At 45.8% G+C, this 72,089-nt stretch overlaps 1 protein-coding gene across 1 annotated transcript; it reads left to right on the forward strand.

The window, feature by feature from the left end:
* Positions 1-9,666: 9,666 nt before the first annotated feature.
* Positions 9,667-58,693, forward strand: ANXA4 (annexin A4). The gene is made up of 13 exons (XM_075601325.1): positions 9,667-9,770; positions 32,308-32,361; positions 32,762-32,849; positions 33,607-33,701; positions 40,516-40,629; positions 42,524-42,614; positions 43,235-43,314; positions 49,545-49,601; positions 50,514-50,607; positions 51,567-51,662; positions 56,423-56,481; positions 57,794-57,916; positions 58,500-58,693. Exons 2-13 carry the CDS (start codon positions 32,353-32,355, stop codon positions 58,557-58,559), a joined length of 966 nt encoding a protein of 321 aa, XP_075457440.1. The 5' UTR covers positions 9,667-9,770; positions 32,308-32,352; the 3' UTR covers positions 58,560-58,693.
* Positions 58,694-72,089: the final 13,396 nt, after the last annotated feature.

Raw genomic sequence — 72,089 nt, forward strand, 5'->3', positions numbered from 1 at the left:
GTGTTGTATGTATTTGGGAATGGGGGAATAGTGTTGTATGTATTTGGGAATGGGGGAGGAGTGTTGTATGTATTTGGGGATGGGGGAATAGTGTTGTATGTATTTGGGAATGGGGGAATAGTGTTGTATGTATTTGGGAATGGGGGAATAGTGTTGTATGTATTTGGGAATGGGGGAGGAGTGTTGTATGTATTTGGGAATGGGGGAATAGTGTTGTATGTATTTGGGGATGGGGAATAGTGTTGTATGTATTTGGGAATGGGGGAATAGTGTTGTATGTATTTGGGAATGGGGGAATAGTGTTGTATGTATTTGGGAATGGGGGAGGAGTGTTGTATGTATTTGGGAATGGGGGAGGAGTGTTGTATGTATTTGGGAATGGGGGAATAGTGTTGTATGTATTTGGGAATGGGGGAATAGTGTTGTATGTATTTGGGAATGGGGGAATAGTGTTGTATGTATTTGGGAATGGGGGAATAGTGTTGTATGTATTTGGGAATGGGGGAATAGTGTTGTATGTATTTGGGAATGGGGGAATAGTGTTGTATGTATTTGGGAATGGGGGAGTAGTGTTGTATGTATTTGGGGATGGGGGAATAGTGTTGTATGTATTTGGGAATGGGGGAATAGTGTTGTATGTATTTGGGAATGGGGGAGGAGTGTTGTATGTATTTGGGAATGGGGGAGGAGTGTTGTATGTATTTGGGAATGGGGGAATAGTGTTGTATGTATTTGGGAATGGGGGAATAGTGTTGTATGTATTTGGGAATGGGGGAATAGTGTTGTATGTATTTGGGAATGGGGGAATAGTGTTATATGTATTTGGGGATGGGGGAGTAGTGTTGTATGTATTTGGGGATGGGGGAATAGTGTTGTATGTATTTGGGAATGGGGGAATAGTGTTGTATGTATTTGGGAATGGGGGAGTAGTGTTGTATGTATTTGGGGATGGGGGAATAGTGTTGTATGTATTTGGGAATGGGGGAATAGTGTTGTATGTATTTGGGAATGGGGGAATAGTGTTGTATGTATTTGGGAATGGGGGAATAGTGTTGTATGTATTTGGGAATGGGGGAATAGTGTTGTATGTATTTGGGAATGGGGGAATAGTGTTGTATGTATTTGGGAATGGGGGAATAGTGTTGTATGTATTTGGGAATGGGGGAATAGTGTTGTATGTATTTGGGAATGGGGGAATAGTGTTGTATGTATTTGGGAATGGGGGAATAGTGTTGTATGTATTTGGGAATGGGGGAGTAGTGTTGTATGTATTTGGGGATGGGGGAATAGTGTTGTATGTATTTGGGAATGGGGGAATAGTGTTGTATGTATTTGGGAATGGGGGAATAGTGTTGTATGTATTTGGGAATGGGGGAGGAGTGTTGTATGTATTTGGGAATGGGGGAATAGTGTTGTATGTATTTGGGAATGGGGGAATAGTGTTGTATGTATTTGGGAATGGGGGAATAGTGTTGTATGTATTTGGGAATGGGGGAATAGTGTTGTATGTATTTGGGGATGGGGGAGTAGTGTTGTATGTATTTGGGGATGGGGGAATAGTGTTGTATGTATTTGGGAATGGGGGAATAGTGTTGTATGTATTTGGGAATGGGGGAGTAGTGTTGTATGTATTTGGGGATGGGGGAATAGTGTTGTATGTATTTGGGAATGGGGGAATAGTGTTGTATGTATTTGGGAATGGGGGAATAGTGTTGTATGTATTTGGGAATGGGGGAATAGTGTTGTATGTATTTGGGAATGGGGGAATAGTGTTGTATGTATTTGGGAATGGGGGAATAATGTTGTATGTATTTGGGAATGGGGGAATAGTGTTGTATGTATTTGGGAATGGGGGAGGAGTGTTGTATGTATTTGGGAATGGGGGAATAGTGTTGTATGTATTTGGGAATGGGGGAATAGTGTTGTATGTATTTGGGAATGGGGGAATAGTGTTGTATGTATTTGGGAATGGGGGAATAGTGTTGTATGTATTTGGGAATGGGGGAGGAGTGTTGTATGTATTTGGGAATGGGGGAATAGTGTTGTATGTATTTGGGAATGGGGGAATAGTGTTGTATGTATTTGGAGATGGGGAGGAGTGTTGTATGTATTTGGGATTGGGGAAAGCGTGTTGTATGTATTTGCGGATGGGCTGAGTAGTGTTGTATGTATTTGGGGATGGGGAGTAGTGGTGTATGTATTTGGGGATGGGGGAATAGTGTTGTATGTATTTGGGAATGGGGGAATAGTGTTGTATGTATTTGGGGATGGGGGAGTAGTGTTGTATGTATTTGGGAATGGGGGAGGAGTGTTGTATGTATTTGGGGATGGGGAATAGTGTATGTATGTATTTGGGAATGGGGGAGGAGTGTTGTATGTATTTGGGAATGGGGGAATAGTGTTGTATGTATTTGGGAATGGGGGAATAGTGTTGTATGTATTTGGGAATGGGGGAATAGTGTTGTATGTATTTGGGAATGGGGGAGTAGTGTTGTATGTATTTGGGGATGGGGGAATATTGTTGTATGTATTTGGGAATGGGGGAATAGTGTTCTATGTATTTGGGAATGGGGGAGGAGTGTTGTATGTATTTGGGAATGGGGGAATAGTGTTGTATGTATTTGGGGATGGGGGAATAGTGTTGTATGTATTTGGGATTGGGGGAGGAGTGTTGTATGTATTTGGGATTTGGGGAATAGTGTTGTATGTATTTGGGGATAGGGAATAGTTTTGTATGTATTTGGAGATGGGGAGGAGTGTTGTATGTATTTGGGATTGGGGAAAGCGTGTTGTATGTATTTGCGGATGGGCTGAGTAGTGTTGTATGTATTTGGGGATGGGGAGTAGTGGTGTATGTATTTGGGGATGGGGGAGTCATGTATATATTTTGTGGGGGGCATTATTGTGTGGGGGGTTATTGAATGGGGGCGATTGTGTGGGTATTGTGGGGGGATTGAGTGAGAGGGGTGTAATTGAGTGGTAGCAGAGGGGGGAGAGTGTGAGAGGAGAGAGGGGATGTAAGAGAGGGTGTGAGGAAGAGAGGGGTAAGGAGGGGAGAGTGAGTGAGAGACAGAGGGGGAGAGAGAGAAATACATTGGGAGGAGGGGGAGAGCGAGTAAGTGTGAAAGGGGGAGGGGAGCTCACAAGACCACCGATACGGGGGGAGCGCAGGGGGACAGTTGAAAGTCTAGTCCTGGGCCCTGGAAAATTCGGTTGGTGGCCCTGCCCCTCTGTCTTTCACTCCCCCTTTCACTCTACCTCCCCCTCTACCTCTCCCCGTCCCTCCATACCTCTTATTCACTCACTCCCCACCTCTCTTGCTCACTCACTCTAGTGTTCTCTGTAAATGCGTCCCATTGGACCAATTATACTGACTCAATTTGTGCTTGATTTGTGAACTCATACCACTTCAACTAAAGTTCACTTCATTATGAGGACATTTGATATTATATGTTTAGTATGAACTATGTAGTTATACTATAGATTTGTTTAAAATTAAAATTATTTCATATTACATTTATTACCCTGTTTCCTCCCTAGCCTCATTATATTATTAGTGCTCCTCCAAAGCTATGGATGATTTATAATTCCCTTTAATTCGAATAATGATCATTGTTCAAGTTGGTCTTTATTTTGATTATGATATCTTCATTAAGATTTAGTTGTTACCTGCTTCACACTTTTACAAGTGTTCCCCTTATGATATCGTTACAAAGATTAGTTATATGCTCTCAAGTACTTGGCCCAGATCATGTATGTTTTTAATTTGTATTAATGAATGATAAATTGCACACAGTATATAAACCATATGCAAGGGTGGGGGTGGTACACTCCTGATGAAGCCGTGACTCTGATTGGCGAAACGCGTAGATTGGGACCGCCCATCTCTGACTGAGTACTAGGGAGATGCGCCGCCTATTGTCTGCGAACCACGGAAGCTGACCCGGAAGTGACACAATACCCTCGAGGATGCGACGGAGCAGAGACTGCACACAACTACAGCAGGTAGGCTACCGAACGCGGAGGTCTTCACCACGAGTGACGGGCGTCTAACGGAGGCAGTGTAGTGGGCGACTGTATCTGGCGGCTTCTCCTACTACACATGATAGTGTTATGTGCCTGTTTTTATTCGCATCATTGTAAGTGCGTTTGTTATAGTTTCTACATAAAACTTTTTATACCATATTGATCTATGCTATAGATACATTTCTTCTTCATTGCTGAGGTTTATCTCTCCTGACCGCCCCGGTTGATGCACATCCTTCCCTGACACAAGAGAAAAACTTGCCACAGTTTTGGAGTTGCTTTTATACATCTTAGATCTTGTGAGTAGGCTGCACATAAGAGCCAAGAAAACAGCTGACATTGATTCATCTTTTCACTACCATCTACACTTAGATTGTCTTGTGTTGTTGTTTCTTTCCCTATATGCTCCCTCTGGATTGTGAGAATCTATTCCTACGCTTTGGGGGCAGTGAACACAAATCCTGTCAGAGGGTTTGAGCAAGAAGTCACAACGTTATATTTTATCACTATTTGCACATTGTATTTTACATGTCACATGGTTTATTTAATTATTTTGTTCACTTTAAGAATGTGATCACTCATTGTGTTTAGTGCCTTTTTTGTACACCTTCACTTTGTTGCAAAACATTTGCCCCATTTTTTAGAGCAGCAGACGCTCAATATTTAGCACATAGGGGATTAGGTCTATTGCCTGCAAGACGTTTGTAGACAGTAAGGGAGCACAGATCAAAATGTTGTATACGTGAAAGAATACAAATATAACAGTACAATAAAGTTTTTCAACAGTGGTGGTGTTTCTTTGTGATGGTGTGTTCTATAGAATAGGAACTTACATTTCCCCAAAAAATAAAGTGCATCTCCAAAACTGTGGCAATAAGTAAAATGGGGTGATCTTAGTCAGTCCTCTCCTTGCTGGATGATGTCACTCAACGCGATCAAGATGTGTGTCACGGTAGACCAAGCTTATTAACACTTTACCAACAGGATCCTTTGATTGAATAAAGCATGAAATAAAATAAATTGCTTTTATTCACATAAAGAACACACACAGCTTGAATTACAATAATACTACGAATAAACACTTACTCTAACGAAATAACAGGTTTCTGTAACGAAAGTTCAAGCACTCCGGTCTCCAGGTATCAATTCCCATAGCGGGGTTGATACGCAAGCAGGAAACAGGACAGTCTTTTGGCAACTTGCCACCCCTATATCTCAACCAAATAAAAGAATTTTGTTCTGCCAATGCAGGATTAATTAGCCAATCCTTAGTCCTTGTGAATACTGGATGCTGGATACAAATCTTTAGTGGCAATGAAATAGTCTCTGTACCGCCTGCTGTAGCTAAGATGAATCTTCTTACAAGATGGAACTTAATCTCAGATGTCTCTTCGATGGAACTGATGGAACTGATTTCTGACTGACTGCATGACTTTTTTTAAACTTCCCCATGTCCTATCTTTTCAGTCTGCAGCGAATCACTGCGTGAGAACCAGTTATCCCACCTATAGCAAGGGTTTGCCGGGCACTTCGTAGCCAGGCACTGAGCTTCAAGGTATGATGAGAGCGTGTGCGAACTTGGCACTTCCGCTACTTAGCATACCTAGCCAAGCCTACTCCCCTGAAGACTTAATGTCACCCTGCCTAGCCACCTGTCAGGCCAAAATGTTCACCTCTCCTCCTCCCCAAGTAACACCTTACAATGTCTCCCCAGACATGCCGGAGTCATCTCCACGTGATGCCTTAAATCCAGGACTTCTAAGTTATGACTGTACTTGTGAATCCCAAAGGTGTCTTCTGCCCCTTTGAAGCTCCCCCTGCTTCCTATGCAAATGGATTGATTATCTAACTGACTTCCTATGACATTACTTCAAAACCCTGACTTATAAATCTTGGGGGACAGTTAAAACCCCTTCTCTTTTCCCCCTTAGTCAAAAACATTGTTATCATAATTCATACATTTAACCCATGATATGATTTCCCCCCTGAACCCCTAAACTGGATTCAGGGTACCTGGCATTTATGTGGGTGCTATACTGGGGAATCTCTGCTACACCTGCAGTTATATTTTAACCCCTTCATACCCATTTACCTTTTATTTTAATAACACAAACTGGCTCACTCCAATCCTGATGGTATCTTTAAACCTCAGAAAAAGGGAGACAGAAAACAGAATATGACACAATAGTGCATTACCTATGTGATAGATTGATTTAAACTAATGATCAGGGATGACTTGGCAGATGGTAAATAAACAATGTAATATTCCATATGGGTACAATAAAACAGATTGTAATACCACTCTAGAGCATAAAAAAAAGTGTACACTTGTACACATTGGACATTGATCCTCTTTCCTCCACCGAGTAAAAATTGGAATCCTACTCACGGAAGGTTCCTAGAATATGCGCCTTATTATGTGGGGTTCTCTGGCAATATGGTCCCAGATCTGGAGCTGGATGCCGGTGTCTCTGATCGGCCTCGCGGTCACGACTCCTCCGACTCGTTGCTGCTCAGCATCTCCTGATGACGTCACTTCCTGGCTACAGGGTCCTCACTGTACCACAAATCACCCTATTCGTTTCAAGACTCTAAATGTGGGTCTCTTCCTCAGGACTCAGTACATTGAGCGCAATATACAGGGACCTAGTGTGAGAGCTGTACTTCACATATCAAGTTACTGATTGTTGAACGCCTACAGCAATGTGTTGCAAGTAGAGGGGAGCTAACATTTAGGTAAAGTTTGAATTCCGCTGCTAACAAATGGTCTTTCTTCGCAAGTTCAACTTTACACAAATTCATCTGAGTGCGAAAAAATCTACCACCCCTACATTTAAATAAGTAGATTGATAACGCAAAAATCTGACTAAATTAAAGCAAAAATGTGTTTAATTATGCTATAGAAATACTTAAAGTAAGAAGAAAAAAAAAACTTTCCGTGAAAAATCAGCGAAAAAGAGACAGGCGAAATTGCATGCTTTTGTGCAGTTTCTGAATAACAAAATATTCGAATGCCCTATTGCGGGCTTGCAAAGAAATAGGCACTCATCCGAAAGTTCGCGGGTCGAAACATTTGCCCATCACTTATTGCAAGTCCCTCTGGCGCTGATGAGGTTAATTGCTCGATCTGGGTTCTCAGACCATCTCCAGTCCATGTCACCGGCTAATGATGGGCATCATTTGTTGTAGTGTGAATAAAACAAAGTGAGTAGAACAAATGAGAAATCCTATGCCTACACACACAACCGGTGCTGGGTTTCCGGTCTTCGGCCACTATCGAATGTGCCAGTACTGGGGAAGAGATCAGTTCCATTCAGATAAAAGGGACTAAAATCTTCTGCAGCGCTGGATTGATGCACATTGAATAGAGGTCCTAAACTAATATTTACTTGAAAAATACTCATGTACATGTGTTCTCCAGTCTAGTTTCGGGAAGGCTCATCACACATCACAGCACATTCAATAAGTGAGACAGTGATGACCAGACTGTTAAAGACAGTAGGAGCCCAGCGTGGGACTGAGAATTTGTGATTATGCACATATTAGATTGCAAACTCTTTGGGCCGCGATCCCTTCCTCTTGATGTGTACTTTAATGTTTGGATGGCCATATTATTATAACTACTTGTATGCTAATGTCAGGAGACCCATGTTTCCCTGAGTTATACCTCTCTTGCACACTTTAGGAAATGGTGAAGCTGGATATCTGTCCAATCTATCTAAAATAAGCAATAACAGGCATTCTGGGCAGATCAGAAAAAGAAAATCGAATCAACTCAATACTTCACCCGATCGATGTACAGTATGATGAAAGAAAGACACCGCACTGTTAAATGATGATCAAAATAGTAATTAAAGTTCAGTACAAAAAAAATAATGTTTCGGTCTGGGTAACTGGGTAACTTTCCTCGGGTAGAACCAGGGGCGCCCCTGAGCAGACTCAAATGTTGTTTTTTTGTGCTAGACTTTAATATACTTTTTTTCGATCATCATCTAGCAGTGCTGTGTCTTTCTTTCATAATATTCCAGTGGGGTGAAGTATTGTGTGTGTGTGTGTATTTTCAGGGGGAACACGGAGGAACGTTCCTGTACCTTTTTTCATAGACCAGGTGGTGATTTTGAGAGCTTTATTGTGATAGTCTAAAAAAATGTTATGTTTTATAGAACAAGTACAATGTACTAATTATTATTTACAAAAATAATAACAGGTTTGAAACGATTCTGAAATGTGAGTAAATGTGTATATTTTTGAGCATGGTCAAGAATCCCCCCCCCCCCCCCAACCGCCCCTCCTCCTCCTCCAATCCTCGCGTCAGAGGTCCCTCACCTTTTTTTCTAGAAAAGGAGCACTGTGTATATACATTGGCAGGTGGCCCAAATGCATGACTGGTTTGTGGTGGGGGTGGGGGGTGAGGCGAAACCTGAATCTCATGCAGAATTCAGACTCACAGACCCACCTGTCACCGGTTTACACTGCAGGTTAATGTTTAATACAAAGGAACCTGCCACATGAAGTGTAACATGGTAACAATTAGCTGTACTGAACATACTGTAGCACACAGACCCAAGCAAAGTAGTGTATGGCCGAGTTCAGGGTGGCTGCTACGCGACGTACGCTCGCTTGTGTGCGCGCACACGGCCGTCGCAATTTCGGGTTGTTCGGTGGGAGTTTTCAAACTGAAAACTCCCCCAGCGGCAAAGTGAAGCGTTGACGCTGCTATATTTTGCCGCTACAACCCGATATTATATTTGGGGCTACAGTCGCGGCACCTTTGCTGGTTCAGCGAACCAGCTCCGTGACACGTTCGCCATGCCCCCAAACGCCGCGACCCAACTCTTGAAGCAAGGCACAGATCGCTGGGCTGCAGGAGCACGCGGGGGAGGCGCGCACGGACGCAAGCGTCCGTAGCATCTAACCTGAACTCTGCCTATTTATGCACAGCTGAGAGACTGCCTCTACCACCCTCAAACAAATGGCCTGTGTGAGAGATTGAATAGAACCCTCAAGCAGGTGCTTAAGACTTTTGTGGGGTGTCAGGGGAGGGACTGGGAGCGATTCCTGTCTCACCTCCTGTTCGAGGCATCTACTGGGTTCTTTCCCTCTGTGCTACTCTATGGGTGCAGGGTCCATTGTCCCCTAAACTTAATCTGAGGATATGAACCAGCCCTGAAACTTTTGTGTACGTACTTAGGTTTCGATAGGATGCAGGACGTTGACCCAGGTAACCTCACAGGAGCCAAAGAAAGATAGGTATTGTTAAAATTGAAGTTAACCCCTTGGTTGCTGTATTGTTAACACAACTGAATAGGCTAAAGGCATTAATGTGACATGTGCAATTTATGTGTGTATATGTGCAGAGCAGTTTGTATGTGTGTGTGCAGAGCATTGTATATGTTTGTATGCAGAGGTAGGTGTGTGTGTGTGTGTGTGTGTGTGTGTGTGTGTGTGTGTGTGTGTGTGTGTGTGTGTGTGTGTGTGTGTGTGTGTGTGTGTGTGTGTGTGTGTGTGTGTGTGTGTGTGTGTGTGTGTGTCATTGCACTTCTGGTCCCTGTGCCTTGCACGATAAGGCCTCTCGTCTTGCTGATGTCAGATACACCCATCAAACAGGAACTGTCTGTGCTAACAGGAGGAGGGGCACACACACCCCGCCCTAGGAACAGGCGAATCCTGCACCGGCTCTCACTTATAAACCGCCTGCTCCTGCCTTGTGCCACCTTCTGCACTGGGACCACAGTAGGCTGCAGGTGAGAGGATGTACCCACCATGGCAATAGCAGCACATTGGGGGTTAATTACTTAAGTCTCCTGCCTGCAAAGAAAAAAAAAACTATACCAGATTTATCAAAGAAAAGGAAGCCCCTGGGAAGCAGCAGGAGTTTTTCCTTTGGTAAATCTGGCGCTGTGGTTTCCACTGGGTTTGCCTCCATTGCAGGAGACTTCAGCACATATCCCCACACTGACACTGTCAATATAGGGGGTTATTATAACTACTTATCTCTTTGTCGGGTTAACCTATCTGCCTCGCCTACTTGGGGTTAACTTTAACCTATATCCAGGAAGAGCTCTATCTGCTTGTTTATGCTTCTAAGGTTAATTCTGACTTTACAGCTAACTATATACATTGTGTTTGAATGTAATTATTGCTTTTCATTAGCATGCATACACAGCCCTATATACTAACTAAACTCTACCTGCTCCTAAAAATCTCAATACTTTTGAAAGTTTGGCACTCAATTGGTGAGTTTTATATGCGGTGTGAGGGTAAAATACTTTTCTTTTACACTTCTGATGATGGTAACAGTTGGGTTATCCAGCTACTAACGTTTGCGCATGTAAAATGAGGCTGTCTGGGGCTAATCTCCCCCCCTGGTTTCTGTTTGACTGTACAGACTTGGTCCTGTGCCTCTGAAAGTGTTACCTTTTTGTAATACGATCAGTGTGGCAGTGAAAGGGTTAACACCCCCCCCCCCCCCCCGCAAGCTGCTGCACCTGTGAATTAGATGCTGCTGTGGTCACAAGGCTACGGAGCAACAGGTGTCTGACACCTGAAGTGACCTGTACCCGTCACTTGCCACCTCGCTGACCCTTGGTCAGGAAGGGTCAGCGCCCTTTATCCTGTAACTTCAGAGTCTGCCTATCCTTTTTAACCGTAAATCCCATGAGACTACCCAGAAAATATTCTTCTTTTATCTTTTTTTTTTTTTTTTTTTTCTCGGTTTTAGAAAAACCTTTTCACATGCTTGTCCCCCAAACACTCCTGTCAAATCCCCCTTTTGGTTTTCAATCCTAGAGAAATGTTCACATTTTGCCTGGCCTCTTAAATAAGGGGGCCTGTCATAAATGTATCTTTATAAGTCATACAAAACTATGGAGCTTTGGCATCTCTGCAGCGTGCATCCCTTATGTACTGTAGGTACATTATCTGAACTAGTTCCTAACTGTGTGGCTGCAGAGGAGCTAAACTGTGAACAAAACGTCACCATGGGTCAGACCAGGGTTTCCTTTTTCTAGCCCAGGGTTTTTTTTTTAACGTTATTGTTTTATTAAGGAACCCTATAATTATATTGTGTAATTCTGGGGAACCCCAACCCTCTCTGATAAAGTCTGAGATCAGATGTATTGTAATTCTTCTGTATTTGATACAAAGTCTCAAATGACCTGAGAACGATAGGAAACCCTTTAGAGATGCCTGGGGAACCCACGGTTCCTGGGAACCCCTGTTGGAAAACACTGTTCCAGTCACAATTCTATGTATGTTTAGTGGGAGCTTTCTTTGCTATGAGGCAGGGTTATTTCTGTCTGCTTCACTGTGGCTGTGGGGTGGGGCTCCGTTTTTGTGAAGCTGACTACATGGAGTAAATGCCCTGCGGGGCTGACTATGTGGGAGGGGTGTGTGCGTTGCTGGCGTTCCTATGATATGTGCAACACTGTGTGCCTATTAATCCCCCTGCTGCATACACAGGCAACTTGGATATTTATCTTGCCGACTTGTGCGTTTGTTGTAAATACTATGACAATATAGGGTATAGGCTCTGTGTAATGTGTCCGCAGCTTACAAGTCATATCTTCTGGTGTATGAGTGGTAAAGAGATGTGTGGTTTTTCTGCTCGAAATATCTCCCTTCCGAGCCCAGCACTTAAAGGGGCAATCCCTTCTAGGAAAAAAAGTGAGAAATACAATAACATGTCAAGCTTTGTCTCTTCCTCAATCCCCTCTTCGCCAGGGCAACTTTCTTATAGTGCAAGAGCTGTATATTACCATTGGGGAGGCCTAGCAAGTAGAGACATAGTATTTAAAACAAAAAAGTTGGCCAGGTGGGAATACCCCTTTAAATGAGAGGGGCCAAGCTCTGATGTCAAAGTAAATGAACTGGGTGTTGTCTCCACTTTTGTAATAAGGACACTATCTGTGAAAATGGTATCCGCTGCCCAGATTGAACTCCTTAAGCATGTTAGTGCTGTGCATATGTACAGCTTGGGGGTGGGGGGCGTGATTACAATTTATAAATATATCAAAGCTTGTAGGGGTCCATGTTAAAATGGACAAGAATCAAAAGATGACACACTGCGTGTGCATTTTCATTACCCAGAATCCCTGGCTGTAGTTGAAGCATTGTACGCTGAGACATCATGAGGAAGGCAGTGTTGCAGACCTGTCTGTCATGTAAATGTGCTCACAAGTGGTATTTTTTATTTGCTAAATACTGTATATCAAAGGTTTCAACAAGGTGCAGGTTTCAGAGAAAGAGAAGTGCTAGGACGAGGTCACGCGGTGAAGCTGGTGGGTGGGGAGCTCAGGGAAAATGTGTGGAAGTCCTTTTATGGTGGTGGATTCATAGAAATGAAAGTATATTATGGATTGTTTGCAAACACTACTGATGTTTCTGACTGCACATTTTTAAGTAGAAATCCAAGCGGCCTTTTATTGTTTCCACATGGCATTGCAGCAGGGGTTTCCGGAGCTGAAACCCATTATTTTCAGTTCCGGGACCTCCTGCTTCCCATAAGACTTGCCTCCAAAGGGGGTTCCGGTATCTCAGCAAAGTTTAAAGCTCCCGTGTCATTTGGGCCAATGGGAAGCTGCACGGGGTGACATCATGGCTTTCTGTTGGCCTGCAAGATGTGCGGGCTTTGAAAATCTGCCATTACATGATCCTTGCTGGCAAAGCTACCGGCACTCTCTCTATGAAGGAAAGTATATCGGGAAGCAGGGGATCTGCAGAGCTGAAATTAAGGGGATTCAGCTGTGTCCCCCCCTGCTTCAATCAAATAAAACAAATGGAAAAACATGGCCACTTGGCTTGCTACTTTAAGTATGCATGCATAGGTGGAAGTGCTTCAAATGCAAGGAAATTCCTTTATTTCCCAGGGCATCTTGTTGCAATGGAAGAAGCTCTGGGCAGCACTCCCTGGACGTCTTGACATATCTTTAATTGCATAATAGTAATCCAACGTTTGTCTCTGCAGGGGTCTTAATAAAAGCAAAAAAGGCAAATGTTAGATTACTATAATGTAATTAAAGATAGGTGAAGATGTATCCTAGGATGTCTGCCTGATGTTTCTTCCAATAGAGCCTCCCAGCAGAGGGGGTCGGGAGATTAATGCAGTAAGGGTATTAAGAAGTGTTTTGGGGTAGACCCAAGACTATCCTAAAATATGAGAAACCGAATAAATCTAATAGTGTGAGCTATATAAATCAGGACCCACACATACCGGAAGCATGTATAATATTTTTAGTGCCAGGAAAAAAAGGGACCACATTTCCTGGTACTCTATCTCGGGAGCCAGGGGGATCCTTGCACCAGAAATGAATGTGGTTCTGTATGGAGGACCCCCAGCTTCCCATAAATTAAGGTGGGGGGGACGGGACAGAGGTAACTTCTGCTATAATTTTTATTTTACTTGCTTAGATCTCCTCTTACTGTTTTTTTTTTTTTTAATTTTTTATTTTTAATTAAGTGCCCAGGAAACAAATGGAGCTCTATAGCCCAGATCAAGTTAAATTTAGGTTAACATGGTAACCTCAGCAGCTAAAGATGAGGGGGGGGGGGAGAAAAGCTCAATTTTGACACAAAGGTTTTTTTTTTAAATCTCATAGAGCAGGACATGCTCAGGGGACCAGATACTAACATTATATGACGTCTATGGGGCTGGGGGGTGGGTTGAAGATTATATTGGCTTTTTTGTTGGATTGCTGATTTAAAAACAACTTTTCACTGGTGTACCCTTTGCCAAAAGAAGTGAGTAACCCATATCCTGGCAGGATCTCCACACTAATTCTGTAACACGTGAGGTGGGACAAAATGTTCGCCTGTTTTTCTCCAGCCCTTTGAAAACTCAGCTGGGAGCAGACTGCGCGTGAGTTTTTGTATGCTTATTTCTTGGTTTAAATTCTGAAATAGGTCCAGTCTAGACCTGGTTTATGCAGTAGTGTCTCATACTGTATGTAAAAACCAAGCCTTTAATGCATCAATAAATAAATACATTTAACTAATACACAAGAGGCAGACAGTATCAGCTAGAGTGGGAGAAAGTGAAAGAAAGTGCTTTTCAGTGCACTGGATCGTTTTATTCAAGGTTATGTTTCACATATATTAAATAAGTTATTTATTGGTATGTACTTGCACAAGTTAATTTGCTTTGCTGCACAGGACATGTAGGGAGCAGATATATGGCGCGACGGGAGGAGTTATGGAGAGCTGTTTACCTGGAGCAATAAGGGGTTCTATGGAGCAATAGGAGAAGTTACAGGGAGCAGTTTTATGGAGCATGTTTATCTGGAGCAGGAGGGGTTATATAGGGAGCAGTTACACGGAGGAGTTCTAGGGAGCGGTTATATGCAGCACTTGGAGGACTTTAGGAGGTTTAAGCAAGCACACACACAACTTCTCATTTGTGGACATAATGGAGAATTAAGGAAATATTTATTGGTATGTGAATCAAGATGCATTACTCTGGTTATAAATAAATCCTGCTGTGTTGTAGCTAATATACTTAAGATTTTGCCAATCTAAAGGGGAAATTTGTTTAATTCAGATGTACAACAGGGGGAGGGGGGGGGAAACACCCATCCATAATAGCTGATTTTCTCTGGACTCTTTGCTGCCGGGAGTTGGAGAAGCTCTGAATTCTTGCACTTTTAGTACTTGGGAGTGCGTTTCTTTTTCGAAGTGCTGGTCTTGAGGTCCATCCCGAGTCCTGCTTCAGGCTGCACTTTATAACGGAATGTCGTCTTCCAGCCGTGTGCATTGATGTGTTCAGTTCCTGTGCACAGGTCGGTCCTGTGTCCTGTGTCTTGTCTCTTAAACTTTTTTGGTTTAGTATATTCCTATTCCATACTTTAAACCAGGGGAGCGCAACACTTTTTTTTTTTTAAATTTTAATTTTTTAATTTATTTTTTCTCTGGCCCCCGTCGGCTGTTCCCATCTCTCCGCTCCCCACCCCTCTTACCTCGGCTCCAGCGTCATGTCACGTTGCCAACGTGACATCACATGACCTTGTGGCATCATTTGACGCCGCGTTGCCATGGCGACGTGTCTCCAGAAGCCGCCTGAGCCAAGATAAGTGCAATTTAAAGAGGCCATCGTGAAGTGCGTGAGGCCTCTGTAAATCGCGCGCCCCGTAGACAATCTCGTGCACCACCCAGGTGTTTATCTTTTATTTTTTGTGGTGAAGTGTATCTGCTATGATGCAATGTAATGTAATACCAACTATAAGATAGATACTTACTGCATTTTTTTATTATTCAACTCTTAATGCCATTTTTAATATACGGAGCGTCCTTTGATTTTCTATAGCAGGTTTTAACACACCTCCCGAACAGTGCCAGATATTTGCAACCCTTTCCAGTTTGTAATCATTTGTTGCCAATATTCCCAGCAGTGTGAGCTGTAAACTATAACAATAGATAATGTTACCTTGGAAATATAAGGATACATTGTAGCTACTGAGTTACACTGACTTAAGCAGTCCTTGTTAGGCACACAATCTGGATTTTTACAGACTGCTAACAGAAGCACCACATGATTGCCAGTTTACGTAACCATGTAGAATTACACATATAAAAATAAGAAAAAGAAAAAATGAAAAGGGGAAGTAGTATTGCAAATGTACCTATCACTCCATTCTTTTTGTACAAACTCATTCCATTTAAGGGACTAGTTTTCTTTCCTCCAGATGGTATTTTCAGTGTTTTTAATGACCATGTTCCTGTGCTGTGCTCGTGATACAAACAGTATGTAATTGGTATGTTCTAAAAAGAATGTTTGTGTGCCAAAAAGTGAACGTGCATCAAAATCGTGTGCCACATTCAATTTGGTGTTGGCGCAGAATGAAGTTGCGATGTATCAACACAAAAATGTATTTGACGCAGCACTGATGTTTCATTATATAGGTTAATAAAATGTATTATTTTTGCAGTATGGCCATTATAAATAAAATGACACTAATAATTCTTTACTAATACTTTACCTTGGAGCATGCAAGGAAGCTCCCCTTCCCCAACCCACATATAAATAACTAAATTAACAAACATACAACATAGGTCTGGCATACAAAGGCCACGGCTTTATTTACACTAATCAACCCTGGTAAGTGCCATCCCTTCCAGCGTCCTCTCCCCCCGGGTAAAGGCCGATGGCACACCAACCATGGCCCGCACACCCACCAAGCTGGGCGCCCGATGGCACACCAACCAGGGCCCGAACACCCACCAAGCCGGGCGCCCGATGGCCCGGCTGTTAAGAGATACTGGTTCCAGGGAATCGCACGCATGCGCCCTGCCCACTCGCTACCCCCAGCCACCACAAGGCTTCAGGGACTATCTGCACCATAGAGGCCCCCGCTGGCTAACGGAAGAACAGGTTAATGCACACCTGCCCCCCCCCCCCCCCCAACAGCCACCGTGTGACGTAGGCAACACATGCCATGGAATGCCCACTTCAGACATAGGTGCATAGTTACATAGTAGATGAGGTTGAAAAGACATACGTCTATCAAATTCAACCTATGTTAAGTTTAGACAGATAGTTTAGAAACAGAGTTCCAAATAGCAGTGCTCAGGATAGCAGATACATATACATGTATAAATATTGAAGTTTAAACACACGTGTGTGTGTGAAAAGAAGCCAAATAACACTGAATGAGTGAAGTACTGGACCCAGTGCTGTGTTATATATATATATATATATATATATACACACACACACATACACACATACGTGTGTATATATATATTTTGTGACAAACGCCCCTCTTTTGTAGCGCTGACGTCTGTCTGGGTTCTTCCCGACACAGTCTTCTAGGGTTAATTATACAACAAACAGGAACATGCAATGTATTACGTTGCTTAACTCAGGCTTCTGCCTGCTTTATTTTCATCCAAGTAAGGTACTGCAGCTTTAACATGTGTAAGTTAGAGGTACTCAGATACTTTCATTCAGCAGTTCACACATTTCAGTGTTACAGTATTTCCCACACTGTTATTTTTAAGAAATAAAACCAAAATGTTATAAACAAAATCCTATCCCTTTCAGGGATCTAACTACACATCAGAATCAGTCTCTCTAACAGCTGCTGGCCAACTAAACTGGTTCCCCAGCTTAAAACAATGCTCTCTCATTTAGGGTCACAAGATACAGCACAGTCTTTTAGCAACAGCAATAACCATTTGTTTTGTCTTATCTGTTCGTGGTGTCCAGGCAAATCCTCTGGTACTGTGATACTTGGAGGGGCCGTCCACCCCGAAACTGGAAACAGGGGAGCAGCGATACCCCCAGCCTCCAGGCTCTAAGGAGAGAGAGTGAAATGCAAAACCTCTCTGCTCTAAATACCTGTGCATGTGATTAGAAGAGCAGGTGAGGGAGAACTAGAGCCATTGTAATCTGTGGTCTGGATTTTCCATCCAGCTGCCTGAGTTAATGGGAAGCTGTGGAACGGATCATTTTTAACTATTCCTGCACTTTCTGACCTAAAATGGGGCAGAAAGCTGCCTAACATCTTTGGACTATGTCACTATATATATATATATATATATCTCTTATACTATATTCGTGAAAGCACTGTATGCCTGCCTGCCTGCCTGGATGTCCGGTGTCCCTAGGAGAAATCTGATTGGTCCCTTGGCCCGCCCCCGCACACCTCTCATTGGCCTGAGGTGGAGTGACGGGCCAAAGGACACACAGGGACACACACACAGGGACACACACACACACAGGGACACACACACACACAGGGACACACACACACACACAGGGACACACACACACACACAGGGACACACACACACACAGGGACACACACACACACACACACACACAGGGACACACACACACACACAGGGACACACACACACACACAGGGACACACACACACACACAGGGACACACACACACACACAGGGACACACACACACAGGGACACACACACACACAGGGACACACACACACACGGAGGGACACACACACACACACACAGGGAGGGACACACACACACACAGGGACACACACACACACAGGGACACACACACACACAGGGACACACACACACACAGGGACACACACACACACAGGGACACACACACACACAGGGACACACACACACACAGGGACACACACACACACAGGGACACACACACACACAGGGACACACACACACACAGGGACACACACACACACAGGGACACACACACCACACAGGGACACACACACCACACACACACACCACACGGACACACACACAGGGACACACACACCACACACACACACCACACAGGGACACACACCACACAGGGACACACACCACACAGGGACACACACACACACACACAGTAGGGGGGGGGGTGTACATTAGCATGTATAACCCGGGGGGTGGGGCTCACATACCCACCGGTCCCGGAGCCTCCGCCTCTTCCTCCCCGAACATCAGCCTCCACACCCGCACGCACCTCCTCCTCTCCCCGTGTCTCCCGCGCTTTCAGCCCCCCCCCCCCCCGCCGGCGCCGCTACAGTCAGCGGGGGAGCGAGTGCCCGGGACACAGCGGGGGAGCGGCCACAACAAGCTGCCTCCCGCCTCAGATCCACGTGGGAGCTTCCGGAAGGGTGAGTGAGCGGCCTTCACCTCCCTTCACCTCCCCTCACCCCCCTTCACCTCCCCTCACCCACCCCTCACCCCCCTTCACCTCCCCCTTCACCTCCCCTCCCCCCCCCGGCGCCGCTACAGTCAGCGGGGGAGCGAGCGCCCAGGACACAGCGGGGGAGCGGCCACAACAAGCTGCCTCCTGCCTCACATCCACGTGCGAGCTGCCGGACGGCTGAGGGAGCGGCCGGACGGGTGAGTGAGCGGCCTTCACCTCCCCTCACCTCCCCTCACCCACCCCTCACCCACCCCTCACCCACCCCTCACCCACCCCTCACCCACCCCTCCCCTCACCCCCCTCCACCTCCCCTTCACCTCCCCTCCACCTCCCCTTCACCCCCCTCCACCTCTCCTCCACCCCCCCTTCACCTCCCCCTCCACCCCCCACCCCCTTCACCTCCCCCCCTTCCCACCACCTGCCCCCCCTTCCCACCACCTGCCCCCCCTTCCCACCACCTGCCCCCCCTCCCCACCACCTCCCCCCCTCCCCCCTCCTCCCCACCACCTCCCTCCTCCCCCCCTTCCCCCCTCCTCCCCACCACCTTCCCACCACCTCCACCCCCCCTCCCACCACCTCCCCCCTCCACCCCCCCTTCCCACCACCTCCCCCCCTTCCCACCACCTTCCCCCCCCTTCCCCTCCTCCCCCTTCCCCTCCTCCCCCTTCCCCTTCCCCTCCTCCCCCTTCCCCTTCCCCTCCTCCCCTCCCCCCGTAGACACGTACACACACACACACACATGTACACACACACATGGAGACGTACACACACACCATGTATACACACACACGTATACACACACACACGTATACACACACACACGTATACACACACACACGTATACACACACGTACACACACACGTACACACACACGTAGACACACACACACACACATGTACACGTAGACACGTACACACACACACACACATGTACACCTATACTCACACACATGTACACGTACACACACACATGGAGACATACACTCACACACGTACACACACACGTATACATACACACACACGTATACATACACACATGTATACACACACACATGTATACACACACACATGTATACACACACACACGTATACACACACACACGTATACACACACACGTATACACACACACACGTATACACACACACACGTATACACACACACACGTATATACACACACGTGTGCATACACACACACGTGTATACACACACACACGTGTATACACACACACATGTGTATACACACACACATGTTGTATATACACAATATATACATACACACATGTATACATACACACACATGTATACACACACACACACATGTATACACACACACACACACATGTATACACACACACACATACAATGTATACACATGTAACGGTATTTCTGGCCCGGCCTGACCCACCCAATCTCACATTGGCCCCTGTGGTCTAACCGGTCCCCATTACAGTGTGGTAGTGTCGGTTGGTGCACCTGTTGGCTACAGGACTCCTGAGTCTCCCGCATGATGGTGTGTGGGGAGAACCCGTCCAGACAGGCAGCTGAGGTAGTGTGCTGAGTCTCACCTAGTTCCAGTGCAGCGCCTCCACCTCACCAGGGTCCCTGCGTCCGCAAAGGGATGATCCTGACGAGGAACTCCTCCGTGGTGCTCCTCTCTGTACACTCATTCCACACAGGTACACGAGAGGGTTTCTGACTGAACACATCTTTATTGTCACGGTGGGCATAGCTGCCCTCCACAATGGGGTATATTCAGCCGCTCATCTCGCCAGTGCTCCCTTTAGTTAGGTAGGTCACCTAGATCAGGGATTCACTATTCCCGCAGGAATCACTGTCCTGTGCCAGGTCCCTGGACACAGCCTCCCATGGAGTTACTATAACATAACTGACAGAACTCTTTCAGCACTCAGGTAGAACTTTCCAGCAACTAACTTTAGAACACAGTGCTGTGCCTTATGTAAGCTTCTGAGGCTGACACACCTCTGACATCACTAACCATGGAGTCAGAGCATGTGACCAGTCCCAGCCATACACAGGGCACCCCACCAGGGTGTGAGGGAAAACCTCCATGATTACTGCTGGCATGCCCACACTTACCAGGCCTTACTGCCAGCAGGAGAGATGACTGTAGGCATTTTACATGACCGCTACATTCTCCCCCTGGTGAATCCCATCGACCTCGCTGGGACCTAAATTTGCATACCTCTTTCCAGGAAGCACTGCAACACAAAACATAATTAACATCACACAAATTTTCTCATAATGCAGTACAAATGAATACAGTACATATCTCCATCATAAACATTACAGATACATCCTAACATAGATGTATAACAACCAGGGTTACTCCCTTATGGAGTATCCATTAGTGGTACTACCATACCCTCTTACGGTGGCTTGCGCACAGCATGGTCCACGGGGCTTAAAGCAGCAATGCTGTAACCCTCTGTGCGACACTTCTCATGTAACCCGCCAGGATCCCAATCTTCTTCCCCTGATCCTTCCTCCTCATCAGTACCATATCCCCTATCCTCACCAGTGGAACCCATCTTAAACTCAATTTCTCCCTCCATAAGGGGTTCAGGGACATACGGGTACTCCAACCCGTGGGACGCCTTGTATTTGGCAATAATGGCCCTCTCGGCCCGGCTACATCGGATTAGCTCAGCATTCCCTGCCCGTCCGGGCAACACCCATGATAGGGGCTCTACTTCCCTGCGCTCAATTTTGAACCACCGTTCCTGTAGCTCTCTCTCCCTTTGCACAGGTGTAAACTGTCCTACTGCCCACCATCAGGTCTCCTTACGTTCCTCAGACCCCCACTCTAGTGAGTCCCCCTCCTCTGTATCCCCCCAAGAAGATACCCCAGAGGTCCTTGATGAAAGAGGCCTAGACCACCTCTCTTGTTTGGAGCTATCCTGAGACTTAACTACGGCCACACTAGGTACCCATCGGGACTCGGATACTTTTCCCAACTGCCCTCCATCCCTCGACCCACCATCAGAGGCATAGCTGTTCAGTCTCTCCCCAGTCCGTTCCTCACCGATTCCCTGGGACCCTTCCGACACTCCCAAACTGGATGTGGACCCACAGGAAAAGGTGACAGGGACAGGGGCATTACCTAGGGCATGGGGTTGGGCATAGGGACAGGAAATGGGCATCCGCGGGGTTCCGACCCGCTCTCTGCCTTCGGATAGTCCCGTATCATTGTGCGGACGTGCCGCTGGTTGGGCCTCACCCGTCTCAGCTCTCCTCACAGCCTGCCAGCTCTGTGTTGACACAGGTGATCGGGAAGCACTGCCCGATCGCCGAGGTGTTGTGGTTCTCTCTCTGGTCGTTCCGCTACCTCCGCCGGAAGTGACGTCATCACCGGAACCGGATACTCCGCCATCTTGCGATGGATCCCCATGCGGGATCTCTTTCTCCACAATGACATCCGCCGCCGGAAGTGATGGTTCTGCTCTCCGCTCCGCTCGGGCCTGGGCTAGGCCTTCCTCCGCCGTTGCCACCACCGGCGCCTGGGGAGGGTAAGGATGTATCTCACCGCTCCGTCGGCTCGGGATGGAATCTTCTCCTCCTTCCGCGCTGTAAGTCACCACGGCCGTGGGACTCCGCCTCTCTGGTTGGTTCTGCACCGGCGACACGAGACTCCACTCCGCCGTGACACAGGTAAGTGCCGGTTCTTTTCCAGCACTGCTGTAGTGGTCCGCCGGTAGGCGCATCACCACCGTCGTTAGGGTCGCTTGTTCCTCTTTCGAGGGGCCGAACTCCGACTCGGGGAGTGGCACTCCCGCAGGGGACCGACGGTGAGGTTCCGGGTTCTCACCGCGGTTGTAGACCCCTCTCTCTTCAGGCTCCGTTCTGATCATTAGGAGCGATCCCCATTCTCCGGGATCAACTGGTTCGGTGCAGGCCGCACGCGGGGCTTCAGCCGTCAGCATGGCTGTGTCCGCCCCCGCCTTTACTACCAGGGAGCCTCCTGGCAATAAATAGGGATATACCCCAATGTCTATCTCGCGCTTTGTTGTGCTGGTTACGGGGGACACTTTGCACAGTGGTCTCTCCTGTTCCATAGATAACGGGGCAGGTGATTCCTTATCTCCAGCTTCACTGGTGTGGTCCGCCGGCTGGGGCATCACCACAGCTGGGTGTTGGTCATGGGAGGCACTAGGTAACTTCTCCCTGAAGACAGCCTGAACTTCAGCAGGGCTCATAGTGATATAGAGTCCCGGCTCCTCCTCCTGGTGAACAGAAATGGCTGATGACTGCTCAAAACTCTCGCTCCCCCTGGTGGAATTTAAAGAAGGGGCGGCACACTCTTTCAAGGAGTGACTCTGGCTCTGCACAGCGTCACTCGGCTGGCGGGGGTGGGGTTTAGGTTTTCCCGCCAATCCCGGGCAAGTTCCTGCAATTTTATCATTTGCAGCATTTTCTGCAACTGGCTCTGGAAACTGTACTCCGCAGTAGACACACTCGGGTACCCACGCCAATTCACCACCTGAAAAGTCACAAGTAACACAAGTGTTGTGCAGACACCTTATCCCTTCTATGAACACCTCCTTGTAGTCTAGTAGCAGCAGGTTGGGGTCATAGATCATACTAACAGGCAGTCTCAATAGGTTTTGTATACACGGACACAACAGAAAGGGTAGCTTCCTGTTCTCTGATAGCCAGACTCCAAATCCTTGAGGATGTGCTTGACTGCACCTTACAGTTCTATTGGTTTCATTATGAAGAACAGATTTGGCCGACTGCAGTTCTTCAAACAATCTGTCCTTGGGATAAAGCGGAAATGAGGCACATTCTATGAAGGAATAGACCTGGCTCTGCCCTGCGTCACTCACAGTGTAGGGGCGGGGCTCTGGTTTTCCCGCCAGTCCCGGACGGGTTTCTGCAACATTTTCCCGCGCGGCCACAGCTCTCGCGCCACTACCCCTGACAGGGCGGGGTTTCTTCATTGGCGCCAATTCCGGCCAATTTCTCTGCAAGTCTAGCAATGTACGCATTGTCTGCAACTGGCCCACGCGGTCTCCCAGGGAAGCGGGAGCCGCCATTTTGCTTTGCATAGCCATTGGATTACTGTGTTCGTTCTGATTGTACAATGGGGCTCCTCTCTGCGGGGCAGCCACCACACCGGTACAATAAAGATTAGCTTCAGATGCACCACCACATGTGTACCTAATCTAGGTGTGACCCAGTGTTGCACTACCTCAGGCTAGGCTCACTCTCTCAGTGTCTGCTGTGACTCCTTCCTCCCAGTCTGTGCTCCCTACGGTGAGTGTCTGGAATGGCTAGGTACTCTGGCTCTGCCATGCAGTACTTGGGGCGTCTACCTCTCTTGGTCAGCCTAGCGCAGACCCTCTCCAGGATTCCTGACCACGTTAACAGGCTATCCCTTCTGGCATCCTACCAACTAGCACTACCTCAAGGTGACTCGGTCAGCTATAGCCCGGCTCCAAACCCCTCACTCCTTTCAGGCCCCTAGGTCGTCCCTGCGAACTGACAATACCCCGTCAGCCCCCTGACCACCCCTAGGTCCGTCCCTACGCAGCACAGAGTGGCAGCAGACTCTCTCCCTGTTTCCCAGTGTGCCTAGCTAGAGCCTGTCCTGATGACAGATCTGATCTCAGCAGCTCGCCTCCAAATGTAACGGTATTTCTGGCCCGGCCTGACCCACCCAATCTCACATTGGCCCCTGTGGTCTAACCGGTCCCCATTACAGTGTGGTAGTGTCGGTTGGTGCACCTGTTGGCTACAGGACTCCTGAGTCTCCCGCATGATGGTGTGTGGGGAGAACCCGTCCAGACAGGCAGCTGAGGTAGTGTGCTGAGTCTCACCTAGTTCCAGTGCAGCGCCTCCACCTCACCAGGGTCCCTGCGTCCGCAAAGGGATGATCCTGACGAGGAACTCCTCCGTGGTGCTCCTCTCTGTACACTCATTCCACACAGGTACACGAGAGGGTTTCTGACTGAACACATCTTTATTGTCACGGTGGGCATAGCTGCCCTCCACAATGGGGTATATTCAGCCGCTCATCTCGCCAGTGCTCCCTTTAGTTAGGTAGGTCACCTAGATCAGGGATTCACTATTGCCGCAGGAATCACTGTCCTGTGCCAGGTCCCTGGACACAGCCTCCCATGGAGTTACTATAACATAACTGACAGAACTCTTTCAGCACTCAGGTAGAACTTTCCAGCAACTAACTTTAGAACACAGTGCTGTGCCTTATGTAAGCTTCTGAGGCTGACACACCTCTGACATCACTAACCATGGAGTCAGAGCATGTGACCAGTCCCAGCCATACACAGGGCACCCCACCAGGGTGTGAGGGAAAACCTCCATGATTACTGCTGGCATGCCCACACTTACCAGGCCTTACTGCCAGCAGGAGAGATGACTGTAGGCATTTTACATGACCGCTACACACACAAACATGTATACACACACACACTATCCCCAGCACCACCACATCAGCACACCGGTATCCCATGCCCCCCCAGCACACTGGCATTCTCGGCTCCCCGCCATTCCCAGCCCCCATCAACACCATCAGCACCCACACATCGCCACCTTTGCACCACCCCCATCGGCACACCCACATCAGCACCAAACCCTCCCAAATCAGCACACCGATACAATCACCATCAGTACAGCCACAGCAGCACTACCACCGCACATGGGCCGTGTGGACCACTCCCCACCCAAATGCCACACCCACACCACAAACATCCCGGGCAACGCCGGGGCTCTCAGCTAGTTATATTATATTATATTATATTTATTATATTATATTATATAAGCGTCCATGAGGTGGATACATTTCTTCATATAAGTGTATCCAATACTTGTAGTACTTCACCAGACAAACTCTCAATTAATAACACTGTTGCCAGTCGAAAACACCTCCTTGAGGGGGAGACACAGTACTCACATACAGCAGCTTCTTGTCCTTGCGTGCATCACGCCGATCGGTCATAGCAGGGAAAACAATCCAAAGATAGAAAGCAGTGCACAGCTGAAGAAACGGGGCCAGCAGCCAAAATTCAGAGGTTAAAAATTATTTAATACACATAGTAACGGGGAAAACAAACTCTAACGCGTTTCAGGCAAACGCCCTTTCTCAAAGAGTGCCTTCCCTCCACTGTGCTCCTTTGAATCCCCTTAGCTCTGCCACCCCCCCCCCCCCCTGTGACACTGAGGAGGGGAAACAGCATGAAATCCAGCCAAGCTGGAGGGGAGAGGGGAAGCAGCACGTGGACCGGCACCAAAGGTGAAGGGGGGAAGATGGAAGAGGGGGGCGCCTAGCCCCTGCGGTCAGGTGCCCTGTTGCTGAGGGGCTCCAGGCTGATATTTCTAAAGAAAATCAAAAATACACACTTGTCATTTAATTAAATTGTGTCGATCAGGTATTCAACGTGACCCGATGCATCAGAATACATGTCAAATTACAAATGATGCGTCCTATGTATGAAGTCTTCATACATACAACTCATGTTGTAAAGGTATTTATTATTATTATTTATCTTTATTTTTTTCAGTAAACCTAGGATAGTTTTTCTCCACCTTACAAGCTGCTCATATTTTTCTTGACAAATCCTGGTGGGGTCTCGGTACCCAAGTTACTAAAACTTCCATTGTAATCTCTTCCTGGTCATTTTATTGCCCGAATATATAAAGCTATTCAGAGTAGAAGCTGATTTAAAAACCCTTTTCCAAAGCGCTTACACTCATCAGCCCTTATTACCCAAGACTTTTTTTGTAAGGCGTCTGTTCTGTTGTTAGCTCATCTGGAGAGTCATCTAGTGCTAATGTCACGGCCTAGTGTTTAACATTCCAGTGTCTGCTCTTTATGAACTTGGGTAAATCACTTTATCCCCACTAACAAAAGAAAGTATTGTATTGTATTATAAAGATATAGATATCGATGTTCCCTGTATTAACAAAGGGTTAAAATAATTGAAATCTCTTTGGCCATTTTTTTTTCTTTTTGAACTTTGAAACAGGGGAAAAATCCCTGAAATGGAGTATGACGTGAAAGCGTTTCATTTTTTTATTTTATTTTTTAACTATGTGCTGCTAATTGACCAACTGGAACAAGCTGATTTATTGGGGAGGGGGGATGGTCATGTGACTGCTTTTAGATGTATACAACCAATACCCCCCCCCCCCCCCTGCATTAGCATGATATAGTGAGGCGGTTTTAAGTGAGAATATATAGTTAGACTATAGTGTGACTGGGGATTGCATCCTTCTACAAACTCTTCTGCACAAGGCAACAAAGGTGAGCTATTCTGACCACACTATGATCCCTGCTGTTTAGTCTGCGCACACACACACTTGGCTCAAAACAACTCAATGCAGCATTACCTACCTCTAGTGCTAAGTAAAGGTTAAGGAAACGGCGCTAACTCTATTAGTGTACACTTGTGTTATACAGTGAATTATAAGTAAAATCAATTGATTAATAGACAATAGTGACGTGATAAAATAACGTGCAAACAATATTATAAAGTTCAAACCCCCTGCTCAGACCCAGCTGGTTCCACTAATCCCACAAATCGTCACTCTCCAGTTGTAATCCAGGGGGAGCATGAAGGGAAATAGAACAAAAGACAAAAAACAATCTAAGTGCAGACAGTTTTGAAATTAGTGTATAAATTCTGTGTTCTGTCTTGGCTCATATGTGTTGCCTACTTACAAGATGTAAGTCAAAATCAAGCGGTTTTGACACACAATGGTCTCTGCTAGAAGGATTTCTCAACCAGGTAAGTGGAGTCTCCAACTCTCAGCTCAGCAGCAATGTGTATGCAAAAGAAATGATAACCATAGTCACTTCCGCTCAGTCCCGATACGTGCTGGAGGTCAGCTGACGCATCGGAGCGAGTAAGGCAGGACCATCCACCCGAGAGGGAGCTCCAAGTTAAGACCCTTACAGTGCCTGCAAACACCTACGAATGGGAGCAGAACAACCCACTTAAGAGGGAGCCCACGAGGGGAAAAGGCCTGGAAGACGGCGTTCACCACCGGAGGTGCAGTGTCCCAGAGAGTGGTGGTCCACACAGTCACACCGGAGGAGGCGGGTGAGCCTGAAGTTAACAACTTTCTCTCCTTGATCACAATGATTGTGACACATGCTTAAACCACTTGTTTTTATTGTAAGTGTTCATTTTTAACCCCATAAAGTCGAGTTTTTTTTATTGTACTGGTCTGCACTATGGTAATTATTTCTTTTGCATACACATTGCTGCTGAGCTGAGAGTTGGAGACTCCACTTACCTGGTTGAGAAATCCTTCTAGCAGAGACCATTGTGTGTCAAAACCGCTTGATTTTGACTTACATCTTGGTAGGCAACACATATGAGCCAAGACAGAACACAGAATTTATACACTAATTTCAAAACTGTCTGCACTTAGATTGTTTTTTGTCTTTTGTTCTATTTCCCTTCATGCTCCCCCTGGATTACAACTGGAGCATTACCTACCTCTGGCATAATGAACCTGCTTTTTACCTCCACGTTGTTCTTTCTCGTGGCCTCATTGAAATGTTATTCTCTCTATCCACCTCAAAAGCCTCCCTCCTGGCTGACGCCCAATATCACCATACACCCTGGATTACTCAAAAGCCTTGCACTATCTACTGAATGTTGGTGGAGAACCCTGAAAACCAGCACACCAACCACCGCACACTCAAATGGCAAACATCACAAATGTACAACTTGCAAACAACTACTCAAATTTCTACTCCTACTATTACTCTCCTTAGCAGGTGATATTGAACCTAACCCATGTCCTCTCACTTCAACTCTGTCCCATACCCCTGAGAATACCCCCTTCAAATTCCAAAAAGGGCTATCTGTCGCCCATATAAATATCCGGACTGCTGCCCAAACTGGATGAACTAAGGGCATGGTGCCTTATGCATAAACCAAAAGCCATCGTTTTTACAGAAACATGGCTAACCTCTAAAAACCCTGATGCACTTTTTGCCATTCAGGGATACTCCATTTCTAGGAGAGATAGGTCAAAGAGAGGAGGAGGGGTGTTATTTTATATTGCAGACACCTTACAATTTACACTGTTACAGTGCCCCCCCAAGCCCAACCTCTTTTGAAATCCTAGTTGGCAGAATCTGCCTCCCCTTTTCTTAGCCCATCTTGTTTTCTGGCATTTACCGCCCCTAAAGCTCCTCTACAGTCCCTGACTGATATCACCCAGTTTCTTGGCTCTATTTCCTCTCTGAATGAGAAGAGTGAGCTGCTAGTTCTTGGGGATTTCAACTTCAATTGGCTTGACCCTAAAAACCACAAAATCCACACACAAATTAAATCGCTTAGGCTATCGCAACTCATTTCCCAACCCACACGGACAAACCTGAAATCTCCCAACCAATCCTTGCTAGACTGGATTCTCTCCTCAAATCCAAGCAGAATCCAATCCTCTGGCATCCTTCCTGACATTTTCAGTGACCATGCAATAGTGTACTGTGTAAGGAAAATTAAACCGCCCCAATCAAGCCCTAAAGTTCTCCTCACTAGAACATTTAGAAACTTTAACCCACAACAGTTTCTGGCTGACCTTACCAACTGCCCTTGGCACAGAATCTATTTAATTCCTGACCCTGATTCTGCGCTCGACTATTTCCAGTCCGAGTTCTTAAAACTCTGATACCCATGCTCCACTACGCAGAATAAGGGTACGGGGTGCTCACCTTCCATGGGTTACACCTGACCTTATAGCACTCTACCAGTTCAGGGATGCCTTGTGGAAAAGTTACAAAGTAACTGGCACTACCAAGGATCTCAATCACTACAGATGCCTGCGGAACATGTGCACAAGGCATGCAAAAGCACAATATTACTCTGACAATCTCTTCCAGAATACATCAAACCCAGTAACTTCTGGAAGGTTATCAACAACATATTCCAGCCTTCTAACCATCAACAGCCAAGTAATATCACTAAGGGCGATATTACTCTGACAAACCCCATCGACATTGCAAATGCATTAATGATTACTTTGTGGGGTGTGCTACTAACGTATTAGCGAAACGCAACCCAAACCACAAACCTGAATCTCATCCTGGGAGTACCCCTATAGTCCCACCCCCTCCCAAAATTGCCCACAATTTTCAATTTGGCCCAGTATCCGAAGAGGAGATTACACAAACACTCCTCATTAAAACTAAGCAGCCAATGTGGACCTGACTTACTACAATCTAGGTTCCTAAGACTTGGTGCCCCAGCAATTGCCAAACCAATTGCTTCCATAGTCAACTCTATCCTGTCTGCAGGCCATATCCCTAAGACCTGGAAAGCTGCCAGAGTTGTCCCGATCTTCAAAAGTGGGGACAAAAACACTGTCTGAAACTACAGGCCAATCCCAATCCTATCCAAAGTCATGGAAAAATGTGTCCACTCCCAATTAAGCGATTTCTATACCAAGACACATTTCCCTAGCCAATTCCAATCTGGCTTTCGCCCCAAACACTCTACTGTAACTACCCTGCTAAAAGTTTGCAATGAAATCCAGTGTGGAATGGAATGGGGTCAACTCACTGGTGCAGTATTCCTAGATTTTGATGCTGCTGATCATGCTATCCTGCTTAACAAACTCCAGAGCTCTGGAATAGGGAAGCATAATTTAAACTGGTTTCAGTCCTACCTATCATGTAGATCCCAACATGTGTCCATCTCTGGCTCTAACTCGAACCCCCTGGATATCACCTGTGGCGTCCCGGAAGGCTCTGTTCTGGGGCCCCTACTCTTCTCAGTGTTCATCAATGATCTTCCCACAACTTGTCAGGAAGCCTCAATACACATGTATGCAGATGACACAATCCTATATGCACACAGCCATAGCCTCTCTGACCTTCAACACATACTTCAGTCTGACTTTTTGGGACTCGAAAACTGGATTTCCCAAAACAAACTGTTTTTAAACACTGTCAAGACTGTAACAATGGTTTTTGGGACCAAGACTAAATTTTTAAAGCTTCCAGCGACTGAGCTCTAGATTAGAACCAACGCTAAGACCACCCTAACTCCTGTTACTAGTTTTGAATACCTGGCATATGGTTTGACTCAGACTTAACATTCGGGATGCACATTGATACCCTGACAACCAAGACCTATGCCAAACTAGGGGTACTTTACAGGAACAAATCCTCCCTAAGTCTCCTGGTCAGAAAACGTATCGCACAGCAGATGCTAATGCCAATTATTGACTATGGAGACATAGTATATGGCTCGGCACCTCAAACCCATCTTAGCAAACTTGACACCCTCTACAATTCAATTTGTCGTTTTGTTCTCCAATGCAACTATAACACACATCACTGCGAAATGCTCAAAGAACTAGATTGGTCATCAATCGAGTCTAGGCGCAAAGTTCACCTTTCCTGTCTTGCCTTCAAATACTTTATGGGCAAGCTACCCAACTACCTGAACAAGCTCCTCACCCCTACCACATGCAGCACCTATCACCTGAGATCAGACTCCAAAAGACTGTTTATAGTCCCAAGGCTCAACAAAGTATCCGGTCGTTCCTCCTTCTCTTACCGTGCACCCCAAAACTGGAACAACCTACCAGAGACTCTTACATCCACCACCAGTTTAAGTTCTTTCAAATCTAAGGCTGTCACACATTTTCACTGTAACTGTTCATACGCCCATAATATATATTATCTTTAACTGTGCATGCAATGTCTTGTATATAATGTATACCCTGTTCATTTATGTAACTGTATTTGTAACCATGTATTATTTGTCTTAACTCTGTGCCCAGGACATACTTGAAAATGAGAGGTAACTCTCAATGTATTACTTCCTGGTAAAATATTTTATAACTAAATAAATAAATTCTGGGAGTGTCAGCTTATGTACCCCAGGGAAGGGGCTTGTAACCCTGCCCCATAACAGGACAGTTTCGATACTGACAGCATCATATCATGGGAATGTGACCCAGCTAGTATCATCCCCAATGATGACACTCTGGTTGTTGTTGTTAGGCCAGCCCCTGGATACAGCAATAGTGTACCCAGGCTGCAACAGCAAGCTAGGCCTCCATGAGAGTGTGTATTTCCCACATTGCCTGTGTCTTACAGGACATACTGTTGAGGCCAAAGGAAAGATAATAGCCAGAGGCCTAGGCTACATATAGTAAGTTGAGAACAGGTTTTTTTTAAAGGGCTGCCGGAAAGAGGTTAAATGGCCAATGGTGTCTTTATCTATTACAGTGCTATTCAAGGACGTTGTTACTGTACAATTCTGATTGTTGGTTTCTGCACATTTCCAGAACTAACTTTGCACAAGCTATAAATCCATAAAATAAGACGTTGCATGGATATTATCATGTCCAATCATGTGCACGAGGAAGAAATCCTTTGGCTTGTAGGGAAATTATGGTAGATGCATAATGCAATGTTTAAAATAATTGCAGGTCTCGTGTGCATAACTTTCCAAACCTCAGGTCTATCCTTCACATATATACAGAGCTTTTAAAACCTAAGTCCCTCTTTCACGTGTGTGTAGATGCTAGAACATTGAATTACAAATATGTGGTGAGAAATCACATAAACAGAAATGTTGGTGACTGATACACACATGTATCCAGTTTGGTCTTACATATTTTATTTTCTCTTTTTACAACAGACGACATCTGCTTGGAAATCCCGAGTTTACCATTAACTTGATATCATGGCAACGGTATGTATGTATTTCCTGCATGAGGTTATATTAACAGGTCAATAAACACTGCAAATAGAGGAACAGCTTGCAGATTAGTGGTTCAATTATCTCCAACTGATAATATTCATCAGATAATGCTATCATTTTAAGATGAGCTACCCTGCCTCTAACTGGTACTGGTGTACTAACAGCCTCAAATCAATACAAGCGGTGACCATGGCATCGATGCCTCCAAGTATAGGATCACCATCACGCTGGAGTCGGCCATCTCTAATGTATATTGTATGTTGTCTTGGAGTTCAGTCTGAAACATATATGAAAACAAGCCCGGGCTAAAAAAATATACCTACAAAGACCTCTCTACCAATTCAGACCTATCAGTTGCTTCCTGGATATAATATGTATTTGTTTTGTTTAGGCTGGAAGCAAGGGGACCATTAAGCCCTATGCAGCTTTCAATGCGGCTGACGATGTTCAGAAGCTAAGGAAAGCCATGAAAGGGACGGGTGAGTATTGGGTCAGGACCAGAACTCCGTATACCAGTCCCTGAAATATTATCTTCTTGTCTTGGCAGCAAGGAGTGTTGGGAGTTGGGGGCAGGAGGGTTATGTACCCAGTGCATTGCAGGTCTCTTCTACAGCCATAGCGTTGATATGTACTCTAACTAATTATTCTGGTTTCTCAAACTTCTTAGACTTGCACTGAGAAGCACAAACGTCTATTACTGTAGATTTCAGATTTCTGTCCGTATGGAATACTTGAAAGTGTAGCAAGAGGAAAATCAAAGCCCTACCAAGTCTCTGATCACCATGTTTGCAAAATAACATAAAAAAAAATGGTTTTATAGATGTCCAATAAAATAATTGCCCAGATGTAACCCATTAAAGCCACAATCCCCCACCGACCTTGCTGGTTCCGTAGATATGTTGGCTATTTTGCCAGTTTTGATAGTTGCAATTTCGTCATTTGATGTTGCAACTTTCTATATGGTGCGGGAGCTTCCTAACCCCATGGCCATGTTGTCTAGCCATACCTGCTCTCTGATTGGGAAGCGTGGGGATCCCGGAGGTTGGCGGATCCCGCAACAGAACCCTGGTTCAGCCAAGTTAGAAAATGTAATAAGAAAAAACTCCAAACAATTGTGTGCAGGGTGGACTGTTACTTAAAAGATGTCACTGCCCCTAGTACACTTTGGTCTTTGGAGGGACTGCCCATCATTTTAAGTTTCCACCTGTTCCCTGACTGTCCATTTCCTCTTCCCAGGCACTGATGAGGACGCCGTCATCGATGTGATTGCGAACAGAACCATCGCTCAGCGCCAGGAAATCAAATCCGCTTACAAGTCTACGGTTGGGAAGGTGAGAGGGCATCAATTCAATTCATGCAGATGAAAATCTGGACTTTCCACTGTGTAACTGTCCATGGAAGCTGATTTTTTTTTTTTTTTTTTTTTTATGTTAAGTTGTTTAAAAACAAAATAGAAAAAGTCACACATTCTGCGTATGTCACTTTTCACAGCGGGGAGCTCATTGCTGTGGAATGGAATCTAAAATTGGCAGAGGGCAAAAGTGACGTGTACTGTAGTTGCTGAGGAACAAGACGGGGTTGTCAGGAATGAGTCACAGATGCCAACGCATCTAAACTCGGGAGGTTTAAATAGGGCCTTTTGCATAATTCCAGGAACCAGTGGCAAGTCTGCTGTTTTGAAAACAAATGAGCAATGTGTATGGTGCCTTGAGTTCAGTTACTGTACATTGTAACTCTGCACCTGTAATTGATCTTCCTTTGTGTCTGTTTTACAAAAGACCTCATTGAATGACAGGTGTAATAGGTAGGTGCAATTAAAAAATGTAATGTATTAAAAAAATAATTAAAATTTTTTTGATTTTAAAGAAAACATTATTAGGAATCTGCACTTAGTTTTAACACCATCGCAGGCAGTGAAGGGGTTATGGCATTTACTTGTCCACCCTTTACAAAAGCAGGAACAATGATGCAAAGTGTGAAAGTGTGTCTCCTATCCTCTGACAATGGAACTATCAGAGCGGCTGCAGGTTACAGGAATTTCTCCAGCTATCTCATTGCAGTCTGAGTCTTGTGGCGCAGTGCAATCCTGCTCCATCTGTTTAAACCCAATACATGAAGATTAACAGAAGAGGGTAGACCTGTGTGTGTGTGTGTTCTGTTGCCTGACTTGATGCTCTTTGCTTAGAAGTTCAATAACCCTGCAGCTTTGTGGGTTTTCCTTTCCTGATTTTCGCAATGCGAGTTTACCGTTAAGTAAATGATTCACTCGTCACCAAGTTATTTCTTTTACCCGCAACCCTGTGCCTTTCCCCCCTCATAAGCAAATGGAAAGTCACTGGTGGAAGCAGAAAAGCAAAGCACGCAAGTTGAGCATTCCATTGTGAAATCAGTCCTTGCTTCTAGAAGAGGGTGTTCCTGTGGAAATGTGTGGTGTAGATGATTTTATTTTTAAATGTAAGCACTCATTCTGTCCGTCTTTTTCCGGCTACATGCAGGACAATTCCAGGTGCAGCTAGGAGACCTCCAGATTCTCTGGGTGCAACCAATACTAACCTTTGCATTGCAGAGGTTATTCCTGAAGTTTGTTCAAGCAACAATCTGAAGGACACTGTCTGTATAAATGTGACTATCAAATTCTTGCTATGATTGTCTATTCCTGTGGTGCATGGGGTCTGCAACCTTTCAAGGAAGAGCCATTTTATAAAAATTGAGCTGCAACACATGCATGAATATTACACCCCCACAAACACATACATGTACTGTACACACGCTAATAGGTATAGTCTCTAAGCATAACATACGACAAACTTACTTTAATCAGAATTAGGGACAGGAAAACATTTGTGGGGGTATAAAATGCATCTCCCAATTGGTCCCTTTCCCCCCCCCCGCCCATTGTTTTTCTGTACAAAAGTGTGTGTGTGTGTCCTCTTTGAAGTCCATGGTTTTACAGATCAGGACATAACAATCATCTGTTCCTTAGCAGGTCTTAAAATTAGGTAAATACAACTTCAGATGAACAACACATGACATATTACACCGTGTCATGATTTATTTAACAAAAATAAAGCTAAAATGGAGAATCCATGTATGAAATGATTGTAGCTTGAAATGATTCAATAGCTTGTAGAACCAACTTCAGCAGCAATAACTTGAAGTAGTCGTTTTCTGTATGACTATCAGTCTCTCACATCGTTGTGGAGGAATTTTGGCCCACTCTTCTTTAAAACGTTGCTTCGGTTCATTGAGGTTTGTGGGCATTTGTTTATGCACAGCTCTCTTAAGGTCCAGCCACAGCATTTCAATCGGGTTGAGTTCTGGACTTTGACTGGGCCATTGCAACACCTTGATTCTTTTCTTTTTCAGTCATTCTGTTGTAGATTTGCTGGTGTGCTTGGGATCATTGTCCTGTTGCATGACCCAATTTTGGCCAAGCTTTAACTGTCGGACAGATGGCCTCACATTTGACTAGAATACTTTGGTATACAGAGGAGTTCATGGTCGACTCAATGATTGCAAGGTTCCCACGTCCTGTGGCTGCAAAACAAGCCCAAATCATCACCCCTCCACCACCGTGCTTGACAGTTGGTATGAGTGTTTGTGCTGATATGCTGTGTTTGGTTTTGGCCAAACATAGCGCTGTGCATTTATGGCCAAACATCTTCACTTTGCTCTTGTCTGTCCAAAGGACATTGTTCCAGAAGTCTTGTGGTTTGTTCAGATGCAACTTTGCAAACCTATGCCGTGCTGCCATGTTCTTTTTAGAGAGAAAAGGCTTTCTCCTGGCAACCCTTCCAAACCATCCATACTTGTTCAGTCTCTTTCTAATTGTACTGTCATGAACTTTAACATGCTAACTGAGAGGCCTGTAGAGTCTGAGATGTAACTCTTGTGTTTTTTTTAAAAAAATTTTGCAATTTCTCTGATCATTGCACAGTCTGACCTTGGGGTGAATTTGCTGGGACATCCATTACTGGGAAGATTGACAACTGTCTTGAATGTTTTTCACTTTTGAATAATCTTTCTCACTGTAGAATGATGGACTTTAAATTGTTTGGAAATGGCCTTATAACCCTTCCCAGATTGGGTAGCAACAATTGCTTCTCTAAGATCATTGCTGATGTCTTTCCTCCTTGGCATTGTGTTAAAACACACCTGAATGCTCCAGACCAGCAAACTGCTAAAACTTCGGCTTTTATAGAGGTGGTCAGACTTGCTGATCAATTAATCAAGGACATTTGATTAGCAGCACCTGACTGCTACTTAGCATCTTAATTCCTATGGAAGCAGTAAGGGTGTATTTCGTTTTTCTCACACATAGCTTCTCCATTTTGGCTTTATTTTTGTTAAATCGTGTGTGTGTGTGTGTGTGTGTGTGTGTGTGTGTGTGTGTGTGTGTGTTTTGCACTCCCCTAGTGCATTATCTTATGATGCAGATGAAATAAAATGTATTTAATTGAATGTAAGGTAGATAATACACACTTACAATACACACTTACAAGACATAGAATAAAATTCACATAAAGGTATCTTTATACACAGACTCCTGGTACAGATCAGCTGAGATGGATGGGGGAGACCTTAATGTATACCCACTGAAAGCCAGTTGCCTTTAGACCTGCTGCTAAAACGCTCACACAGCAGAAACGACTGCAGACAGAGTCACAGTGAGAGCAAGCACAGTGGGAGATGGTAACGGTCTCACCTCTTGCAGCTGATCAACACAAGGTGCCAGAGGCAATCTCAGTATACAGGAGTCCCTTAGTTAGCAGCGGAACACCACACACACTACGTGCTTGTGCGATGACGTCACAGTTCTACGTGTTTCGTCATAAGATAATGCACTAGGGGAGTGCGCTTTTTTCTCTTTTTTTTATACAGTACTGGTTTGGGAGTGATTCTCCCGTGGATGAGCAGCCCCCCTCCTACAATTGGATTGTATCTGGCTATTGGGAATCTTTCCCTTTTTGTTTTTTTAATGAATACCCTTTTTCACTGGACTTATGTTTGATGGATTGAACTCTGAGATTTGTACTTGATACTTGGAGATAAGTGTATTGTGCATGATCTGTATGTGTTAGCGCTGCTTTTGTTTTTATGTATGAATGTATATTTGCTTGCCTCCCTCCTAATATATACAGACTGGTATGTTATTACATTGGGCCTGTCATAGTGTTGGTTGCGGGGGGGCCCGGATGTCACTGCAGTCGGGCCTCTTGTTGCCGCCAAGCCTGACGTCTCCCCAGCTGCTGGCCTACGTCTCTCCTGCACTGTCCCATGCCGGGCTCTCATGCCGGTGCGCGCCAAAAGCTGGGCACAGTGCAAGAGAGCCGCCAGTAGGTGTTAAGAAAGCAGAGTGCAGGTTGCCAACCTCTGCTCTAGTGAGACTGATTTTTAATTGTCCGTGCTATATAACGCACAAACCAGCCACGTGAGGTCATGGCCATGCCCCTGGAAAACCCCAACCTCAAACCCCCCCCCCCTGTTGCAATCTCCAGCATCTTATCGCGGTGAAGCGCTGTGCATGCGCCATCCCCTGCCGGGCGCGTGTGCTACAGTGCACACTGGGATCGCGGCCTTACATGGTTTTTATCCTGCTCTGAAGCAGCCAGACCTGTGTATATTGCAACATAGTTGTTACAAGTAATCCCTTTTACACAGCCTCTAGTCGGTTGCCCTGGCAACCTCCCAATGCTCACAGTTGAGATTGATTTTAGCCCTCTCCTCCTGCTTTATCTGCATGTTCCTATGCCCCTTAGCCTGTTTCCTGTCTGCAAAGGAAAGTGTGCTCTCTCTTTCCAACAAGCAGCCAAAGTGAGTAGACACTTCTTCCACTGCTCCCACCCTTCCCCTCAAAAGGAAATCCTTTTTACCTTCCCCTCAGAGAAGCACTTCCCCATAGCAGAACACATTCCTCTCATAGGTTATTCTCCTGACAAGATAAATCTGCTAGCACAATCCACATATAGAACTTGAATAAAATATAAGGGCTTTGTGTGCTTTAAAAGGAGATGAGTGGACTTACTCACATGCTACATTTGAGCCTGGGTCAAGAATAGTCGGTCTACAAATGGAGCAAGTTCAAGATCACAGTCACACTACCCAAGAGCGGTCATCCTATCAAAATCTCGAAGGACCTGTAGACCTCTCTAGCCTTGGCTAATGTGACGGTTCATGACCCAACTATCAGAAAGACTGCATTGTATCAGAAGATTCTAGACGAGAATGTCAGGCCATCCGTCCGTGAGCGGAAGCAGAAGTGGGTCATGCAGCAAGACAATGATCCTAAAAATACAAGCAGATCTTCAAAAGAATTGCTGCAGGAAAATTCTGTATAAATTCTGTATTTTTTAGAATGACCTAGGCAAAGTCAAGACCTAAACCCCATCGACCTGTTGCGGCAGGACCTGACGCGACGTGTTCATGCAAGGAAGCCCTCAAATGTCATTGGGTTGCAGCAGTTCTGTAAGGAGGAATGGCACAAAATGCCTCAACTAATGTAAGAGACTGAATAGCAGATCCAGGAAATGCTTGGTTTAAGTCATTGCGGCTCTAGGGGGTACTGAATCTAAAGGTTCACATACTTTACACATGGATATTGTATTTTGAATCATTTTGTGGATGAATAAATTATGAAAAGGTGTCATTTGTTCAGATTATCTTGATCTATTATTAGGACTTGGATTAAGATCTAATATTTTAGGTTTGAAATGTGTGAAAATCCTAAGGGGTTTCCAAACTTTTTCTCATCACTGTATCCAAAATATTTCCACTAGCTTACTCAATGATTTGCACTTGCTTAAAGTGGTGCTCATAAAGTCAAATTGGCATTTAAATTAATTTTACTTTTAATAGACATGGCATATTTGTACCTTTCTCACATTTTCTGGCAGATTTGAATCTTTAAAGTCATGTACTAATTTGGAAATAAAAAAAACAAACTAAAATGTACGTGTCTTGGCCTCTCGCTAACACCTTTTGTTTCACTGGGGCCAGCATCACATTGCCATGAAGGTTTTTCTTGGAAAATAAATATCTTCTTTATCGGCTGGTATAGAATTTGGTAGAACCTTTCCAACTGGGTTCATATTGCTAGTGGTGCACACTAGGGCTGACCACTTTCCCTTTTACTATTTGTAATGATTATGAAACCTTTGGCATCTGTAACACGTACCTAGCCTGATTTATCAGGAATTACTCATGAACAAGTCCCTCTAATAATTGTAATCTAAGAACAAATCTCACTACCCAGTGTTTTTTTATTTTTTTTTAAGGAGACTTGTCTGCCATGGTAACTGTAAAATAATTACAGTACTTCTAGTACATAAATGTAAGTAAATAACAAACCCTCTACTAAGAGAAACTGTAATCTATCTGTTAGCATTGGTTATATTACACCTTCAGTGTTGGGGGATTAAAACTTCATTGCAATTCATTGGATTGCTAGCCTCTCGTTTACTATAACGGGTTAAAATATGTACAGTATTTCTAACTCAATTATGGTGTTCTAGAGATCCAGAAAAATTGGTCTTCCTTCTGATCTTCCTGTATTATCCCAAACGTGTTAACGGACCAGCAAATGGGATGTACAAAAGGAGGACTCTCATTTCCACATGGACCAGGGAGTGGGTTTGTCTAGCTATAGAAGCATACACGTGAAGTGTGATCTATCATGATGCAGTCCTCCTTTTTTGTATTTCTATTTGCTGGTCTGTTAACTCGGTCAACTGATGTAACTGTACTATAACAAACTTATGTGGCAGGTACAGTATAAGATAATTTTCAAGGTCTCTATATAGTGTAACAAATTTCTCTGGCATAAGATTGATGCTTAGTGTCTGTGTATCAAGGTACAGTATTTCTATCTTGTTTGCTTTTGTGTGTCTCCTTGTCTTTTGGCGAATGTCCTCCGGAGTGTTTGAGCTTGCACATACTCCAATTTTTAAACGGGATGAAAACCCTTTCTAAGCAACAAGATGGCCTCAAGGGATATTACTTAAACAGGAGGTAACTCTCTTCCTTGTAAAAACATATTTTTTATAAATAAAAATTAAGTATGGCAGTAAGTTGAATGTGTCCCTAAGTAATACATTAAATAGTGGCCTTATTTGTGAGACTCTTTTAACCTGTTCTTTCTCGTCTTAGGATTTGATGGATGATGTCAAGTCTGAGCTGACCGGGAACTTTGAAAAGGTGATTTTGGGTCTGTTGACACCGATTACACTTTACGATGTCCAGGAGCTAAATGCAGCTATGAAGGTGGGTGACCTGTTAAATACATTAATTTTCAATGTCCAGTCACACTAACAGTTCAAAAACATCTTCACAAACCCCTACTTCTGAAGCATAACCTTGCACTTGTTTTACATTTATTGTATGATTATGTTTATTGAAAAATATAGGTTTGGTGCACTGTAAGGAAGTGTGGTAAGGAGTTTGTGTCCTTCATTCAAAATAAAAAAAATGTGTAGATATTTAATAAATATTGGCCTCCTAAAGAGAGTAATGGGCAGTACAGTATGTTTCGGCACACTCCAACAACTGAGGGAGTGGGGACAAGCTTAGATCCACTGCAGCAACATATCCAGATCCTCTGCGCTGGGGCACCTGTTTCCACCAAAGCTGTAATTGATACAATTTTAAATCTACTACACTATATAGAGTTCCTCCTGTCTGTGCTTTATTTATTTTCCTTTTTAATACATGCCTGGCGGACTTTTTCATGCATATAGAGTGATTACCCCAAAAAGTCTCCAGGAGCACAATCCACCAGTTTAAAAATAAATGTCTGTCCTGTCTCCAGTGGAGATCACTGAAGTAGAAGATTCTTGCAATACTTTTTTACTGCTTTAGGCTAAGGCCCCGTTGCCTCAGACCACGCGCCTGCACTGCAGACAGGCAGCGCGTGGAGAGGCACTTGACCGCTCCCTGCGGTCTGTAGGGAGCGGAGGGGTGTGGTTTGAGCGGGGGGGCTGTCGGTCCCTCTCTCACTCTAGGAGCCCCCCTCCTCTCTTCCCCCCCCCCCCCCTACCGGAGCAGGGGCACCCAGCAAAACGGGCACCAGAGGGGGGGGCGCTATGCACGGCTGCACAGACATGGTAGCCGCCTCCCTTCCCTCCTCATTGGCTGACTGCTGCACCACGTGACGCGTCAGCGCTTCTGATCACCAGAAGCTTGCAGCATCGGCCGGCTGACGCGTCACAGCACGCAGTCAGCCACGTGGAGGAAAGGGGCTGGTGGCCCGCGGCCGCGCGCACCGCCGGACGCAGCGGGACCAAAGCCTTGGGCTGCAGCATGTTCCAAGTCAGGTTTGTTATCTGAACAGCCTTAAAAAGCTTGTGATGGTGGCTTTGTTCTAGAGCAGGCTTTCCAGCCTGCAGGAGATGTTTTAGCAGCTGCGATATGCTTAAAAATCCCAGCTGTGCCGCAGAGCAAAGTAAGATATATAAAAAAGAGAGGAAATGGCTTTTGTTAAAGGGCAAAATAAAGCCCAGAGACAGACAATGTGATGGTATAGAGCGGAATTCTCATAAATTGACCCATTTGCTGCCAGTGGGACCTGAGAATCAATCTTGGGTAATCCAGTTTAAATGCGCTTTTATTTTTTTATTTTTTAAACTGAGCTACTGTTTAAATGTTGACTTTTTTTTTTTTTTTCTAATCCTACTGTGTGTGATCATGTGTTCTGTATGTCCTCCTTTTTACACCTAAAGCTTCAGAGCTTGTCCTCCTGTCCTAGCACTTCTCTCTATCTGAAATATGTTTCCCTCTTGGTGTGATTTTTAATAAGGGGAATTGATGCACTCACAGGTGTTCCAAGGTAAGTGGTTTTATTACAGTATAGAAGGTTTGTTACGGTCCTCACATGAACCATCTTGATAAATGTCCATGTGAGGACTGAAATGTTGATGCTGCTTTTCTGTAATAAAATCACTTGCCTTGGAAAACCTGTGAGTATTCCTATGTTGAATTAATACTCTGAGCACCAGGGCAGTATATCCATGGATCTGTGAGTTGCCCTTTTAAAAAAATAATAAATATAGAGACTTTTTTTAAAATTATGTAAACTCCTACAAACCTTTAGCTTAAGTGTCAGCCTTCCTGTGTCCATAGTAAAAGATCTCCCCCAGTTATTCTCTCTGCTTGTCTTTAGGGGGCAGGAACAGATGAGGGGTGTCTGATCGAGATTCTGGCTTCACGCTCTCCTGATGAGATCAAGCGCATTAACGATACCTACAGAATCAGTAAGTGGTGTGAGTGAATCGGCGTGTGACTTGAGCAGAAGATGCAGCCTAGCATCTCCTATATTCTATTGTGTATGTACCGTATATCTTATCAGTGTGTGTGCTTGTAAAGGTCATGCTCCCCTCTCTGGAGTTTTTTTGGGGAACATTTTTTTTTTTTTTTTTTTTTTTACTGTTGCATGACATCACTTTAACTTTTTAGTATATTGTAAACCTGAGGTTAAAATATAATGCACGGATAAGACACGCATGTAGCTATGTGGAGATGGATATCCCTGCCCTACTGCTGTTAACAGCCCAAAACTCTTGTAACGTATACTCGCTCGGCGTGTCAGGCCTAGCTCTGTCTGCTGTGGAACATTCAGCTCCGTCTGCTATCCCAGTCCCTTGCCGTTCCTCACGTCTCTGGTCACTCCGGTTTCTACAATCTAGTTTCTTTTTCCAATCACGGGTCACCAATGAAGAAAAATATTCTTCCCTCCTTGTACCTTCAGTAACACTTCATATATTTAAAAGCTCTCCCCATTCCTCCACTCCCATCTTTCGCCCAAGTTTAAACATTAGAGTTGTGAAGCCAGATTACTTACTGATATTGTATTTTTCATTTGCTTTGGTTTCAGAATACGGGAGGAGCCTGGAGGATGATATTTGCTCCGACACATCTGGCATGTTCGAGAGAATTCTGGTGTCTTTGTCAACTGTAAGTGCGACCGTTTCCATATCAGCTGGTAACTCTTATTCAATGTAGGGATATGCTATAAACCACCAAATATCTGTGAGATTGAGGAAGCTAAAATACTTTTGCAAATGAGAAGGCATCAAACCTAGGTCATGTTTTGCATAATGGGTGATTTTAATTATCCAGACATAGACTAGGGCAATGAGATTAGCATTAAAACAAAAGGAAACTGTTTTTTGGGGGTGCTTAAAGACAATTATATGACCCAAATTATTGAGGAACCAACCAGGAGAGGGGCAATACTGGATTTGGTAATATCAAACAATGTAGAAGTAATAGCAAATATTGAAGTCCGGGAACATTTGGGTAACAGTGATCATAACATGGTATCATTTGAAATAAATGATCAAAAAACAGATTACTTGTGTAGCCCTGCTTCGTAGCGAACACAGGCCACTACCATATGCTGTATTACCTGTAGGCTCACAGGGCCTGAGCCTCTGCCACGGAGAGCCTGGGGCACACACAATATCTAGAACTTGGTGCAGCGCCTCCACCTGCGACAGCTTCCGCCCGAAGGGAAGTGGGTCTTCGCAGGACTTATATACATAACACACACACACACACGCAGCAATATCCCTGAACCAATTAACTTTACTTGCATTAACCATATATGTTATACCAACAGGTGTCCCTCCCTAGAGGAGACACTATACTCGGCGTCTCGTTGAACGCTCACCCTCCCTTCTCCCTTCACCGGGTGATCCCACCCCGTGTCCAGTTCCCCTTGGGAATAGTTCTCCCACCCTCAAGTGAGTCAATGAATGTGTGTGAGTGTGACTGCGCAGCCACTGTGTCCTGAATGAAGGATGGTACCGTTGGTGCACTTTAGAATTACCTGCCGGGCACTCCAGTACCCGGTGCGGCTACAATCTTCACAAAGGATCAGCGAGGTGTAGATGACGTCACCAGTAGGTGTCTAGGGCGATCCCACCCAGACACGCTGCGGCTCGATAGCGGGGTCTGCGCCCAGACCTCCAGCCAACTCAGAACTGTCCCAGCGGTGATAATGTGGTAATAAGGGAACCGGAACCTAACTATGACCAGTCCCTAGCTCTGCTTGTCTCTACGGGGACTCGGGACCTAACTGGGCCTGGGGCATGCGGCCTAAGTAGGGGGCGGTCTGCCTCCCCACACCGAAGCTCCTTCTCCTCTCCAACCAACTCTGACCTCACGTGCGCGCAAACACTTCCTTTTCCTCCTGGTCTCGCACCTCATTGGCCCAGGTGCATCACGGGGACCCGCGGGGGCTGCTGGGAACCGTCGTGCTCTACCTCCTTCGCGGGCTTTCACCCTCGCTCTGCGCATGCGCAACCTCTGCTAGGCCAAGTCTGTGCTGGCGCCAACCACAATATGGCGGCTCCCTTGCGCGGAACCTCCGTTATCGTAGTGTTCCCTAACTGCAACATACCCACCCATAACAACAAAAGGGTGGAAAAAGGGGGTCCCGGCTACATCCTCCCCCCTGCGGATTCCAACGTCCCCGCTTGGACGATACCTTTGAACTGGTACAACTTTTATATAATGAATAATTGCATAACGTAAGACACATCCCTCTCTTAAATCAGATTGTACATTTCGCTGAACATCTCAATTACTGATTGTACGCGGCTGCGGGCCCACTGCTGAGCCTCATAGTGGGGTGCCCCAAACTGATCGTAGGCCATCCTCATGGGAGGTTGCCCGTTCCTTTGGCTTCGCCTTAACAACTGTTCCCTTGGGGGAGTGACTATTTTGGTCTTGAACCTCGAGCTCTTCCCTTGAGGAGGTTACAGTCTCTAAATTATCCCGACTTGGCGCAAAACATGGGCTTAGTGGGTCCAGTGACTACTTTTCCGGAGCCACCCCCTGGGGTGAGCGCTCCCGTAGCCCTTTACCCGAAGCTCCGCCGGGAGGTGCTTTCTGTTGAGGGCCCCTTTGAGAGGTTCCCTGTTGTGGATCTTCTGGAACGTCGGAGTTCCCTGACTCTTCTTCTTCCGTGGATATCTCCCCATCCAATGAGGATGACGGCCATTCTACATCCCCCGCCTCTACTCGGGGAATAGGGAGTAAATGATTCCGATGCCAGGTCTTCACCCGGCCCTCCGAATCTTTAATGCGGTAGACTGGAAGGCCGGGCATTTGAGAGGCTACCCCGTACACTCCCTCCCGCCATCGGTCAGCCAACTTATGTTTCCCTGGTACTCCCAGGTTACGGAGAAGCACTGCATCGCCAGGTTTAATGTCTCTGTGTTTAACTTTATGATCATACCGCCTTTTATTCCCGGCATTCAGCTTTTCGGTGAACTTCTCGGCTTGTAGGTAGGCCCATTGCAGATTCTCTTGCAATCGCTGCACATAGCGAAAATGTGTAGTATTATGCACTCCATCGGTGGAGACTCTCAACCGTATGTCCACAGGCAGTCTTGCTTCTCGGCCAAACATGAGAAAGTTGGGTGAGAACCCAGTGGAGTCGTGTCGCGTGCAATTGTAAGCATGCACTAATGTTTCCACATGCCGACTCCATTCAGTCTTTTCCACCCCCGTTAACGTGCCTAACATGTCTAGTAAGGTACGGTTGAATCGTTCCGGCAGTGCATCCCCTTCGGGGTGGTATGGAGTAGTGCGTGACTTATTGATATGCAAGAGTTTCAGCAGTTCTTTGATTAACTTGCTTTCGAAGTCTCTTCCTTGATCTGAGTGGAGGCGTTGAGGAAGCCCATAATGCATGAAGTACTTCTCCCAGAGCACCTTGGCCACCATAATGGCTTTTTGATCTTTGGTCGGAAAGGCCTTGGCGTATCGGGTATAATGATCCGTGATGACCAACACATTCCCTATGCCACGGCTAGGTTCGATGCACAAGAAGTCCATACATACTAAGTCCATGGGTCCCGTACTTTTTAAGTGGCCCATTGGGGCGGCCCTGGTGGGTAAAGTCTTCCTCTGAATTCACCGCACAGACCGTCAGCAGTGGTGCTCTACTGCTTCTCTCATCTTTGGCCAGAAAAACCTATCTCTCATTAGTCCAAAAGTCTTGTCTACCCCCAATGGCCGTGTTCATCATGTAGAGCCTTTAGTACCAGGTACTGTAGTCTTTTTGGCAGTACTAATTGTCGTCCGGGTGATTATGATACTCCACAACTCGGTATAGCAAATTGTCTCTTATTTCAAATTTGTCAGCTTCTCGCATTAGTAGACCTCCTACATCCCCTGGGGCCTGTCGGAGGAGGGCCGGGCGATTTTGTCGGATGGCATAACGAATGTCCCCTGCGACCGGGTCTTGTTCTTGGTATCGTACCATATCTTTCCAGGCTATGATCTTGTCGGGAGTAACATGCATACCACTGGGGTCTCGATAGGCTTCCGGGATAGCGTTTGCCGTACACCCTAGAGAGCCAGCCACTCGTAATTCAGAGAATGCCACTTGGTCATTGACTATGGCAGCTGTACAACATAGGGCCCTTATTCCGGGTCCCGGAATTTCTTCCCACTGATCTTCGTCGGGTGTAGTGGCCATCCCTGGTCGCCTAGACACGGCGTCCGCCCCAATGTTCAGGGGGCCTGGCTTGTATTTCAAGGTGAAAGTGTAATTGAATAGAGCGGCCAACCAGCGATGCCCGGCCGCGTCGAGTTTGGCGGAGGTCATGATGTAGGTGAAAGGATTATTGTCGGTCCGCACCTCGAACGACACACCGTACAAGTAATCACGAAGTTTGTCCACAATGGCCCACTTGAGGGCCAAGAACTCGAGTTTGTGCACGGGGTAGTTCTGCTCACTGACAGTAAGACTGCGGCTGATATATGCTACAGGTCGCAATCCCTCGGGATATTTTTGATGTAATATGGCTCCTAGGCCATTGAGGCTAGCATCCATATGTAATATATACAATTGTTCAGGGTTAGCATAGGCCAGCACAGGGGCCGCAGTCAGACTCTGTTTCAGATCCGTAAAGGCTTGTTCACACTCGGGTGTCCATTTATCCCCGAAGGACTGTCGGGCAGGGGTGGCCTTCCGGCCTGTGGCCTCCGGATATATTTTGAGGAGGCCGTTGAGGGCTTTGGCCCGTCTGGAGTATCCCTCCACAAACCTGCGATAGTAGCCACAGAACCCTAGGAATGATCGCAACTCCCCCACATTGTCAGGGCGGGGCCAATTGACAACAGCTTCTATCTTGGCGGGGTCCGTGGCAATTCCCTTGCCGGACACGGTGTCCCACGTAAGTCACCGATGTCCAGCAGAAACGGCATTTATCCAAGGAGAATTTGAGCCCTTCTTGCGCTAATCGGTCAAGTACTTTCAAGAGTCGCGCCTCGTGCTCTTCCAGGGTTTTCCCGACGACTATGATGTCTAAATACACGAGGCATTCTTGGGGGTTCAAGTCACCTAGAGTCTTCTCCATTAGCCGCTGGAAGGTGGCGGGGGCACCACATATACCTTGGGGCATGCGGGTGAATTGATAGAACCCTAAGGGGCAAACTAACGCCGTCTTTTCTTGATCCTGTGGGCTCATAGGTACTTGATAGTAGCCGGACCGAAGGTCCAGTACACTGAACCATTGGCTCCCATGTAGGGTATCCAAGATTTCTTCTATGCGGGGAAGATTATACTGGTCCGGTACCGTTCGATTGTTCAGTGTCCGGTAGTCAACACATCACCTCACGTTCCCATTCTTCTTTCACGCGACCACTACGGGTGAGGAGTAAGGCTTCGTGATTCCGTGACAATTCCGGCCTCTTCCATTTCATTTATCGCCGCTCATACATCCTCTACGTCCCTAGGGGCTAGTTGATGGGAACGCTCCCGGAAGGGTTTGGTATCAGTCATCCGAATGGTCTGTTGGGCGTTGCGGCTACACCCCACATCCATTTCACTAGTAGAGAATACTAATCGTCTTTCTTCCAGCTGTACTCGTAATCGTTCTTCCCAGGCGTCCAACAGTCCGGATGAACCAAAGTCGAAATCTAACGGCGATCCGGTTTCATCCACTCGGGTAGTCTTTACCTGTACGGCTTCGCCCACCGAGCTGACGGGGTAAATTCTCCCTATTCGCTGTCCCGCGTCGATGGCCATGGGGAAGGGTGAAAGATTCTGCACCATCACGTAAATTCGGGGAATGGCAGTTGGCCAATCCCGGAATTCCGGCACTAGCCGATATCCTCGGCGGACATCTTCTTCGGGTGTGCTTTCTAAAGAAAACAGCTACTCCTCGTCTACCACACCAGGTGGGTACCCTCTACGTCTCGCTGGGTAAGAGTCTGGTCAACCCTCCCCGCCTGCAGAACAACAGTCTGTAGTCCTCCGAGGGGGGTGGAGGGGGAGCTGGATCCACCTGGACTAGCTGCAACTGTAGGCTGGACATGGGCAGTTCATTAGCTTCGTGTAGGTAGGCCCGGATGACGGCTTGTACAATGTCCGCATTCGTGCCTAGGATGATCGGGTACTTAGGTGTATCTTTAGGTTCGGGGCACACCAAGGCGTCCACCTTCATGGGGTGAGACTTCCCCGTGTTGAGCTGCTGTATCTCCAGATCCACGGTCACCAGCCCGTCAATGGGATGGTCTTCGTTGCTTAAACCTCGTACTTTGATATGCCCTGCAGCTCTCAGAGGCCGCTTCTGGAGGTGTCGATCATAGAACCCCCGATTTATATGATGGTGACTTGCGACCCCGTGTCCAGTAGTCCGGAGGAGTAAATCCCGTCCACTAACACCCGGATCAGCGCTACCAGTCCCACGCGGTTACCTTCCTCTTCGGGCAGTACAAAGGACTCGGGGCATCCCTATAGGTTGGAGGAAAGGCTTTTTTTTTTTTTTCTCTCCCCCAGCAACAAAGGAAAGGGTTCTTTACAGTAAGGGCAGTTAAAATGTGGAATTCATTACCCATGGAGACTGTGATGGCAGACACAATAGATTTGTTCACAAAAAGGTTGGACATCTTTTTAGATGGGAAAGGTATACAGGGATATACCAAATAATACGTAAACATGGGAAGAATGTTGATCCAGGGAGTAATCCGATTGCCAATTCTTGGAGTCAGGAAGGAATTTATTTTTCCCCTTATGAGATCTCATTGGATGATATTTCACTGGGTTTTTTTTTTTGGTTTGCCTTCCGCTGGATCAAAAAGTATAGATATAGGATAAAATATCTGTTGCCTAAATTTAGCATTGTGCGTGTGTGTGCACACATACACTTCTGTTTTCTTTGCAGGCCGGGAGAGACCAGGGGAGCAGTGTGGATGATTCACTCGCTAAGCAGGACGCAAAGGTTCGTGGGTCTTTTATCTGGGGTTCCTAGAGGTCATACCTTCCTCTTCAGCATTAAAAGTCTTACACATACTGACATCCATAAAACCCTTAGCATGGTTTTACAGGGCTCTGACAATTTTTTTTTTTTTTTTTTTTAAACGGGCACTGTAATTCTTATTACTGACTGGGATAATAGATATTAAAAACTCAGACTTTGACCACTACTATCTCTATATCTCTATCTATATATATATCTATAGATACGAGCTTGAGACAAAAGGTGGCACTGAGTGCTCATTTGCATGTCATTTCCCAGAATCCCTTGCTGCAGTGGAAGCGCTGTATGCTGGGTGACAATGGGGAAAGACAGGGTTGCAGACCTGTCTAAGACATGCAAATGAACATACAGTAATATTTACAGTGGCTTTATGCTTTACTGTGGAGGGTTTTTGTCACTTTTTTTACCCACCATAACCTAAATGACAGTATAGATAGATAGATATATAATTTTATTTATTTATTTATTTTTTTGAAGGACCAATCCCCTCGACACTAAAACAAACAATTGTTTTCCTTACCGGTTTTAGGCTCGGCCCGCCACAGTCCCGAGATCCTTTTCCAAGCTCCCTCTCTAACTGAGAGAAAAGGCCCTGTGAGAATCCCTCCTGGCATATAAAAGCAGCTGGAGCTTTAATGAAAGTCAGCTGTTGCCCTCATTAAGCAATGGGCACGAGAGAAGCAGAGGCTTCTGTGAGAGCAATTGATGCCCATAGACCCTCCCTGATACAGCGGCTAATCCTGCTAACTACATTGAACGGTTTAGTCAGTAGATTCCTTTGCAAAAGTGTTGCTTGTAACTGGTCACCCATGTGGTTAGCTCGCCCCCGTTTTGATGTGGGACAGCATCTTTACAGCCCTTATTTCTTCACAGGAACTGTATGAAGCCGGCGAGAAGAAGTGGGGAACAGATGAAGTGAAATTCCTGACCATACTTTGCGCTAGAAACAGGAAACATTTGCTGAAAGGTAAGGAATGGATCTTCTCTACTGCACAGATAACACATCAATCAGATTAAATTGTGTGTGTACATGTGTGCCCTTCATTGATTCACTAGCAATCAAGTTGCTTGCCGTTGCATTACTGCCTTAAAGCAGCAATCCCATCTGATATTGATTTTATTTTTCTTATTTCCCCCCCTAAGTCTAGCCTGAACTTCTCCAGTTCATTAAATATTTTGTAGCTTGTTGTGCAAATGAGGAACACAAAACTACAAGTGCGGTCACCAATAGAAAGTCTGCAACGTAATCTACTAATGACGTTGCAGTTTCCTATTGACCGCTGGAGTGAGCCTTAACCTGTGGTCATTTTGGACCTGGGGTACAGAGTTATCTGCCTGGGCTGGTTCCACAGGATCCAGGGGACCATAGAGCAGCACAGGGGGGGGGGGGGTGCCTGGTTCAAATAAGATATATTATTGGCTTTGATTGCTGCTTCTGGCATCCCAGTTACAGCATTAGAGCACTGTAAGGTCGAAAGTGCAGTTTACCCCAATATGACATGAAGGCCTTATTTCAAAAGGCCCAAAGCCTATAGTAGTGCTCACACTGCAACTCCTGCTGTTTTTATTGTCAAATTCTCCATTCCGCTAGGAGTTACTGGGCAGTTTCCCATGCAGACTACGAGTCTTATCAGAAAAAAAATCTTATTTTAATCTTCTCAGATGAGGTTCTGTAAAGCTAATGTCATTAAGTGAGATGGCATAGCAACCGTATTAATTTTATAAAAAGAGACATGCTTTAACCACTTTATATTCCGACTCCCTTTTTATGAGAGAGGGATCCATCACTGTAAATGGGTGTAAAGCATTATTTTCTGCAAAGCAGAGACATAACTGCTCAGCAGCTGCAGCCATCTTTAAATCGCCCCTCTTCCGCATGGTGTCTAGACACAGGCTGATATTTCTCCTTTTCTCTGTTCCCTGAAGTGTTCGACGATTATAAAAAGATTTCTAACAAGGATATCGAGGCCAGCATTAAATCTGAGATGTCTGGGCACCTGGAAGATGCCTTCTTGGCTGTCGGTAAGTTTCATATTTCTTTATGGTAGATTTGCAGAATAGCCTCCCAGCAGAGGTGGCAGGGCCTAATCCAGTTAGGGGTATCCTGAGCGTGTTTGAATTTGCTAAGGCCCCAGTGCCTGCGCTGCACGCGCACCTGCGAGGCTGGCAGCGCGTGCAGCCGAATTCCCTGGTCTGCAGTGAGCTGACGGGGAGGGGCCGTGACGTCACACGGCAGGTTAGCCCTCATTGGCTGAGCCTCCGGGGGGCATGGCCTAGAGCTCCGTCGCTTGTGTCCATCTCAATTTTCGGGTCTGGAAGAAAAACTCACCGCACAGCGTGGCAGCCCCCCCTCGCAGCGGGCCCGGCCCCATTGAGAGGCGGCTCTTGTCCCCGCAGCGAGCGCTGCAGTAGCCAGTGGGGACTACGGCTATGCTAAATGCGACAGGAAACTAGGATCAAATGGGGTCTGAATCAGTGTTTTTCAACCAGGGTTCCTAGGAACTCTAGGGTTCCCCGGGCATACCTAAAGTTTTTTTAAATTGTACCAAATACAGAAGAATTTACAATGCATCTGATCTCCGACGTGCTATTAGAGAGGCTTGAGGTTCCTCACAATGCATCTGATCTCAGACTCGCTCTCAGAATTTCACATAGGGTTCATTAACCCAAAAAAAGTTGAATACCACTGGCTGAGATTTTACAGCAGATGGACAAATGGGCAGACGTGTTGGGCCAAGTAGTTCTTATCTGCCACCAGATGTTATGTTCCTAATTTTCTATTTATTTATTTTTCTTCCATATGCATTATACCTCATGCATATTACTTGATTTTGTATTTATTTATAAGGAGAAATTGTAAAACCTGTTACTAACTATAATCTTATCATTCTACATTATTACTATTAGCATTTTGATATAAGCTTTGTTTCCCTGTCAATCAAGCCCTTCAGAAATGGTTTAAGAGCCGCATTCCTACCCCTGTAACACAGAATAAGGGAAAAAGCATTTCCGCATGTGTTGCCATTGTTCAAGAGCGGTGCGATAATGTTGTGGTAATAACAGGTTTGCATTAAACCATCATGGCAATGGGTGCAATGACATCTCTACAATAATATATTATTACATACTGTAAGACACCTTGCAGGCCATTCACTTGAATGGTGTCTTCCAGCACTGGAAGGTGACTTATGGAATAGCACAGCTTAGTATAAATGGCCCTGGACCATAGAGATGGCATTCTAAGCATGAAAGTGAGCGACGGAAACGACCGTTCAATGTACAGTAAAGGCGCATTGTGTAACATTGCATTTCTGAACCCAGCGAGGTCTTGCAAGTAAATACCATATTTTGCAGAAGAAATAATTGCCCTGCCATCAGTCCTGTCAGAGTTTCTGCCCGCTTATTAGAGTTTGCAGGAAAAAGAACATGAGTGCTTTAATAATGTATCGACATACAGCAGGGCAGGGAGCTGGGCACAGAGCTGCAAAGCACGCTACCGACTCTTCTATTATTCATTGCCTGACTTGGATAGTAATATTTACTGCCGGGAGGGAAGGAGTATGATGGGGAGAGCGAGGGGAAAGAGAGTTGCAGGGAAAGTGAGAGGGGAGGGGAGAGCTGTGGGGAAAGTAAGACAGAGAATTGTGGGGGGAGAGAGCGTGCCACAGGAAAGCGAGTGATACCCATAGTGGGAGAATTAGACTCTGGCACCCAAGGAGTTACAATAGTCTTGGTGTTCATGCCCTTGGGCTTTATTGTTACCTCTGACCTTACAGTCTTTCTGTGTGACCTTGGACAAATCCCCTTCCTTCTGTACCTCAGGAACCAGGCATTAGATTGCAAGCTCTTCTCGGGCAGGCACAGTGCCTATATTCTTGTTGTACTTGCAGTGAGGTTTGTCAAACAGGAGCACTGGGTAAACCTAAAATGTTGCATCCATTCCTTGCTAGATTGGATCTTATCCTCCTTGTCCCAACAGAATCCAATTCTCTGGTATCCTGTAACAAAAAAACAAACAAAGCGCACAACACATCGTGAAAACTGTAATAAAGTATGTTTATATATATATATATAAGGTGTTTCAAGGTTATGCGTACATCAAGGTAGATTAATCAAGCATAGAGCCACAGAGTGGCAGTTACCAGCGTCTGCCACTCTGTGGCTCTATGCTTGATTAATCTATATTGATGTACGCATAACCTTGAAACACCTTATATATAAACATAGTTTATTACATTTTTCACGATGAGTGTTGTGCGCTTTGTTTGTTTTTTTGTTACTAGATTCTAGGGTCTTGGGCTACCCTTTACACAGCAGCAGACGCTCATTTACATTGGTATATATTTATTTACCTTTTCCACATGGTTGTGTTGTGTTTTTTTTTTTATGATTTAAATTGACATCACAATTAACACTTTGTATTAAGTATATATTTTAGTGCGCACTTATTTATTTTTTCTATTTGTTCTCTCTGGTATCCTACCTGACATTTTCAGTGACCAGGCAATGGTGTATTGTGTAAGGAAAATCAAACCACTCCACTCAAGCCCCCCAGTTCCATTTTTAGAAACTTTAACCCACACAAATTTCTGGCTGATCTGATCAACTGATCAACTGCCCATGGTACAGAATCAACTTAATATCTGACCCCGATTCTGCGCTTGAATTATTTCTAAAGGGAGTTCTTAAAACTGATACCCATGCTCCACTACACAGAATGAGTACAGGGACCCACCTTCCGTACAACAGACCTCATTGCGCTTTACCATTTTAGGGATGCCTTGTGGAAAAGATGCAAAGTAACTGGTAGTACCAAGGATCTTCACTACTGATGCCTGCGGAATACATACACAAGACTAGCAAAAGCCCAATATCTTTGTCAATCTTACCCAAAAATACATCAAATCAAGGACTTCTGGAAGGTCATTAACTGTATATTCCAGCCATCTAGCCATTAACAACCATCTAATATCAAAAAGGATGATACTAGGACAAATTCCACTGACATAGCAAACTCATTCTATTAATACTTTGTGGAGTGTGCTACTTCTCTACTTTCAAAGAGCAACCAGAACTACAATTGTGAAGCTCAACCTGGGAGAATCCCTATAGCTGCATCCTCTCCCAACAGTGCTCACAATTTTCAATTTGTCAGAGTATCTGGATCGGAAATGACACAGGCGCTCCTTAAATTAAAACTAAACAGCCAATGTGAACCTCACTTAGTGCAATCAAAGTTCCTAGGACTCGGTGCCCCAGTCATTGCCACACCGCTTGTCTTCCTAATCAACTCTAATCAATCTTCAGCCGATATCCCTTCCCTTTTAAAACTGCTAGAATTGTCCCAGACTTCAAAAGTGGGAACAAAAACATTGTTTCCAACTACAGACCAATGTCTCTTCTCCCAATACTATCTAAAGTCATGGAAAAATGTGTCCACTCCCAATTAAGCGATTTACTATACCAAGACAAATTTCCTTGGCCATCTCCAATCCGGCTTCCACCCAAACCACTCCACCGTAACTACTCTCCTAAAAGTATGCAATGAGGTCCTGTCGCATGGAATTGGTAAAACTTTGGTGCAATATTCCTAGATTTTGCTAAGCCTTTTGATAATGTTGACCATATTGGCTTCAGTGCTCTTGAATAGGGAACACTCTTTAAACTGGTTTCACTCCTACCTATTGGATAGATCCCACTGTGTCATATGTCAGGCTCAAACTCCAACCCCTTGTAATTTCCAGCTTTTTTTTTTTTTTTTTTAAATAAGCCGGGGCCAGGGACAACAACACCGGCAGGCATCCCCTCCCCCCCCCTGTTGGCGGCCCTGCTTGGATGTAACCTGTGGGGTCTGACAAGGTTCTGTTCTGGGCACCTACTCTTTCTAGTCATCATAAATCTACCTATAGCGTATAAAGCGGCTTTAATGAACATGTATGCGGATGACACAATCTTATATGCACACAGCCCTAGCCTCCCTGACCTTGAACACATACTTCAGTCTGATTTTAAGACTTGAATTCTGGATTTCCCAAAACAACCTGTTTTTAAATAGACAGAACTGTAATGATGGAATTTGGGAGCAAGTGTAAATTTCTAAGGCTACCGACGACTGAGCAACAAATCAGAACGATCGCCAATTTATAGATTATGGGGACATTAGTATATGTTACAGCACCCTAAGGTCACCTTGGCAAACTAGACACCCTCTACAACTCAATATGCCGCTTTGTCCTTCAATGTAATGACAACACACCACTGCTAAATGCTACAATAACTAGATAGCCATCACTTTAGTCCAGGCACAAGGTACATTTTTCCTGTCTTGCCTTCAAATTCTTTCTGGGCATGCTACCCGCCTATCTGAACTAGCTTCTGACCCCTACCCCACACAGCATTTCTCACCTGGGATCTGACTCCAAAAGACTTTTCAAGATCCCTAGGTTCTACAATGAATCCAGTCGCTCCTCCTTCTCTTACCGTGCACCCCACAACTGGAACAACCTACCAGAAACTCTGAAAGCCACCTCCAATTTCAGTAATTTCAAGACTTTAGCCGTCTCGCATTTTAATCTCATCTGTAACTGTTCCTTATGACCATAACACTTGTCTAACTGTACATGAAATGTCTGTAAATTTAACATTTAACTTCTGTTCATATGAAGTAACCATGTATTGTCATCATAACTGTGTCCAATACATACTTGAAAATGTAATATTTCCTGTAAAAAAAAATATATGTATGTATAATTACTATAATCCTTTTCTATTTTCTGTTGCAGTGAAGTGCCTTAGGAACAGACCTGCTTACTTTGCTGAGCGATTATATAAATCTATGAAGGTGAGTTGTTTGCTGTTCAACATAAGCACTAGTTCAATTTTCCATTACAACGCTTCACTAAATCCAATACATGTGAAGAAGAGACCTGGGAGGCTTGGAAACTCTGTAGATGTGAAGAGACCCTTTATTTATATTTATAAAAATGTTTTACCTGAAAGTAATACATTGAGTTACCTCGTTTTCAAATACAGTGGTGTGAAAAAAAGTACACCCTCTTTGAATTCTATAGTTTTACATATCAGGACATAATAACAATCATCTGTTCCTTAGCAGGTCTTAAAATTAGGTAAATACAACCTCAGATGAACAACATATGACATATTACACTGTGTCATGATTTATTTAACAAAAATAAAGCCAGAATGGGGAAGTCGGGACCAGCAGGAGCAGGGGGACCAGCCAACCAAACCTGGAGCCAGTCCCCGACTTTCACTGCCAGCCGTGTCTCCTTCCTCTGGTAGGCTTCCTCACTTCCCATGCCGTCCTCGCACAGCAACCGCAGGCTCCTTGCCCTCTCGTTGTTGGCAGTCGCATACCTGGCATCCCTGGTCTTCACCCGCAGGCACAGCCATTCCGCTTGACCAGTGCAGGGGTTGGGGGTGAAAGGGGGATCTGGGATAGCCTTACTGTCCTGTTTCCCAGTGGACCCTAGATGCTGCAGTCTGACATTGCCACTACTAGTTTAAACTTCTAACATTGCCATGGTAAGCCAAAGCTTTGGGGGCTTTTTTTGCAAGCTTTGTCCAATGCCTGTTTTTGTTTTTCAGTCCTAAAATATTGTTTGCTCTGTAGGTTCCTTGTGTTTAATTATAAATACATTATTAATCTCTTTCCAAACAGATACACTTAAGTTGCTGATATGTCTGAATCCAGTGTTCCTGGAGAAATGTTATCTGTATATGTAACAAGATGCAAACATTTAAAACGGTCACTTTAAGATTTTGAGTCTTTCTAAGGAAGTCTATTTTACACTGAGTTTTTAAAACCTTTTGTCAAACTACAGTACATGGTACTGAATGCTTTGAACATGTATGTCAGTGTCAGTTTGGGTCTACGTGGGACTGACCCTTTAACAATATAAACATGTCAGTCATTTTGTCAACTTGGTTCTAGGTGGGACTAGTGCGTTTGCATAGATCGAGAATCATGCCTTACTAGACTAATTAGAAAGGGAATGATGTACGAAGCAGTGCTAAGCCATAAGACCCCTCTTTCCCTTCATGGTGAATGAGCCATAAGAAGCTTGTAGCAAATGGGTGGCTTAAGACTGTTTAGTAAATAGAGCCCTAAGCCTCTTGCTTTTCTGTCATAGGGTTTGGGCACAGATGACAACACTCTGATCAGAGTCATGGTGTCCCGCTGTGAAATCGACATGCTGGAGATCCGCTCAGAGTTCAAGAAGGCATACAAGAAATCGCTGCATTCCTTCATCAACGTAAGATCCCCAATCCTTCCACCGGGGCATCCGCTAAGCAGAATGCACTGGGATAACTCTTGCCCATGTTACACATTTCTACCAAGTCGAAGGCTTCATTTACAAGAGCATATGTGAAATGAAAACGATTGCGTTTTGACCAATACGCATTTTGCTTTTAACACCTTAACAACCAGGGGCACCTCTATAGCTGTGACTGGGTTATACCAGATGTTTTGAAACAAAAAGCATGTTAGTGGAAATGCTATAGATGTGCAGATCCTGGTTGGATTTGGGTATATGCAGAGAGATACAGATGTGCAGAGCTCTCTATATACTGATACAAGCATGTAAGGCTCTGCACAGAGACGCTGGGTAGGTGTACTTTTAGACACCTAACTTTTTTTATTGCTTTCCATATAAAACACCTACACGCTTGTTTATTGCTGGGATATATTATTGGCCTCATAAGCAGCTAAGAGTTTTTTCCTCGTCCCTGCATTGCACCCCCTTTCGACAGACACAGGGTTAAAATGCACCAGGGACTGCAGTTCCTCTCTCTGATTTTCTTTCACGTGCCACGCTCTCTCTTTATTTATTTCAGGGAGACTGTTCCGGGGATTACAGAAAGGTGCTCCTGAAACTCTGCGGAGGGGAAGATTAGTAAAGACAAGTGAAGCCACTCTGAAAATGCAAATGTTTATGTATCCAGGAAACCTTTATATGTACAGCTCATGTCCACTTGCAATACATGTCCTGCTAGCAAAAAAATAAATGGTTGGTGCCTTTTTACGATGACTCATTGACACGGCTAATGGTTTGTTGGTACTTTTTGAGCAAGAAGTAGAATGTAAGAATGAATGCAGTGTTTTAGCAAATGTGTTTTTACGCATCAGGGGAGATGTATCCATTTTCTGTTTGCAAATTGTTAGCCAGAAAAAGTATATGCAACCTCAGACCTCGCCAACGTCAGTGAGGCCTGGTGCGAACCAGCATCAGAAGATATGTGGGACATCCCAGCAGCCACTGACACTTGTCCTGGCTCCCCCTCCCACCTCCCTAGTCGGCGGCCCTGGTCATCCAGCTTCCATTTCTTAATAAAATCCCACTATTTAGAATAATCGGCCCAAAATGTACACTGGCGTTTCGGCATCATTATTGATTAAAAGGTGAACCGTGTTTCTGGACAAAAACAAAGCAATATATTAATAGACAACTCAGCGAAACTTTAACACAAGTCCATTTGCATTGATGAATGATTTGCAAATGCTTTGAGCTGAATGGTATCTCCCACTTTGCTTTTTCTCCTCTGCTCTTGGCAGGGTGGAAAAAGACACGCACTGAACTAACAAGTGGTGGGAGGAAAAAGTAACTCCTTTAGGGGTGGGAGTCCTAGTATTATGAGATGAGCAGGCAGTGTCTTAACTTTATTTTAATAATTTAGTAAGGTGACTTCTTTCAGAAAAAACTATAACTAGGGTGACCAATTTTTGTCCTGGCAAAAATTGGCACAAATGTCACGCATGCGAAGCCGGCACTTGCTGACTGCACATGCATAAAGAGCACTTACTGGCTGCTTGTGCGCATGTGCAATCCGAGCTTGTCGGTCGCGCATGAGCGACCGGCAAACACCAATCACGCATGTGTGGCCAATGGGCTAAATAGTCGGGACAGAATCCCAAGAACCGGGATTGTCTCTGCTAAACCCGGGACATCTGGTCACCCTAATTATGGGCACTTACCCCTTTTAGTTCTTACAATTTATCACATTGCTGCTTGCGAGTGCATGCTATTAGGGGGCTTTTTGTTCCTCGACCACTCTTCATCTCTGAGGAGTATCTAGGGTGTTGGGATCTTTTGTTCACACCCTAACTATTACATAAGTGGAAAGCCATCACGTTTTTATAACAGACTTAATTCTGGAATTTTAAATTCATGCATTAGATGGCAAGGCACTAAATTATGGGAGAATTATGGGTCCCAACAGACTTTTCTGGGACATGTCAATGAAATAAGGGATAATCCCGTATATACGGGGCACCTGGCAACCCTATGTAGCTCCTCCCTAACTCCTCCTATTGTACACACCGCATATGATTCATCTCATTATACTATTGAGTTTTGAGGAGAGAAACACACCAAAAAAGAACTCCTATATTTATATGGTGCACACCACTGTGTAAAATGTACAGTAAAATAATGAACTATCAAATATAAGATTCGTCTTTCCCAATACAGCAATGTACCAGCACCGGTTTACAATAACTGTCCGACCATCAGTGAAAATCTGGTGAACGGCAATCCTTGCTACCTGTTCCCGCCAGATTACCCGCAAAATTTCCAACCAGATTACATGTACCAGCATGCTTACCAACATGATTACCAGCTTCATCAGCTGTCAACTACAGGTGTAGCAGGCCACCTGTCAACTATAATGCAGACTACAGTGACAGTGGCTCATCTCCACCTGTTTGGCAAAGTTTATATATTTTTTTTAAACGATCTGCATCAATACAATATGATTAGCTACAGTAAGCTGCAGATCTGTCCGTTCTCCTGTATTCAATCACTTTGCTCAGGGTTATTTAATTCAATTCTTGCACAGCAGTATTGAAAATGTAGTCCTGCAATATGATTGACTGAGCAGTTACTACAGTAGATTCAATTGGTGGACTGCTAGGGAGAGGGCAGTTCAGCAAAGCCTGAAACATAATGAATGGCTCTAGGGGAGGTGTCGATAAGCAGTTGAATTCGCTTTTGTTTGTTGGGCTTTGTGTGTGTGGGGGCGGGGGAGGGGCAGGGGGGGGGAGTGCAACTACTGTAGCTTTTTAAGTCCGGGTTTGCAGGATTATATCTGTACCTTTAGTTCAAAGAAATCCTTTGAACAGTTCATCAGAATCATTTGAACCCACCCCCACATAAAAATGATAGTATGCCACCTCATAGAGTACAGCAGAATTAAAAAGCAAGTGATTTTAAGAATGGCAAAAATTGATAAAGTATAAAAAAAAAACATGCTTCACATAATGGTTTCTTAAAATAACTCCGTCAATAAGCCCATGTCGAGGGGGAAAAAAAATAGGATGACTCTTTTTTGGGGGGTGAGGGGGGGTTCAGTCTTGAAATTTACATTGAATGTGAAGTAATTCTCTCCAAATCCGCATGAAGGACTTATCACACGTGCACATGCGTGTGAAACCGGCCTCAAGAATCTACACAGTTCATCAAAGCCTGAAACATAATGAATGGCTCTGGGGAGGTGTCGATAAGCAGTTGAATTAGCTTTTGTTCGTTAGGCTTTGTGGGGGGGGGGGTGGTGCAACTACTGTAGCTTTGCCAGTTAGACAATTTAACATACACGCATGCGCATAAATGTGATGACCCGCATGTGCGTTTCAACAAGGTTCCAATTAGACATACGCATGCGCATAAATGTGATGACACACATGCGTTTCAAGAAGGTTCCAATTAGACATACAATTATATGTTACATTCGGAAGAAGAAGTGACGTATTTTGTATTATTCCTTTTTCCTTTATCATCCTGTACAAATACAACATTTAATTCGTTAAAAATACTTTTTGTTGTGTGTGCTCATATTTGTAATCTTCTACAGTTAGAGGATTTGTGTATGGCTAAGGAGCCTCAGAAAAGACTTCTTTCCCATGTACACTATACAGTATGAACTCATAACGTTAATCTTCAAATTACAATTACACATACTTGAAGTACTGTACGGCAATAAAAGACAGGTTGAATTGCTATTAGATTTTGAAGACAACAACTCGCGATCGCCCACTTTGAGTTTCTCGACGGTATTGCAGACAACGCTAAAATGCAATTTTCTGCAACCGATAAAAACACTAATCAACACGCGTCTTAACGCGGTAAAGTTGGAAGAAATCACGCACCATGACATGGGTATGCCCAGGTATACAACGTGTGAAATGTTCGAATAACGGCCCCTGCATCTGTAGCAATCCTTGATTTTCTCCCAAAGAGGTGCAACCTGAGGGCAGGACCACAGCATATGTAACAAATCCGCTGATTCCCCGCATTGTTTTGCGTACAATGAGGAACAGCCTGGAACAAATTGTGATAGCTTTAGTGGGGTGAGATACCATATCATTAAAACCTTCTTCTTTAACGTAGTGCATATTGAGGTTTTTAGCCGCCGAATTGAAGCTTTTGGCCCACTTCTCCTGCAATACTTCCCGCAAATCCGATTCCCATTGAGACATGTAGTGTAATTTTTTGAGAATACTCAGAGCCTGAACAGGTTACCTCATTATACATTTGAGATGTAAGTCCACTAGTGTCTGTTTCTAATATATAGAGCTTTTCAATTTTTTTTACTGGGGCACGGGGGTATGTTTGTTGTAAAATGCACGAATCTGGAGGTATCTAAAGAATTCTGAGTGAGGTATGTCTTTTTCTGACCTAATTTGTTCAAAAGTTTTAATATTTTTACCATCCTCCAGATCCTTAATGTAAGGAATCCTTTCCTGGGTTTGGCTGGAACTCACTCTTGCAGAGTTGGTGAGCTCTCAGACAGACCTCCCCTTGGATCTGCAAGCACTATCACCTGTGCGTGCAATCACTGCAGCTCTGTCTCCCTGCTCTGTCATTGGAGGAATTCCCATACACCCCTCTCCTTTGATTGGCTCCCTGCCCTTCTTGTACTGGGCTCTCCCAGTGCCTCATTGCTGAGCATAAACCAAGCTTCTCTTGGACATAACTGTGTTCGTCACAAGCTTCCTGCTTAGCCCTTCCTGGTTCCTGTTCTTTTTCCTGAGACCTGCTGCTTTCCCTCCTGGCAGAGGTCTGCTCCCTAGTTCCTGAGACCTGCTGCATTCCCTCCAGGCAGAGGTCTGCTTCCTGTGCTTATGCACAGGTCTCCCAGTGCCATTGCGGTGCCCCTAGGCCAGCCTGCATTCCCCCCTTGCAGAGACCTTCAATATGGACCGATCCCGCTCCTTGCGCAGAGGCCATTCCCGCGCTTCAGCTGCTACGCTGAAGCACTTCGTTACACGTAAGTCTAATAATTCCTTTCTGTTTCCAAATTGTGAAATCCTTACTATTCAGACCCTGAGCAAAATCTGGGTTATCTAATAAGGGGGTCAGTAATGATCTTTTCGTAGTCAGTGAGCATCTGAATTTAGAGACCTCTCAGATTGCAAGTGTTGGTCATTGAGGATAGCGGCTCTCTGATAGATTTTGAATATCAATTTTGGAGACCAAATTAGATTGTGCAGCTCTAGAGGAGAGCAGACTTCCTTCTCCAATGCATGGTAGTGGAGTTTGGGGAGCGCAGATTATCACCAGTTATGAAATAAAAAACATAAAAATACAAATAGTGCAGATGGCTTCTTTAGGATGTACACTCACATTCTGCAATAAGAAATAAAGCAATTCCAAAACTCTGTTTGGTGACTGTGTATAAGTGGTGTCAACTTCTATGTCCGTGATCTGGTCAAACGATCATCAGTTGTTCAGTGTTATACTGTACAAGCATGAGAAATCAGTCATGTAGAACTGAGATTGTAATCAGTGTCTCTGATTACTGCTGCCCGATGCTTTTCCTCGAGGTGCTTGCTCAGCGTTCCGGTGTCTCTCCGGTTGGTGGAGCTTTCGGTTCCCCGGTCACATCACTTCCGGCTATTGGAACGCAGGCTGTTGGAACGCAGAGGCACTGGACAGCAGGGAATGGCAATGCTGGCGACTCTACACATTTCGCACGTACTCGGCTTCGTCAGGAGTCATACTTTCTGTGTCTGATGACCCTTTATAAATAGCTCCTTCTTTCTTTATTCCTATTGGTCACAATGTTCTTTCACCGGTGTGTAATTACAAAGCATTGATACATAACCATACCATATATTATCTGTTTGATATAGCAAAGAAAAAAATCATAAATAAATCATTTTAGACATTAAAAGGTGGGGAAATTAATTTAGGGAATTACAATTAATAATAAAAAAATTACTAAAAATTAATTATATTAAGGAGAATACTCAATATAATCAATTACTAATTTATAAATGAATAAATGTTTAAAAAATTATGAACTTAAAAGTTGGATTTGGATATATATAATCTCGGAACCAGATAGATTGGGAGACTGGAAACTGAGGATGTGGAAGTATAATTACCTGAGATGTATTGATAATAATTTAAAACATACATTTTATAATCTAAATGTAACGGTTTTTCTGGACCCACCCAATCTCAGATTGGCCCCTGTGGTCTAACTGGTCCCCATTACATGTCTGTATGTTGTGGTGCACCTGCTGGCTTACAGGACTCCTGAGTCTCCTCCTGGGTTGGTATGGGGATATCAGCAAGATAGGCATCTGAGGTAGTGTGCTTAGAGTCCTACCTGTGTCCAGTGCAGCGCCTCCACCTCATCAGGATTTCTGCGTCCGCAGGAAGATGTAACTGATGAGGACCTCCTCCGTGGTGCCTCCTCCTGTGCAAGAACTTCACTCCCACACAGCAAGGGTTTGGTGAACTTGGGCATCTTTATTGTCATCATAGCAGACTGCCCCTCGCAGCAGGTCATGCTCAGCCGCTCATTGTAGTACAGTTCATCCCTTTAGAAGGTTCTCCCCTCCCAATGGAGTTGGGTCACCTCTCCCTGCAGGGAGATCACCACCTGTGTCAGGTCCCTGATCACAGTGCAGATACTATTGACTATGTCTGACAGCCTTGCTTGCTGCAGACCTCCAGAACTGAATCCTAACTCTTGAACTATACAGATCAACCCCTAACTTTGGGCAGTGCTGTCTTATATAGACTCAGAAAACAGCCACACCTCTTATGTCACTAATAGTTGACAAAGAGCATGTTACCACTCACCTTGTATACATATGACACTTCACCAGGGTGTGAGGGCAAACCTCCATGATTGATGCTGGCAATCCTGCACACTTACCAGGTTTTACTGCCAGCATGAGAAAGAACTGTATACCATTTTTATACATGGCTACATATATAATATAAAATTGATGGTGAAAGATTGTGTAAAAATGATACACAAAATGGTATTAGAGATTGATAGATCAAATAGTAATATATATTATAAAGTCGTTGTTTTCAAATGAACTATGGAATCATAAATTAATGAGATTGGAGAAACATTCTCAATCCCCTCAAATAACACATACATTAATGATAATAACATTGTCAAACAAGCTCATTAATAATATATAGATTCACAAACAGAACAGGTAAAGGGAGGGAGAAACAGAGATCAAAATGAGTGGCTAAATTCATAATAAACACCCTAGATAAAATCTAGAGGAATGCACCAATATCTATATCCATATTTATATCCCCCGGATGCATCGTTTTTGGCCGATGTATCCAGAAGGTCTCCCGTTTTGCTAACTCTATTCTATTTCCACCTCTCCAATGAGCTACTGTACAACGTGTTCAATACCCTTAAATAAAAGTCCTATAGGGTTAGACTTATGGCAAGTTTGAAAATGTTTAGGTATGCTACGGGTTGATAGTTTTCTTCGGACATTACCTACAGTACCTATATGTTCTAAGATGCGAATTCTTAGGGCCCTTGTTGTCCTTCTATATATAATAGCCATGGGCGTCGGCAGGAGGCCCCCCCCCCCCCCTGGATCACTCGCAGTCCTGGCCGTGCCCGTCAAAAAAAAAAATACAGTCTCCAAAAAAAAAAAAATCCCTGTGCGCAGTGCTGACACATCCGGCCTTCCAGTCGCCCCTGGCAACGAGATTGTACCCGCTGACGATCCCTACAATTCCCCTGCCGGACTCCCCCACCCAACCTGATTGGCTGGCGCTTTGCCAGGATTTATTTTTTTGGGCTCGCAGCCAGGCTCTGAGCTGTGAAGCCGCCATTTCTTCTGTTCAGCATAGAGCAGGTAAGCAATGTCCCATGCCTCTCCCCTGGCCCCCTCACTGGTCTCCTCTGGCCCCCCCACGGCCTCCTGTAGTTCCCCCACGGCCTCCCCTGGACACCCCACAGCCTCCATAGGTCCCCCCATGGCCTCCTCTGGTCCCACCCACTGCCTCCCCTGGTTCTCTCACGAGCTCCCCATGTCCTCCAAGACCTCCCCTGGTCCCCCCATGGCCTCCCCTGGTCCCCCCATGGCCTCCCATGGTCCCCCCATGGCCTCCCCTTTTCCCCCCGCGAACTCCCCTGGACCTCCCCTGGTCTCCCCTGGTACCCACACGGCCTCTCCTGGTCCCCCCACAGCATCCCCATGTCCCCCCAAGACCTCCCCTGGTCCCCCACGGCCTCCAGGGGTCCCCCCCACTGCCTCCCCTTGCTCCCATGGCCTCCCCTGGTCCCCCCCGTGACCTCCCCTGGTTCCCCCAAGACCTCCCCTAGTCCCCCCATGGCCTCCAGAGGTCCCCCCGCAGCCTCCCCTGGTCCCCCTGTGGCTTCCAGAGGTCCCCCGCAGCCTCCCCTGGTCCCCCGCGGCCTCCTCTGGTCCCCCCACGACCTCCCCTGGTTCCCCCATGGCCTCCCCTGGTCCCCCACGACCTCCCCTGGACATCCTCTGGCCGCCCACAGCCTCCGCTGGACCTCCTGTGGCCCCCCACGGCCTCCCCTGGACTTCCCCCCATGTCTCCCCTGGTCTCCATGGCAAGTTCTCCAGTCACCCACCAGATCCTGCAACCCTGAGTATCTGCTCTTTTTGATGTCATAACTACACTTTCACAATTGCTTTATTAACCAAGATTTCTCAAATTTGCTTGAAAATGCACCATTTGCACACTCTTTTTGTCAAAATTTTCTTGGGAGGGAGAACCCCCCTTATGCTGGTCGGGCTCGCTCGCCACAGTGCACTCACCACCACTTTTACGCCGGGCACTGACCGTTAAAATTATGCCCCCCCCCTGAAAAAATTTCTGCGGACGCCCATGATTATAGCCCACAAGGGCACTCTATAAGATATATTATAAAGTCCATTCTGCATTTTAGATGTTGTTTAATCGTAAAATCCTCTCCAGTTACATTTCATTTTAAAGTATTCTTTTCTTTTGAGCAGAAATCACACGCCTTACAGTTTTTACAATTATAGAATCCATTTGGTAACTTAAGCCAATCTTTTCCTTGTGATGTAATTTTCTTCAAAGGCCTAAAAGTGTTTGGTGCTAATTTACCGGTAAGGTTTTTAGCCTTTGTAAAAATGATGTTTGGTCTTTCTGGAATTTCTTTTCCCAAAATTGGGTCACTTTGCAAAATGTGCCAGTGTTTTGTAATCGCTTGTGTGATCTTTTTTGCTTCCCTATTATATTGTTATTGTAGCCCCCTTTAAACAGCACAGGCGATACCTATCTTCCTTCTGCTGTGGTAAGTCCTGTTAAGATCAGGCACCAGTAATCATCATGGGTTTTCCCCCTTCATAGCCCTATCCTGAATGATAGACGCAGGCCTGGACTCTGCTGCAGGCGTGAGCAAGAGGGGAGGTCCTGTTGACATCACGAGGGGCGGGGCTAGCTCTATATTTAGCAGCCAACTCCGGTGAGTAGTGTGGTTCGTTCGTTCGAGATTAGTCCGAGAGAGTTGATAGTAATACCGAGAGTCTGGAGTTGCCGGTTAGTTATGCCGGGAGTATGCATTGCAGTTAATATGCAATGAGTCAAGAAATCCTGCGGATCGGCCCGAGGATTGGGAGGAGATTACGGTTTCCCCTGCGCAGAGTGCAGGCGAAAGAAGAGCGGAAAGATTCAGCGTCCTTTAGTAGAGCGGATAGAATTATAGACTTGGTGGACCAATGCCCTCACCCCACTGCCAGGGGTGATGGGGAGAATTCAAGACCCACCGCGGGGCTAACCTCGGAGTGGGCTATGGGGTATTGAAGCCCTAGTTCAGACCATCCTGCCGGAAGAGTGACTTGAAGGGAAGGAGAGAAGGAATTATCTCGGCGATGGCGAGCGGCGTATAACCCATCCTGGCTATTGTGTTGCAGCTGTTGTAAGCCACTCTCATTGAGATATTGTTGCTCTGCCAAATAAAGAGACTATTCTTCATCCGTAAAGACTGTGTGTGACTTGGAAGGTACTACCCTGGGACCTAAGGGGTTCTTCTATACCGGTCCTGTCCCATATTCCTGGGAGTATAGAAGATGGAGGCGCTGCACCACTAAGAGATCATGGAGGCTACCACCCCAGAAGCCCGGTCCTGGCTCCCCCACAACATCGCGGGAAGCTCAGGCCCTCCTGTTCCTCACAGGTACGCACCACACCGCATGTAATCTGCCCTCATGCACCCTAGACACCACCGTAGAGTCTGGGGGAAGGGGGGAAACAGGGTTACATTTGGAGGCGCTGCTGAGATATATATGTCAGAACAGGACCGGCTTATAGCAAAGCGGAACAGGCAGAGTGAGATGCACTCTCCACGCAAGTGTTGGAGAAGGATGGGCGCAATTGCATATGCCAAGGGTAGTCAGGAGGAGCACAGACTCTCGCACAGTACGCCTTGGGCACCCATAGGAGGTGGCGTAGGAAGGGTGGATAGTTAGAGCTGACCGAGTCCCTTGAGGCAGGTAGCGTGAGGCAACTGGGGGGGGTCAGCCTGTTAACCAGTCCAGGGACCATGGCCCAGGGCCCGCGCTATGAGTGGCCAAAAGCAGGAGACGCCCGTACCTAGACAAGAGGTACCATAGCTATCACCCACACACACGCACCACAGAACACTTGCATGGTAAACATCGAGTATAGTGCATGGAGGAGAGGAGTTCCGCTGAGCCTGGGGTACAAGCCACCTCAATTTAGTGAGAACCAGAATGCAGAGCACACAGTTGACAGTCCGGCAGTGTATTTTAGGTACGAGATACCCGTTAGACATTGAGGATAGGGCACATGGACATTTGGAGGACTCGTCCAAAATGGTGGCCATCCCCACATGCGCTCCGCGGAGCAAGGACAGTGATCTAAAATGGCGGTTCCCGCCAAGCCTGGAGCAAGCACGTGCGTTGTGCACCGAGACAATCAGGAGAATATGGCAGGACATGTGTAACAATTTGTCGCCAAACCCGGATTCTTGGCAGGGGGAGCGGAGCGGCGCGAAAGCCGAAAGCCCACCCACCTGTGTCGTGAATGGTCAAAAAGTCCGGCCACGTCACGCTGACAAGGAAAAGATCCCGCCTCTGGATTCCACCAGAGGGAGGGGGCCCAAGGAGAGCCAATCAGGAGAGTCTTCCCCCGCGAAGGGAGGGACCGGAAGCCTGAGCGAAGAGCGTTACTTTTGTCTGAAATTCGAGGAGCAAAGAGCTGGAACACTGAGCTGTCTTCACTCTGAGCGAACCATGTCCGAGATGAGTACTTCCATTCACCAAGTACCAGGAGGCCTACTGGTAGTGGAGGTAGCTGAGCACGAATACGTTCAGTGTTTGTGTGTGCACTGCGGGATACCGGGCGCGGTACCAAGCACCAAGGCCCGATGCCCTAAATGTGGCACGTTTTACCTTTGGCCAACCGAGCCGCGGGATTTGTTCGGAACCCCGCGGGGTACTTCTCCGGGAACTTTGACGGAGGTGGCGGAAGACCAAGAAAAGACTGCCCTGGGTCCCCGTTATACCATATCGGGAGGAGCCAAGGCTCAGCTAGCTATTGAACTAAGCAAGCTGGCAACCAAGACAAGCGCGACCGCAGTGGAGGTGCACAAGCGAGGACATTTTGTACCTATACCCACTGGTTGTATCGCTGAAGAACCAGGTGACTCCCCAGCGGAGGAACCGATCGTGATTTCTTCGGAGCAGGAGATTGGTGTAACATCGGTGGTGATGCGCCTACCGGCGAACCACCCCAAAGGCATCAAAAGAGAGCAGACAAGTCCGGAGACCATCCGACGGCGAGCGCTGGTGCAGCCGGAGGCCCGTACAAGTCCCACCGCTGTGGTGACTCCCAGTGCCACGGAGACGGAGACCGAGACGATCCTAGAGGAGCCCGATGTCATCAAAAAGCAGCGGAGTGGTAAGGAGACCCCACCACCCCCTTACTCGCGCCAGGCACAGACCGCACTCACGGTGAACAAGAAAGAGAGGCTTGAGGCCTACTTGTTCGACCATGTACCGGATGTTCCACCGCTGCCCCCGCCGGACCTCGACGCACTGCCTGTGCGTGACCCCGGGGCAGATGGAGATTTTGCCGGCGATTCGGACAGCATCGGTTCCGGTTCCACCGTAACGCGGAATCTGGGAGGGATATTCTCCCCTCAACATATAGCCTCTGTCATTGCCAGGGCTAATCTACAGAATTGAGGCCCCTTCCGAGAAGCCCAAAGTATGAGGGGGAGTGCCTCTAAGAAAAAATTAATTGGGCGGGGTGTCACCCGTTTGCTGGACAATGCCCTGGACGTTCCCCCAGCCCCGGCCCATAGCCCCCCTTCCCCGGCCACTGCCCCTGCCCTGTCACGGATGGTGCCACCGGGACCTACCAGGGATAAGTTATGCAAGAACCCCAAATACTCCAAGGACTTGCAGGACTGGGAGTTGAGTGAAGAGGGGTCGGAAGGGGAGATACCGTATTCAAGTGTTATACCTGTACTTAACCCTGTGCCGTTTTCTCCTGCAGCTAGAGGGAGGGCCTGTGGTTCTCACACTCCAGTAGAGACTGGGTCTACTAGTAAAGTGGTGCACAAAATGAACCCCACTAGGTATTATAATGCCAAGGGAAGGAGAGATTACTCGCAATCTACTGATGCGGGTACGTCCGGTGTATCATCACAGGTAGAGTCTGATGTAGAACGCACTAGTCATTCCGCAGAGTACGAACACCGCGACAAATGGTGGGCGCCGTTGTTCACTGGATACCACGAAGGGATGGACCGTACGCGGTTCTTGTTAATTAAGAACGACGTGGTAGATCATTGGTGGGCGGCTGGTTCTTTCACTCCGCAGGAGATGGGGGATGAGTTAGATCACCGGTTTAGGGAGATAGAACAGAAACGTATCGTGCCTCAAGGCCCCAGTATATTGTATGACGAGGTAGCTCCAGAGGAGCCTGTATTTTGGGTCCTGCCAAGCAGGGCAGGGCACCGCACACTTACCAAGCTAAGTCGAGCTGACCGGGCCATAGTCGCTAGATACCGGCAGTCACACGGGTATGAGTATCCCTACGTGCCGGAGCCCATCCTGAGAGAGGTTGAAGCGAACAGAGACAGATGGCTTAGGGAGGCAGTCCAGGAGTACCTTCGGACCAAGTTCGGTCAGGCGTGGTATCACAATGAGGATAAGATTAGTGAGCTAGTACGCATATGGAGCATCGGTAGGTGTATTTACATGCCCGGTGTTACATACAGGCCTGAGCATGGGCCGGTTCAGTCGTTCGCTGTGACCGTCACTGATCATAATGGACGACGGGTAAGAAAGCCTGATCCAAGGCATTATCTGTAGGGTTCTCCATGTCGGGAGTACCCGGGTGTACTTGTATTAAACTACCTCATTATGCCATGTATTATGACAATGTTATGTGTGCTGTTTCTCAGGTGGTTCGCCGCAGGATGGTTCTGCTAAAGATAGGTCCAAGTGGGGACCATTGGATTCCACCATAGGGAGAGTATAGCCCCCTGTAAACAGCACAGGCGATACCTATCTTCCTTCTGCTGTGGTAAGTCCTGTTAAGATCAGGCACCAGTAATCATCATGGGTTTTCCCCCTTCATAGCCCTATCCTGAATGATAGACGCAGGCCTGGACTCTGCTGCAGGCGTGAGCAAGAGGGGAGGTCCTGTTGACATCACGAGGGGCGGGGCTAGCTCTACATTTAGCAGCCAACTACGGTGAGTAGTGTGGTTCGTTCGAGATTAGTCCGAGAGAGTTGATAGTGATACCAAAAGTCTGGAGTTGCCGGTTAGTTATGCCGGGAGTATGCAGTGCAGTTAATATGCAATGAGTCAAGAAATCCTGCGGATCGGCCCGAGGATTGGGAGGAGATTACGGTTTCCCCTGCGCAGAGTGCAGGTGAAAGAAGAGCGGAAAGATTCAGCGTCCTTTAGTAGAGCTGATAGAATTATAGACTTGGTGGACCAATGCCCTCACCCCACTGCCAGGGGTGATGGGGAGAATTCAAGACCCACCGCGAGGCTAACCTCGGGGGTGGGCTACGGGGTATTGAAGCCCTAGCTCAGACCATCCTACCGGAAGAGTGACTTGGAGGGAAGGAGAGGAGGAATTATCTGGGCGATGGCGAGCGGCGTATAACCC

This window comes from Ascaphus truei, chromosome 5 (genome assembly GCF_040206685.1).
Source record: "Ascaphus truei isolate aAscTru1 chromosome 5, aAscTru1.hap1, whole genome shotgun sequence".
Classification (NCBI taxonomy): domain Eukaryota; kingdom Metazoa; phylum Chordata; class Amphibia; order Anura; family Ascaphidae; genus Ascaphus; species Ascaphus truei.

Excerpts from the sequence above, each read along its gene's own strand:
- ANXA4 (XM_075601325.1), top strand. Across the intron at positions 42,615-43,234 it reads TAACGATACCTACAGAATCA|AATACGGGAGGAGCCTGGAG; the intron begins GTAAGTGGTGTG and ends CTTTGGTTTCAG. Across the intron at positions 57,917-58,499 it reads CGCTGCATTCCTTCATCAAC|GGAGACTGTTCCGGGGATTA; the intron begins GTAAGATCCCCA and ends TATTTATTTCAG.